Source organism: Sebastes fasciatus, chromosome 16, assembly GCF_043250625.1.
Source record: "Sebastes fasciatus isolate fSebFas1 chromosome 16, fSebFas1.pri, whole genome shotgun sequence".
Taxonomy (NCBI): Eukaryota; Metazoa; Chordata; class Actinopteri; order Perciformes; family Sebastidae; genus Sebastes; species Sebastes fasciatus.
In genome coordinates, this window is record NC_133810.1 from 13,998,578 (window position 1) to 14,059,525 (window position 60,948).

Genomic DNA, 60,948 nt, shown 5'->3' on the forward strand with positions numbered 1-60,948 from the left:
GTTTAAGCAAATAGTGCAATGTGAATATTCTGAAGAGGTGGTATCAAAATTACAATAAATCAGTCTGGTACACAATTATCAATTATGGAATTTATTTTTGTTTATTAATTATGGCGTTTATCATGTCTTCATGTCAACTGTTCCACCAAGTGAAAAACAACTTCTTAGCTATATCGAGGTTTGAATTTATGGTGACGCCATTTAACCACAGAGAACAGATGATTAAAAAATACTTAATATGTGGGATAGCTATAATCAAGAGAAAAAAATATTTGATATGGTTTGACATGTATATACAGTATGTGTTGCTGTGTAACCCTGTGTTATTCTATGTTACAGGTGCCATTCAGAGAGGCCCATGGTCTCTCTGGTAAAGCTGTGTTTGCAGCTGAATCCCAAAATATCGCCCTGAATCAACTCACTGTGGAAAACCTGAGTGCTGTCAGGTGACTGTCTTCTTCTCATTCACACACACAAAAACTAAAAGACTAAAACCCCTTAACATCCTGTAGCCAGCTATGAGGTCCCCGAGGTCTGGACCTCTAAATATTCCCTAAAAAGCCCACCTTCTCTGCATCTAAATTTAAATGTCGATGTAGGCAATTATTGAAGTGAATAGGTGCCACGTGCACTTTTAAAGAGGTTACTTCCCCAAACAAAAGACACAAAAGAGGAGGGAAGAGTAAATCATGCCTACTTGTGTGTTGACTCAGCAGAGATAACATTAAATGAGAAAAGTTGATGTAGAGGAGAATACATATTTGAAAGCAATAAAGAATGCCAGAGAGCCTTACTGAATTATGTTTCATTATACTTTTATATTTAATTATCAGATGCCGCCTGAATTTTTTCTGAATTATTTTTCTTTACATAAATAAAGACATTTACACCATCATTTGGTGCAAAAAAATCACCAGAATGCAGGAAATGAAAAATGTCCAGACTCCCCGCTTAATATTATCCATTAAAAGAAGAAAATTCTGGACCTCACTAATTTCTAAACCCTGGCTACGGCCCTGCCCCTAAAAACATTTTTATTTTTTTCATGGAACAGGATTAGTGGTATTTTCTCCTCGAGCCATTTTGAAGTTCTCAATTTGCCCTCTCTTTCTCTTCTCTGTATCTGCTCCATCATTTCAGCCCTCTGTTTGGAAGTGACGTATCCTTGGTGTGGGACTACAGGAGCAGTGTGGAGCAGTATAGCGCCCCTGGCGGCACAGCCAAGAGTAGCGTTGCTGCACAGGTGGAACACCTGAGGAACTGGCTTAAGAAACAGACACAGTGACCTCAACCTAATTTCACCTTTAAGTTTCGAATCAGGTTTACTGCCACAATTTATATTAGTATGAAATGTCAGATTGAGGTCAAAGGGACTTATTTATGACTTGAAAACCATGTTGCCTTTCAAACATTCTTCTCTCTTCTTTTTAAGTACATAGTATGACGTGTCGTGACGTTGGTTGGGAGGTTTCAATTGATCATGGACTGATCATAAGTGTTACAAAGGACCTGACAATAAAATAATGTTACTCAAACAGTGTTTTACAGGCTGATCCATTAAGACTGACTGATTTCCACCACACGGGTTTCTGTTGATGAGCTCCACGCAATGTATGTTGTGGTGAGGCAGATTTAGTTCTATAGACAACTTTTAGGCAAAAGTGCAAAACATTTTAAGGTGTTTATACAGAAACTTTCAGTTTCATGAAATCAACAATTGATATTATCCGTAAAAAGCTCAATCGGAGCATTCCTAATGTAAAATTATTAGAGTCAGACAGCCCTTTCCGACTGGGAACTGAAGCCGTTGTATCCATCTATGCTCTCTTCAAAGCCACCAGACTCTGTTGATAAAACGTGTAATTTTACCTCGCAGAACAAGGGGGTTGCAGGTCTACCGCTGCCTCGATCGGTTAGTTAGTTTGTCCTATTGTGTGACTTGGTGAATGTGAACTAACCCTTTAGGTCACACAATAACACAAACAAACTAACTGATCGAGGCAGCGGTAGACCAGCAACTCCTGTGTTCTGCGAGGTAAAATTACTGGTTTTTCAATGGAGTTTGGTGGCTTTGGCAAGAGCATAGATAACGGCTTCAGTTCCCCATCAAAAACATACCGTATAGCTGTTTCACAGCAAAGTAAACTGGCAAAAATATTGTAAATATAGCGTACACTTTAACTGAAATTGAATTTTTTAGGTGGCTCTTTCTTTTAGGTGTCTAAAATACGTTCAGCAGTGCATTGCTTTGCTCCTCTGCTGATACTCCTGTCTGCTTCTCCAAACTGGGGACATGCCGACCGTCATCTATTGTAGGTAATACACTGACTATGAATAAGTACCTCATACAACCCCACTGCAAAACACCCAAACTATCCCTTTAAAGAGACTCATATCATATCATAAGCAGGAAAACAGAGGAAGTTGTTACTCTGGCTGAGAATCACTGGCATTTATGCACTTTTAGAACTCATCTGGTTTTCCCACAAACAAGTGTAGAGTACATTTAGGAATCGAGTCCCTCAGCTATTAACTGTCAGAAAGAAAAAAAACTTACTGTATACCCCTAAATCTACACTTCTTATTCATCACACTTCTATCTCACTGAAAAAACGCATTTAAGGAAAAGCAGATTTGAGTTAATATAAAGCCATAGTGTGCAAAATTAACATATTGACTCCTAATGACAACAAAAATGTGGGAAGTTAAAGGCCTGCTGAGGTAAAGACCCTACTCCTTAAACTCACACAGAGACAGTGCTATCCAGATGGGGTGAGCTCAACAGTCACTTTGCACTATAACTTCTTCTCTCACTGTCACAGCAATCATGATGGATTTAGGGCCGTATTTTATGTGCAAATGCAGGTGACATTTTGTTGAATGAATAACCATAAACATGATTAACAGATTGTTGTTTCACTATCACACAGGTAAAAGTTGCCTTTATACATACAGTAGCTTTTGTCACTTAAATTAGGTGTTTTCATGTGCTGGGTCAGTGTATCAGACACGTTGTCCCGAGCACAACTGAGAAAACATTGAACCAAAGGCGGATCCCGCTCGTCAGAGCAGCGCTCGCCTTGGACCGGTACACGACTCTGCCATCCAGAGGCTGCGTAGGTCTGAAGATGTCAGTCATGGGTTGTCCCGTCCAGAATCGGCACTGCTGAACTATTAGATCCAGCTTGAGTGAAGAGGAAAAAGATTTAACATTTCTTAGTCAAAAGTTTCAGTATAAAGTCATTTTTAAACTGCAAAAAAAAGGGACATTAATGTGTCTTTCAGTGACTCAAAGGTTACTTTTCCAGCCACTGATCCTTCAGACTTTCAACATTTACTTTCCGAATGTTGACCTTCAACAGAAACTCTAAAAAATGAAAGTCATTACAAGAGACACTTCTTATTTTTAATTCCCAAAAATCTAATCTCAAAAGTTTTATTTTGCATTGGGACATAAAGTAACAACTTTCTACCAAACTTTTTTGTCATGTAGAAGTAATTTAATGAATGATCAGGGGATCTATTAGCAGAAATGGAATATAATATTCATATTTCATTTGTGTATAATCACCTGATAATAAGAATCCTGTTTTTGTTAGCTTAGAATGAGCCCTTCATATCTACATAGGGAGCGGGTCCTCTTCACAGAGTCCCCCATGTTTCTACAGTAGCCCAGAACGGACAAACCAAACACTGGCTCTAGAGAGAGCCTTTCATGTTTTTACGTTACCTGAAGGCCCCCGGCGTTCTCCGACACGCTTGTGAAATTGCGGTAACGTGAGACGCAAAGTGTAAAACCGTGGTACCGCCAGCCGCGTCTGACTTCCGTTGCTCCTAAAGTAGTGTTATTATGGTAAGGATGGCCTCTGAGCGAGGTGAACGACTTTACCACGGTTTTGCACTCAGCGGTTCACCTTATCACAGTCATGGAAAGGGAGGAGTGAGCGGAGGGGTAAACACTGTACCTTAAAAAGGCTTCAAAAGGCTTTACTGTATCTGTATTTTATGTCAAAAGTCTGTTTAAAGGTTCACAGATTTGTTTAGGAAATACAACCAGGAACACTAGTTTGTCACCAGTGTGCAGACCCCGAGCCTTCAAACTGCAGTTGCTCACCTGTCGACTGCTGATGGACAGGGTCCTGTGAAACACCGTCCAGGCAACTGCCTGCTCACATCCTGGAGTTGTCATGGAGCCCACATAGCGGTAGTAACTGTGGAGGTCCTTCGATGACGGGATAATGTCACTGAGTCTGAAGTTTGGGATCATTGTGCTGCTGCCTTAACACAGAAAGAAAGAGTAGAGTGTTTTGAAGAAAAGTTAGTTTGGTTAAATTGTACAACAGACTGAGAAAAATTTATTTCATTAAAAGGCTAAGGGCACTTATACAATAAAAGTTAGTTATGTTCTTCACATTTAAGTAACCAAAATCATACCATTGTTTTGTACTCGGCCCAAAGCATCTATTACTCCGTCCAAATGAGGATGATCATCTGATGATTCCTGTGAGGAAGACACCACCAACATTATGACAAAAGCCTAAAAAGTATTTTTTATTTTTATTAAGAATGCGAAAAGAGTTATGAAGATGAATAAAGCTTAATGCATTACCTCAAACAGGAAAGCAAGCAGAGCTATACCCGCCATATCATGTTCTGCCTCTGTCAGAGAGCCGTACGGCTCCTTGATGTGGACTATATGCAGCTGGAAACCCAAAACATAACAAATGAGAAAAAAATTGCCGTATTAGTGGAGGGCATTTTATACAACAGTGCTCTGTTTTACACACACCTTTGTTAAAACATTAACCGCCCTCTGATTATAGGGTCAATTACTTAAATAAAGGGTAGTAGCAATTTTTCTCTTCTGATTGTCTGATACTGTAGATATCAATACAAATGCAAGCTGTGGCTCCTGTTAATACGTTAGTCCTACTTCCACCATATTTGTAAAATGTTGGCCCCCAAAGGACAGTGGTGGAAAAACTGTCCCATGGTTGAACCTAATTGACCCTTCCTAAGTACTAAGTCTGACACCCAGAAACTGTAATACACACTGCGGCACCCGGCTGAACAGAACCGACATCGTCACTTTGTCAAGCTTGTCCAACCTTGCAACAGTAGCAGTTTTTTAGGCCTGTCACAATAACTAATTTTGTTGGATATATTGTCCGAGAAATAATTGCGTTAAACGATATTATTCTGACTATAAGGATAATATAATAGCATAATAATGCAAGTACACCCTTTAAGAGAGCAATAACTTTAATTCTTAAGAATATTCAGACGTGGGAATGTAAAAAACATTAAAATATCCTTAATAAATAAAACAATAAATAAAATGGACTCTCAGGCCCTCTTTTAACAAAAAATGTGCAATGTCTGCGAAATGCTCAAGTCTTATAATGGTAGGGAAAAACCTGCTGTTTATTCTGGCATTATGTTGGCTGAAATGTTTGTGACATTCTTAAGTAGACAACCACAATGGGCAATATTGAAGTCAGCAAAAAAAGTCAATGTAGTAATTATTGTGACAGGCCTACCTCCATGGGGAACCTCTCTCCGTCGATGGTGTGCTCTGATCCTGGTCTCCCATCACCTCCCCAGTGGAAGTGAAACTGGGCGGCTCTGTAGTGACCGGGCAGAGCTCCTCCAGTCAGTCGGACCGACTGCGGCAAAGCAAAGTGAGCTATAGGGAAGAGGATACAAATGTCAAACTTAAGCGTATATTAACAAGCCAGAGGTGTTTAACATCTGGTAAAAAAAATGGTCTGGAGGGGAAGAGAATAAAAAAAGCAGGCTCTTAATTACCAGAGTGTCCTTTGTTTTCAACTGTAATGTTGATTGTGTTGGTGTGACCGATGAAGTTGAAGGGTGGCAGGGCGCTGTTGACGTGCACTTTGCTGGTGACAATGTTAATTGGTGATTGGCGTAACCCTCCACAGCTAGGAAACTGAGCTGCCCAGTGGATAGGGTCTAAACAACACAAACAGCAGCAGCAACAACATCAAATGTTATGCTTCACCCCATGCTACAGAGAGAGACAGAACATGTCAGCCGTAGCTGAAAATAAAGTTCTCCTTGCTCATAGTAACTTTAAAGCTCCATAAAACACAACATTCATCAGTTCACCCCGTCTGTTGTGAAAAGATTGATAGTATACTAGTAAAGTATACTGCTAATCCCACTGGGAATGAACATACTATAGTCTGCTTTCAGTTGTTCTCAGCTCATTGTTTTGGTGCATTGTAAAGAATTGGCTGTAAAACTATAAAAAAAAATATCATGGGAGTGATCAAGAAGGACTATTTGAATTTAAATGAAATTATGATTTTCTTAGAAGCTGCTAAAACCTGATGATGATGATGATCTGGGTTATCTCTGCTTGGGCTTGAGACTTTTTATGCATCATAAAACTGGAGGTGTTGTGTTTGAAAGAAGTGAGCATTTAAGATGTAGGGGGATCTAAAGAAACATATGACTGAGTTGCATTATGGGTATTGTAGGATTCAGCATTTTTGGAGCTTCACTTTTACAAGGGACAAAGGGCGCTTTCACAAGCCAACATTTAGTCTGTTTCAATCAAACTCTGGTGCAGTTCGTTTGGGCAGTTGTGAACGTAGTAATCGTACTCTGGTGCGGACCAAAACAACTATGGACACAGGTAAACGACAGGTTAACCTGAGTGGGAGAGGACGGACCTGGACTTCTGCAGAAATCCGATGTTTGCTCGACATCTGGGCCGAAGAGAATATACAGAATATGCTAAATAAAGTCCACAAAAACGGTGACGTTTATAAAGTCCTTTGAGATAAACTGGAGGAGAAGGGATTTGTGCGCACAGTAGAGATTAACAATGTTTGAGCTAACAGATCCAGCAGACATAAAGCAACCTAAACATTCATCTATTCATCCATCTGATGAATCCAAGTTCAGTATTTACTCTCCTTCCAGCTCTGTTTTTGGTCTCGACCAACTCCTGAGAGAAATATCTGGCTCTTTATGCAACTAAATGCTCCACTATGTTCACCAGCTGTAGTCGCTGACTGCATCTGTCTGCTGTTTGGTGCTGAGCAGGTAGTGTACAGTGGTTTTACTCAGAGACGCTTTGACAGATCACGTGCTTGTGATGGATATATCCAGTGTCTTTTTTCAATTTTTGGATTTGTCTCTTAAAACATATAGGATTCTTTCCATTTGCGTCTTACCTCTGCATGTGTCATCACAGGAGTACTGGCTCTGGTAACACCACTGAGCTGGAGAGAGAGCACATCACTCAGTTCAGACACAGACATACAGTACAGTATATTCGTGTTCAGGACACTTCTTTCTTGTGCCAAACAACTTGGCTTTCTCCAGTTAATAAATGAGTATTAATTCTTCTCATTTTCACGCTCCATTAGCCACAGTGTTTTTGTTCTCCGTCAGCAATCTTACTGGCTGATCTGCTAATGTGTTTGTGCTCTGCAGCTGAACTTTGAGAAGTCAGAGCGGGTAAAACACGTTCTCTCTCTCACACACACACACACACACACACACACACACACACACACACACACATGCACACACACACATAAGCCAAGATAATTATTAATTCTCACATTACTAATCCTGTCCTTCAGATGGATTTGTTGTGCTCATCAGTTAAATATAAATTCTCTGACAGCACTTATATGCAAAAAAAAACCATGACAAAATCGTCAGCTATGACAAATGGACGATGTATGACAGTCACAGGACACACTCGGTGACCTCCTCACCAGCTGTTATTTTAACTGGAGGTTACACAAACAAATAATAACTTGAACATAAAGGGTTAAAAAGAAACCACAATGACTGCTTAAAGGTAATGATTTACTTTAATGAGTACTTATGTAGCCAACTAGCTAGAAAACTGCTGTGGCAACAATAGGCTGAAAACACAAAACTACTTTATGACATGTGCTTTGGTGGGGAATTCATTAAATTATACAAATGTAAAACTATGTTTTTTTCTCCATAGTTTTGATGTTCTGTTAAAAACAAACTAGAATAACCACCTCGCGGCTGTATGTCTCTCCGCCAACCAACCAGTCAAGTAGCAGTTTACATCCATGTCTGTCCAAAATGTTATCACTTAATACTTTTATCCTGTTAGACATTTGTGTGAAATTGTCATAATTAGCATATGATTTCTTGAGTTATGGCCAAAAATGTGTTTTGTGAGGTCACTGTGACCTTGGACCACCAAAACCAGTTCATCCTTCCATTTCTTGGCAGAAAAACATTGGAAAAAAACTGTTATTGCCATTATTGACTTGGCATATTAAAATAGATAGAGAAAAGCCATTATCCTTTATTGATTCCAATGATTATGTCAGAAGTGGTCGTGATTATACTGATTGTATCGCTGGCTTATCCAACTCCTTATGTCCATCCAACAGGTGCAGGTGAAGTCATTTAGTCTTGTGCTGTGGTTGTGTATTGTGTTGCTGATGTGAATGAAACCCCAGTGTCTGACTCGGCGGTGGGAATGAAAGGCGCTATAGAGAACCATTTAGCTAATATAGGAACTCAGATTAACCCTGCTGCCTCCCACAATGCCATTCTCTGAAAGGGGACAACAGTTCTCACCAACTGAGAACAATGCACAGGTAGAGGTTGGCTTTGCTCCACCTGGCTCATACACCTGTGCCAAACTGAGCAGCACAGAAAAAGTCAAACCTGAGACAATCCACTGGGAATACACCAGCTTTAATGTCCTTTCTTGTCCGTATAATTACAGGATATTTCTAATGAACCAACATCCTAGAGAAAAAGCATCGATTAAATCAGTGGTTTCCAACGTTTTTAGCCTTTAAAGTGACACAATGTACGTTTTGAAAGAATAAATAAGACATTGTCTCTCTTGCAAATGATAAGTTGAACTCATAAGTAATAGAAAACACTCAATTCAGTACATCTTACTTGGTCTGGTATGACCAGCAGCTTGTGGTGGCTGATGTTAGCTGATGTTAGTAGCTGCTTTTCAACAAAAATTACATTGTCTCACTTTAAAACAAAGCAACTAGAGCTGCAAAAGTTTAGTCCATTAACCAATTAGTTCATCAACATAGAGTTAATCTGCAGCTATTTTAATAATTGATTCATCTTTTAAGTATTTTTTTCAGTTCCAGCTTTTCAAATGGGCTTTTTCTTGTCTTACATTGTAGTAAATTTAATGTTTTGGACCATTGCTTGGACAAAACAAGACATTTGATGACGTCACCTTGAGCTCTAAAATTATTTCCACAGGTATTTTTCACTATTTTCTGATGTTTTACAGACCAAATGTTAATCAATGAATTGAGAAAAAAATAATCTGTGGTTTATTAATTGGTAATGAAAATAATTGTTAGTTGCAGCCCTACTCATCACTAGTATGTGTGTTTATTTGAATTGTAAAAAAAAAGAAGTAAAACAGGCTATTAATCGACATGAAAAAAGCAAAGATTAGAGAAAATTCTGTAAAAATATGCGTATCTCTGTGTTGCAGAAATGTTTTTTTTCTGCTTTGTAAGTATCTTATGATCCCTCTCAATCGCTGCCTTTGAGTTCTCTAGCTGTAAAAGTTTAAAATGTTAGCAGTCACATTCACAAAGCATTACAGCTGTGATCTATCTTAACAAAACTCTCCAACAATCTCTTCAGTATATATTAAGTAGCCGCAACCTCAGCAACATGATTAGGGCTGCAACTAACGACTATTTTCATTGTCAATTAATCTGTTGATTATTTTCTCGATTAATTGATTAGTTGTTTTGGTCTATAAAATGTCAGAAAATGGTGAAAAATGTCTTGTTTTGTCCACAACTCAAAGATATTCAGTTTACTGTCATAGAGGAGTGAAGAAACCAGAACATATTCACATTTAAGAAGCTGGAATCAGAGAATTTTGACTTTTTTTCTTAAAAAATTACTCAAACCGATTAATCAAAATAGTTGGTGACTAATTTAATAGTTGATAATTAATCAGACATTTCAGTTAAAAACTTCCAAATTGAAAGAATGTGATGTAAACTGAACCCAAGCATAGTTTTTGTATGCAGTTTTAATTGTCCTCGTACTGTAAGTTTGTGTGTGTGTGTGTGTGTGTGTGTGTGTGTGTGTGTGTGTGTGTGTGTGTGTCCTACCTGTACACTGAGAGAGGAGAGAAAGCAGAGTCAGGAGGTAGACAGAAAAATCCATGATCAGCACAGAAACCAGAAAAGACCCTGACAGACTAATTTCAGCTGCCTTCACATACTGACTCTCAGCTGCATTCGAGGGTGGGAGGGAGATGGTCATGAGTATGACAACAAGTGTGTGTGTGTGTGTGTATGTGTTAAAAAGAGAGAGAGAGAAAGTTGTCAGGTGTGTGAACGAGGAAAGACAGACACCTGGTGGCAAAATCAGCTGGTGTTATTATTTCCAGTTAGTTTCCTGTGTGTTAAACTTAAATCTGCCTCCTTCATACTAAAAGCTGTGTCACAATCCCAGAATATGCACGTGCTTCATACAGTAACCAGTACGAGTATTAGTCATTCATTTCATACATCATCCTCATCATGATTGTGATCCTGATGCCGTTATATTGTGGCAATTCTATGAGAACTACCGTCCTGTTTTCTTTGCAAACTTGTGGGCCCGTAAAGCCCTTTGAGATGACATACTGTGATGCAAGGTTCTAGAGAGCTAGTCAATTCTAGTTTTCTCTCAGACCACTTGAATTACAATATGCTGAAAGGTTATTATGGATTTTTTTCCCAATGGTGCCACAAATATCCTGCCTACTCTGGCTTTAAGTAAAATTACTAAAATATTAATGTAAGCACTTCCTTGGCACACTATGTAGTGATATGTGCACAGGCGTCTAACCTAGGTACTTTTTAAAGAGGAGTAGATGAATGAAAATACCAGAACACATGCATAGATTACTCAGTACACCCGGGTAGTGAGGGATTTTCCCTTTAAATTGAGTGTGGTGAGATCTTTATTATCTGTAATCACAACTCAGCTAAACGACATGAATTCTTACCAAGAAAACTCCTCTAACAGAATAAATGATTTAGCTAACTTTATGTTAGCTGCTGTTGTTTCTCTCTGCAGCGCCACCACTGCCCCCTGCTGGACTGAAACAGCTACTGCAGACAGGAAAAACACTGTAAATAAGCTCATCAAAATATACTTAAAGTACCATAAGTAAAAGTACTCATTATGCAGAGTGGCCTGTCTCAGAAAAATATATATTATATTATTGGATTATTATTGATGCATTAATATGTTCATCATGTTAATGTTGCAGTGGGTAAAGGTGGGTAATTAGGTTACTTTATATACTGCTGGGTGGCTTGATCTATAATAATACATCATACGTTATTAGTAGATTTTTTCTGTATCAATAATCTGAATCTGCAAAAAGAAAATGTAAACTGCATGTCCTGTTTTATGTTTTTGTTTTGATGTATTCTAAGTTGCCGTCTGTAACACCTTGGCCAGGGACAACAGATGAAAAATAGCCTTTTGGCTAATTCTGGCATTTCTTTTTTTATACCATGTTAATTTTTATTAATTTGCACTTTGTTAAATAAACTAAAATAAAAAAAACAACTTTGACAAATAATGCAGTAAGACATTATTGGCTTCTAAAATGTAGTGGATCAGAAGTATAAAGTAGCATAAAATGAAAATACTCAAGTAAAGTTCCTCAAAATTGTACTTAAGTACAGTACTTAGTAGTAAGTTAGTTACTTTGTGTGTGTGTGTGTGTGTGTGTGTATATATATATAGTTTACTGTATACACACAGTTTATGAAAATCAAATATAAAAAAATAATAAAATGAAAGTCAAATCGCAAACGGATACATGTAGAAATATATTTATTTGAATATTAATCAATATAGAATAATATAGAAATAAATGTGTATATTTATTCAACTGTTAATTAAAAATCCCTTAAAATTGTAACGGTTTAAATTTCTATTTAAAAAAACAAACAACAAAAAACAACTACTGTTCTTTAAAGATTACCAAACAAGTTACAAGGGTGCTTAAATTAGTTACAGGCATTTGGTGTTTTTAGGAAAATGAAATGAAAATAAAAATCCTTCACATGATCCTGTTTGATTCTAACAGGCTGTAGTCAACTAACTAAAGGAGGACTGAAAAGTCCCTGATTGAACACTTGAAGTCTCAGAGACAGACTGGACATTTCGTCTTCATCTCTGTTGTCACACTGACGAAAATAACAAACCTACAACGGACAGAAATCATCAAGTACCTTCAGGGTGAATGTTAAGTTAATGGCTGATCCATCATTGAAATGGAATGGACACAAAGTGAACTGTAGGTAACTCCTACACAATAAAAACAATTACATTATGCAGAAAATGCAAAACTAACTTAATTTTGTTCGGCCCTTCAGTGAACATTAACTGTTAGTTAGCAAATGCTGCAGGTGTTGTTCATATCAGTCTTACAGTAGTGTTAAACATTTTGTTACTTCATTTAAAATCATTCGTAGCAGAATTAATGCATTATATTCTATAATTTAAAGTGTGTTTAAAATGTTTTTTTAACTATGTAAACCTCATATAACAGGTTAAAATGGAGCATAGTAAAGCTGAACACTAATGTGAGAGCCATACATAAATAATTACCTTCATGCAAATAAGATGCTTGCTACAGAGAGCTCCGTGTAATACGTGTACTTCTGATTATTGAAATGTAAAATGGATTAATGCAACATCCTAAACATTCCCTATATAACAGCGGACCTGCTGATCTGATTTATAGAGAAACTCGTTGATGAAATGGTATGACATTCATGTTGCTCTTTTCTTCAAGCAAGACACTTGTTGTCTGGGAAGCAGCGGGATGTCTTCAAAGGAGATAATTCTGAAGAAAAAAAAGAAGATATTCTTAATCATTTAATCACTTTTCTTTCATCTCTCTCTTCCTCTATGTTCACACTGCTTGCAGAATGACAGTGGCTGGCGAGTATCTCAAAGGTATAAACTGTGACGTTTTTGGGTTCCTGTCGTGTTTGTATCCTGTGTTGTACACGAGTACAGAGGCGATGTGAAATGCATTTCCGCGAACTGCAGAGGACAGTGCCAAAACGTAAACGCGCCATAAAAGGTAACAATACACCAGTAATAGAGGAGAAGATGGAAAAAAATTACAAGGTTAGTTTCAAAGCTTCAAAAAGCTCCCAAACATAAGTAAAAGTTTGTAAGTATTATCAGCAAGATGTACTTATAGTATCAAAAGTAAGTACTCATTATGCAGTAAAATGGTCCTGGCAGTTTTTTACTGTAATATATGATGTTTTTGGATTAATATTACTGCTGCATCGATGAGGATGATGTATTTTGATTGAGGTTGAGCTAATTTGAACTACTTTATATACTGTTGGGTAGTTTAATCTACAGCGATGCATCATAATCTATAAGATCATCATATGTTTGTAGTCAACTTTTCATGAACTCAGAAAAACAGCGCTGTTTTCAGCTATGGGGCGATACATTTTCCATCTAATACAAGAGGGTTTTTAAATAGTTTATACTAGGGCTGTCAATCGATTAAAATATTTAATTGCGATTAATCGCATGATTGTCCATAAGTGTACTTTTAAAGGGAGATTTGTCAAGTATTTAAAACTCTTATCAACATGGGAGTGGGCAAATATGCTGCTTTATGAAAATGTATGTATATATTTTTATTGGAAATCAATTAATAACACAAAACAATGACAAATATTGTCCAGAAACCCTCACAGGTACTGTATTTAGTATAAAAAATATACCCAAATCAGAACATGGCAAACTGCAGCCCAACAGGCAACAACAGCTGTCAGTGTGTCAGTGTGCTGACTTGACTATGACTTGCCCAAAGCTGCATGTGACCCCTTTGAAAATGGCCATGACAGTTTTTCCTCGCCAAAATTTTGCGTAAATTTGCAGCGTTATTTAACCTCCTTCGCGACGAGCCAGTATGTCAATGATTAGTTGGTATCAATGGATTCCTTAGGTTTTCTAGTTTCATATGATGCCAGTATCTTCACTCTAGCTTTAAAACTGAGCCTGGTACAACCTCCGGAAGATCGATTGCTTTAATGCGTTAAAGGAATTGAGGAAGGTTATGAAAAATTGTAATCTGAAAAATAACTAAAGTTGTCAGATAAATGTAGTGGAATAAAAAGTACAATATATCCCTCTGAGATGTAGTGGAGTAGAAGTATAAAGTTGCATAAATGTAATAAATGTACTTAGTTACATTCCAACACTGAAGTTAAACCTTGAGCACTTGGCTTCTGCAAAATGGACAAGTAGTTGATACCCTGCATTTAAATCCCCCCAGTTCTTTACAACGTTTAAAAAACAGAATACATGTACAAACATCTTGAAGATGGTTTAGTGTTTCTCTCTCTTCCTCTGGGACTCACCTGCGCCACGACAGCAGCCACCACAGCCAGGACGGCTAAGAGCGCCATCTGCCCAATCCAGCCCAGGTCTACGTTCTGCAGGATGAAGAAGCGCGCCCAGCCCAGTTTCTTGGGTGTGTGAGGCGGGTACCGCATGCTGTTCACACCCTCCATATTCAGCTTCTTGATGAGACAACTACGCAGGTGGCTCAGCTGGTCAAAGCTATACTTGCCGTGGTAGCAGCCCATCCCACTGTTTCCTGTACATGAAAACAGAGAGGGAAGGTTTGACTGGGTGAACACATATTGTCCTCAAGTTTGATGGCTTTAAATCAACACACCAACAAGGAAGAGATTTCAAAACAGTTGGATTACCACACGGTGGTAACTAAACACTTACAAAAAATATAACGTTGCACATTTTCTTTTACTTCTCTTTCCTTTATACTGTGAATATTTGCACATTGTTTAGTCAATATGTTTCATATTCCATCCATATTCATTTTAAACACTGTACAGCTCTTCAATTATTTTAATTGTACATTTCTATTTTGTATTTAAAACTTCTGAGTTTTACAGTACTTGTTTTCTTTGAACTAACTTTGATTCTTTTGACCGTTATGTACCACAAAACCAAGGCAAATTCCTTGTATGCGAAAACCTAATTCTGAACCGAATATGTTTACTGTGATGGATTAATTAACTCCAACAAGTTCCAAGTCTTTATAAGCTGAGATCAATGAAAACTAGTGGATGTCTGAAAGGTAGGAAATCAGTCTAAAAAGTTATCAGTGATGCACTGCATACATGGTTTGTATTTATTGAGCTTTGTAACCATAAATCATATTGTCTGGTCTTTTCAAGCATAGTGTGTATGTGCACAGAAAAGTTCCCTAGTTTTGAAACCTTTATTTAACCAGGTATGTTTGTGCCCTAAAGGGACACTTGCTCACTCACTTTATTTCGCCATAATGTCACACTAGAGGGCACCATAATGCCTCCACAGGTAGTACCATAGACTGTATATAAGAAGTGGAGGTAGTCACCGTGACGTCAGCCATTGGTTTGTGGACTACCGTTTTGAAACCTTGAGTTCGGTATTTTTGATGCCAACGCAATCTTGTTTTTTTGCAACCAGAAGTGACACGAGAGGGTGGAGCTAAGTACAACCGAACGCTGAATTAAGACCAAAGACGACCAAAATGTTACAACTAACTTTCATGAACTGAAAACACACTGTGAAAATGTTAAAGCTGTAAGATGAAAACACAGACAACAAACAGACCGGACAACGCCGTGGTACCGACCTGTCAATCACAAGGTAGCCACGCCCTAAAGCATACCCTGCTTTATGGTCTATTTGACTCTAAATGGGACCATAATTTACTAAATGAACATCATGCTGTATTAAAGAAGACTTGAAACTAGCGATTGAGACCATAAACTCATGTTTACAATGTTTACTGAGGTAATAAATCAAGTGAAAAGTAGGGTCATTTTCTCATAGACTTTCTCATCATCCTCATGTTTCCCAATGATATGACGCGATATGGCTTCGTTACATCTCCTTTTTTTAACCCTCCTTGATTGGCTTCACTATTCAGACCTGGAGATTGCCCACTGGAGAGTACTGAGTGACTGAACAGGTGAGTTCAGGTGAGTAAGGAAAAGAGAGTGAACTCTTGTTTTTAGTTGTCGCTGTGTGTACTCACCCACTCCCCCGAAAGGCAGAGAGTTGACAGAATAGTGTACGAGACAGTCGTTGGCCAGCAGTCCCCCACTGGAGGTCTCGTCTGTCATTCTGTTTATCACCTATAGAGAGAGGATTCATGTTATGCTCAGGAGTCTAAATCTACATATTGTACATGTCGAGGTCTGCATCTGTCAACTAATCTGCTGTGCGTGTGGAAAGTCAGTTGTTAGATACCTTTTTATCGCTTGAGAAGACGTAAAGGGCCAGAGGTTTCTCTCTTTTATTGATAAACTTGATTGCTTCGTCCAGGCCGCTGACCGACAAGATGGGAAGCAGAGGTCCAAATATCTCCTCCTGCATCACCTTCGCTTCTGGCTGCACGTCCCGCAGAACTGTGGGGGCTAAACGCAACACAGAAATACTATTTATAATGCATGTTATTCATAGTCTGTCCTTCATTACTTAAATTTGTGTAAATGCCTGAATGAAAACCATGAAAAAATCTCCCTCCTGATTGATTTTCATGTGCAGAGTTGGTGGCTGTCAGTAAGATTACCTATGTAGCAGTCTGACTCTTCGTTGTCTCCTCCTGCAGCGATGGTGCTGTCTTCCAACATGTTCATTATTCTCTTGAAGTGGCGCTGGTTGATGATGCGTCCGTAGTCAGGACAGGTCTTTGGGTTGTCTGTGTAGAACTCCTGACAGAGGAAACAATCTCATTACTACACAAATACTACTGTAAAACCAGGCAAATAATAGAGAATTAATTAAGAGGATTGTTTTGGTACACTTAGGTTTAAAAACACATTACATACATTACAGGTTATAGCTGTTAATCATTTTGGGCCTTTGATAAAGAATCAGTTGTTTTTGAAGTTTACAATCGAATAAATGACAATTCCTTTGTGTGTTTTCAGGTCTTCTGTACCTTTATGGACTTCTTGACCTCTTCGATGACCCGGTCCTGGATGCTGGGCTCACACAGGATGTAGTCTGGGGCGATGCAGGTCTGACCACAGTTAGTGTACTTTCCCCAGGCAACACGCCTACACAGTAATGGAAGAGTTAATAAAAGGCTCTCAGAAAGGAACAGCTACAAGCTACAGTAAAAGAGGGACTGTCGAAAGTTAATCATCGTTCTGACCTGCAGGCTATGCTTATGTCACAGTTCTTGTCGATGTAGCAGGGGCTCTTGCCGCCCAGCTCCAGGGTGACAGGTGTCAGGTGTTTGGCAGCAGCCTCCATGATCAGTTTGCCCACCATGCTGTTGCCGGTGTAGAAGATGTGATCAAACCTCTGACGCAGCAGCTCCTGGGTCTCTGGCACTCCTCCGGTTACTACGGGGTAAAGCTCCTGACACACAGCGTAGAAACACACATTCAGTTATCACAATGCAGCGTGTAGTTCCTCAAGCAACATGTTATATGTCTTTGTAGTGCTCAGTTTTAATCAAGTCTTGTGATACGTCTTTTTTTGTCTTTATACATATTTTGCGGAAATAATAGATTCAAATAAAACTGGTTGTTTGTTATTTTTCACATTAAAAGAGCCAAGCAAACACTTTTACTTTCCTGTTATGAGGCTTTGTATGCATGGTTGCCCATGTACAGTTTATATACTATAGTTAAGGTAGATATTGTTTGCCTGATATACTGTGTCAGTACACATGGAGCCAAAAAAGGCTAGTAACATGGACTATAAACATGGCCCAATCTGTGTTTTTGTTCAAAGAGGAAATAATCCTGTTTAAGAAAGTTCATTTTTCTTTTTTCTATATTTTATATAATATTTCAATTGTCTTTTCAGTGTCAATTATGTCTGCTTAAGAAACAACAATATTCTTACAATTCATGAATCACTTTCATGAATCCTCCCCTCCTTACTTTGTCGATGTAAATCGGCAGCAGTTCCTCCATGACCTTTGCAGTGTGAACACAGACCTCGGAGGGTTTGACCACAGCTGCATTACCTGGACAGGTTAATGACAAAAGCAGAAGATATTACAAGATAGAAACATGTGGTCCACTCTTAAAAGTATAATTTATTTCTTCTTTCCTCTAAAATTCCCAATTATTGCTCCCTTGTTCCTTATAGTTGTGTTTTCTACCACTGTTCCTTCATTTAAACCTGCAATAACTTGAGTTTTTTAGCCACTTGGGGGCAGAAACAAGTTGCGAACACAACACTGAAATCATCACATGATAACATGATATGGTGAAATCTTATTTACACAACCAGCAGTTACAAAACAACATTAGTATTGACTTGAGTCAATATTCACCCTGTTTTTGGTCTGTTCCAACTCCTGAAGGAAATATGTGTCTGTTTCGCTGTTAAACGCTCCATTATGTTCCCCAGATACTGTGTCTCTTTGCCATTTGTTGCTGAGCAGGTAGTGTATATATCAGGGGATTTTTTTTGTAAAGGGGGGCAAATGTTTTTCCACTTATGACATAGACCACATCTGCTTTGCTGAGACTTGTTTTGCTGAAATGACAGCATTTTCCTTGGAAATAAATTGTCAAAACATCTCAGAAGACATTTCTAAACACTGCTATTTTGTTTTGTCGGATAAGAAATTGCTTACTTTGTCCTGTTGTCTGTTGGTTATCAAACAGATGCCTCAACTGGCAACCTTTATCATAATCTGTTTGTTTCCCCCCCGTTTGTCCTTGTCATCGCTACAAAAAGCACTTCTCAGTATTGGAGAAACTGCATTTTATTTATGCAACTTCTAATGCACCTTTAGATTTTCTTTGACGGCTGTCAGCAGGTTGTGCTTGAAGACACAACACGCGCACACACATTTTCTGGACCTGTAACTGTATTTATGTGTCAAAGGTTATTATATATAATATAAGAGTCTATATTTAAAATCTTTAAATGTGTTACATCTAAATCATTTTGTCTGGTGCAAGTGTCGACAGTTGCCTTTGACCTAAACTTTTATTTGATTATCTGTATTGGCCAATAACTCAAGAGAAAAGATTTGTGACTGCTGGCTAGATAAGACTGTCAAAGTAAGATCTGATAATGCTGGAGCAAAGGATAAAGTCCATGCTGTGCAAACACGTATCGCAAGGGCTGCAGCCCGACAGGACTCATTTAAGTCTTCAGCCACCAGTGTTTTTTGTTTTTCGGACTACCTGCAGCAGCTCGCGTAGCATTAAAATGCAAAACTATCACAAGTAACGAACAAAAGATTCAAGCAAACAAAGAACAAGACAAAAGAATGTTAAAATACTGCAGTGTCATGCTAAACAGTCAAATGCAAACTCTCGACACTGAGGTTTGCATCACAAAAGTGATGAGGGTCGAGCCAAAGCACTCAGGGCAGGGTGGCCATTTAAAGGTAGCTTCTGAGACAGAAATGAATTATTCATGAGCTCACAGATTATCTTGGAGCTGAGTAGTGATTCACTGAGAATTTAACCTTGTCCTTTGAGCCATCACTGATAGCTACAGGGCACAAAGTTGACACAAGTACGTTCAAACGTGCAGACGCACCAACATGCACACGTAATAATCACCTGCATGTGTGTTGAATACACACGTTAGTGGACACATATTTTTTCGTTCTGGATCTACTGCTAATCTTATAACTTTCTCATGACTGCAGTACAAAGTGACCTTTCACCCAATAATCACAAACGGATCGAGAGCAAAGAATGTTGGGCAATGCGTTGATTCAACAGGAACTGAAGTGGTTATGATCACAAGACAAAGAAACTGACCAGGGCTAAAAAAATAAAAGAAGAATAAGAGAGAACTGAAAAAACAAACTGTCTCCAAAAATGAGACAGAGTTGTTATATGAGCTTTGAGGTACCTTCAGGGTGCAAAATGAACTTTTTTCTCCATCAAACAAATAGTGGCAAAAGTTCAAATATTGCATCAGTGTTTCAAAACTCATCTAATGGTGTCTGAGATTAGACAGATCCCTTCTCAAGGTCATCACAGGGGGAAGTGGCAATGAAATCAGATAGAAATGGGAACGCTGACTTTGTTACATCCACGTATGCAGAAAAACACACAATGCCCTTTCACCTACCCCACCCCACACCACATCACACCACACACACAGAGCATGCTATAGTACCAGCAGCGATGGCTCCTATGAGCGGCTGGATGGTGACAGCCCAGGGGTAGTTCCAGGCCCCGATGATGAGCACCACTCCCAGCGGCTCCGGCTTGATGTAGACGGTGTCCGAGATGGTCAGCAGGTTCTTCTCCACGGACCGAGGTGCCGCCCACTCCTTCAGCTTCTTGATGGCCAGGCTGATCTCCCCCTCCAGACCCAGAGTCTCGTACAGCTGTGTCCCCACTTCGCTCTGGGGGTGAAGACAATAACATTAGTTATTTGCTCATTGCTGACGTCGTATTTATTTTCACTGTATGTTTTCACTATAAAGCCTGCTTGCAAAACCAAGAGAGTTTTAAAATTGTAACCACTTTAATCATGTTAATCCCATCCTTTGTGGAGATCTTATGTTTTCTAATCTACTTTCTACTAACTACTAATATTTGCATCAATGACTTTTTTTTTCTTCTTTTACAACTGTTGTCTTTAATTTGTGATTTACTTTTCTGATGTTGGGTAATTCTTCTGACTTTCTGAAATGATTTTATCAATTGTTTGTACATATGATTCTAGTGTTTGATTCTAATTTTCTAATCTATATTAATGTTAGACATTGAATGCCTTGATAACATTTTTGTGAACTGTGTAAACACCAGTAGAAATAAGTCCAGCACTTTATTGTTATAATATATATAACATATATAACACAATACAGTATATATGTGTTGTGTTAAACCATGAAAACATGTAATAGACACTCTAAACCAGTGGTTCCCAAAGTGGGATCTGGGGACCCCCGAGGTCCTTGAGGGGGTTCCAGGGGATCCCTTGCAAAAAGGGGAATAATTATTTTTCACTTTATTTCCATCCATAAGTAACACAATGACAGAATGTATGACTATTTTGGTCATGGGTTTCATACGCTTTCTGTAATAAAACGTCTAAAAGCAAAAATCCTAACAGATGGAGGACCCTGGGACAAAATCTTATCAAATGGGGGTCTAATTTGTGTCAGATTAGGGTTCCTTGATGTGAAAAAGTTAGGGAACCACTGCACTAAACAGTATGTAGCATCGAAAAGACTAAGAGCTAATGGCTTGTAGTTAATTTGCACAGACTAAGAAACACAAAAGTCTGACCCTCAGACTCAGATATGACTCGGATTAGTTTTATTCTCAGACCCTGACTCTCAAGCTTGTTGGAGACCAGGTATTGATTATTTTGAGCCGTGTGGAAGAGCCTCTCACTACTCACCTTATTGAGGTCTTTCTTGACGGCATCTGAAATCACGCTCTGTTTCTCAATGAATAACCTCTGCAGGTTCTTCAGCTGGCGGATCCGGTGATCCAAACACTTGGACCTGCCTGTTTCAAAGGCTTTCCTGGCACGAGCCACCGCCTGCTGCTCCCGAGACATCCTTGGGAAAATATACAGAAAAGATAGCTTTAGTCTGCTGTTCTGACCTCACACACTTTAATAGGCTACTCTATCAAAAAGTAAGCCCAACTACAAGCCAAGTATACCTTTCTGTAGGCCTAAAAGGCAAGAATACTTAATTATACTTCTTAAGTATATCTCGATCAAAAGAGTAAGTACAAGAAGGCATATAAGCCAAGTCTACTTAGATTTGTCTGTATAAATGTCCACATAAGCCAAGTATACTTATACTTTTCTGTATACTTGTCAGTAAAAGCCAAGTATACTTAGACTTTTCTGTATACTTGTCAGTATAAGCCAAGTATACTTAGACTTTTCTGTATACTTGTCAGTAAAAGCCAAGTATACTTAGACTTTTCTGTATACTTGTCAGTATGAGCCAAGTATACTTTGACTTTTCTATATACTTGTCAGTATGAGCCAAGTATACTTAGACTTTTCTGTATACTTGTCAGTATGAGCCAAGTATACTTTGACTTTTCGGTATACTTGTCAGTATGAGCCAAGTATACTTTGACTTTTCTATATACTTGTCAGTATGAGCCAAGTATACTTAGACTTTTCTGTATACTTGTCAGTATGAGCCAAGTATACTTAGACTTTTCTGTATACTTGTCAGTATAAGCCAAGTATACTTAGACTTTTCTGTATACTTGTCAGTATGAGCCAAGTATACTTTGACTTTTCTATATACTTGTCAGTATGAGCCAAGTATACTTAGACTTTTCTGTATACTTGTCAGTATGAGCCAAGTATACTTTGACTTTTCGGTATACTTGTCAGTATGAGCCAAGTATACTTTGACTTTTCTATATACTTGTCAGTATAAGCCAAATATACTTAAGTATACTTTTATTAAGTATATCTCTGATATGTACATAAAAAGTAAACTAAAAGTATACTCTCTTATTTCAAGTTTAAAAGAAGTATACTAATAGTACACTTCAATAAACTTCTTTTTGGTAAGTGTAAGTATGATATTGGGTGTTGCAGTTCATGTCCGGCTTTATTTTCTTCAGAGTGTGAAAGTTAGTCAGCCAAAGTTAACAATTCTTTTGGACTGTTTTGTAGTAAACTGTTTAAACATGTCATGTGATTGGCTACAGGACACAAACTGTAGTTAATATAACAAATATTTATAAGTTGTTTAGTGAAACTCACCCAGCCGGTTCAGAAGCCAGTAAACAAACACACCTGATTAAAAAGAAAACTAGCTATGGTACTTTACATTTAAGATTTTAAGCGGAAAATCTAGTTATGAAATATGAATTGTTATAGATTAAAGTATGTATCAGTATGTAAAGTAGTTAAAAATGTCCACCTTGACCAGTTGCAAAATTAAAATGATGATGCATCAGTAATAGTGCTACAACAAACCATTATCAATTTATTCTCTTTGATCTAAAAAATATCAGAAAATGTGGAAAAATGCCAATAACAACAATAACAATACAGTTAATATATCAAAAAAGACAAGTGTGTGTGTGTGTAAGACCAAGAAAGTGGATCATATCAGTCCAGTTCTGAGGTCTCTACACTGGCTCCCTGTCTCTCAGATAATTGATTTCAAAATACTCCTGCTGGTTTACAAAGCACTAAATGGTTTGGGGCAAAAATACATTTCTGATCTTCTGCTATGTTATGAACCATCCAGACCTCTCAGGTCATCTGGATCAGGTGTGCTTAGTGTCCCCAGAGTCAGAACTAAACATGCAGAAGCAGCGTTCAGTTTTTATGCACCAGATATTTGGAACAAGCTCCCAGAAACCTGCAGGACCAACTCCAACTCTGAGTTCTTTTAAATTAAAGCTTAAAACTTTCCTGTTTGCTGCTGCCTTTTATTAAACCAGATAATGATCTGATACTGCACTAGAGCTTTTACTCTTGTGTGTTATATTCTATTTTAGCTTTTATCCTAGCTTTTATTTTTAGCTTGTTTTTATTTTCTAATCTTTAATGTTTTTATGTTTTTATAACTGTTTTAATTATGTCTTAATGTTCTTTTGCACTTTGTCGCAATGTTCTTGAATGTTTATGTAAAGCACTTTGAATTGCCCTGTTGCTGATGTGCTATACAAATAAAGCTGCCTTGCCTTGCCTTGCCTTGTGTGTGTGTGTGTGTGTGTGTGTGTGTGTGTGTGTGTGTTGCATGGGGTGTATGGTTAGTGTTTGTGAGAAGGATGTTGATTTAAATATCTATAAAGATGTAAATGTTATTACTATATATTTGCGCTCCCCTCCCCTCCCCTCCCCTCCCCTCCCCCCTTTTTTTATTTTCTATTAACTTATTTGTTTATTTAATTTATTATTACTCCCGTATTTTGTATTATTATTGGTTTTTTTTGTCATGTGTGTTTTTTGTTTGTTTGTTTTGTTTTTTTAACTTTATTCTTTCTTTTTATCATTATTATTATTATTATTATTATTATTATTTATTTTCTTAATTTTATTTCAATTTTGAATGTTGAAGTTGTTTTCTCTAGTGTACATAATGAGTTTGTCTATAAGCTAATCTACCTAAAAATTGGTTTATAAACTATTGTAATTATGAACTGTAAATTGCATATACGAAAACAACCTTGAAAAAAGGGAAAAAATTAAGTATAAAAAAATATATATATATATCTATAAAGACTTCTGGGCAATTGTAACCAAACATCATTGTGAGTGTGGAAAAAACATAAAAACAGATACATGGACAACATGGGGAAAAGCAATTACAAAACAGCAATTAAATGACCCTTTAAGCAACTTTTGAAGCATTTGACAGATGAAAACGCAATCTACTAAAGAAGCAGTAGATCTGAACACTTCTTCCACTACTGCAAAAGTAGCCTGTATATTACTGTTTAATAATAAAACCAGTTAAACCACATAATAACCTCTCTTTTTAGCAGTGGAGCAGTTTAAATGTCTCTCCTGCTACTAAATGGTAGTCTGTGCTGCCCTTTCTTTGTTTATAGAAAACAGAGATTGTGTTATAATAGAATAGTAATAGGAAACCTCCATGAGAAGTACAGCTACTGGGTCAGAGTTAAAGGTGCAGTAATGACAAACTATGGTTACACAGTGACAGAACAATAAACTATAACCATGACATCCGGTAGATGATCCTGTAGTTAGTAGCCTTTATATAGGACCTTTATAACTTTGTTTTAACCCTAACTATTCCACAGGTATCATAAAATATCTTCCAAATCTGTCACACCATCGGACTGAAGCTCTTATAGCTTTAAAGGGTTATATTTATTAACAAATAAAACGGTGTTTGTGAGTTGGTTTCGCGAACCTTCCCCAGTTCCGTCTGTCGCTGTCTGTCAGCCGTCAGATCAACAAACTATAGAGAGTAAAACACAACATATTTGGTTTTATTCCTACCTGATTAATTGGAGTTAATGTCTTGAGATCCTCTCACGGTCTTGATGGAGAGATTACCCGCAGAAGAGCAGAGGAGCTGAACAATGACAGCGGCAGAAAAACACACAGACCTCCTTCTCCGTTAGGTCACACCCCCCCCACACACACACAGGAGGAGGACCAGGCTAGCCGCTAGCTGTTAGTGATGGGAATTCCGGCTCTTCTTAGTGAGCCAGATCATTTGGCTCAGCTCACCAAGAAGAGCCGGCTCTTTCGGCTCCCAAACGGCTCTTCGTTTTACCACTTCTGCCTTTTATAATTCAGCCACATTTAGCGCAGTTTTGACCTATGATTAATATGTGTGTCACATATTTGCATGTTGTTTGTAGGCAATGGCTGCTAAACAAACCACACTGCATGATGAGCCAAAGACAAAGAGCCCTCTAAATTAATCACAAACAATTAAAAAAGTCCCTGTAAAATATCTCAAGTTGTGTATTATGCATAATAATTACTTAATATAATATATATAAACTGGAAAAACAAAGTTTGGAAACTTGTGTTTGATGGATTATTTCTCTGTTATTACAATGCTAATTGGCATTGTATTTTACATCGTTGGAAAGCCTGTTTATTTACCTTCGCAATGATGTCCAACTTGTAAGGATCATGCATTTGTGGGATGAGCAGCACAGCTGATTATGTGGGTAGCGCCCAAGAAAAATTTGCCAAAATGCTATGCCAATGGTAAACAGTGTATTCTCATAAGGCTACCAGGAAGCCTGCAATGACTGCCCTTCACCATCAGGCCCATTTGCGCTGGTGTCGACAACAAAGACAATGGAACCTGAACATGTGGGGGAATGTCATGTTCAGTGATGAGTCCATGCTGATTGTTGAACCGATGGAGTAACCGCTTTTGGTGGGGGCAGTGTCATGGTGTGGGGCGGCATCTCCCTCACTGGCAAAACAAGGCTTGTCATCATTGAAGGCCATCTCAATGCAGTGAGATATCGGGATGAGATTCTGCAGCCAGTGGCGATCCTATATCTCCACAATCTGGCACCTAACTTCATCCTCCAAGAAACAACGCTCACCCCCACAGAGCCAGGGTTATCACAGACTACCTCCACAATGTGGGCGTAGAGAGAATGGAACGGCCTGCCAAGAGTCCAGTCCTCAACCCAACTGAACACTTGTAGGATCAGCTTGGGAGTGCTGTACGTGTTAGAGTGACCAACACAACCTCATTGGCTGACCTGCAACGAATCCTGGTTGAGGAATGGAACGCCATCCCACAGCAACGTGTGACCAGGTTGGCGACCAGCATGAGGAGGAGGTGCCAGGCTGTTGTGGCTGCGTATGGATCTTCCACCGCTACTGAGGCTCCTGACGGTGTATTAAATGAATAAAGTGTAAAATTGCCAATATGTCTTGTTTGTTCCTTGTTACTGATAAAGAGATCAATCATCCAATCCACCAAACAACTCAACACAAGAGTCAGTACCAACAGGAGAATACACTGTTTACCATTGATGGAGCATTTTGGCAAATTTTTCTTGGGCGCTACCCACATAATCGGCTGTGCTGCTCATCCCACAAATGCATGATCCTTACAAGTTGGACATCATTGCGAAGGTAAATAAACAGGCTTTCCAACGATGTAAAATACAATGCCAATTAGTATTGTAACAACAGAGAAATAATCGACCAAACACAAGTTTCCGAACTTTGTTTTTCCAGTATATATATACGTATATCTGACTGTTTAAATATATAAAGTTGATATATCGGCTAACTGTATAATGTTGCACCAAATAATGGTTCTTAAAATATGAGAATATTTTTGATCAGTTTACAAAAAAGTAATTTTATATATATATATATACTGTATATATATATATTCTCATATTTTAAGAACCATTATGTCGTGCAACATTTTACAGTTAGCCGATATATCATCTTTATATATTTAAACAGTCAGAAATAGTGTATCAGAAGAAATGTAAATGGTTCCATTGCAAATGTAAAAATATGTAAAAGAAATATCTAAATAATTAGATCATAATATATTAGCAGACTCATTTTCCTGGAAAGGGGTGATACTCCAGCATCTCTTCAGCCGGGTCCAAAACCCAGAGAAGCAAAGCTAAAATCCCAAATATTATATATTCACATTATATATTCATTTGTTTGTCTATAAGGGCAAGTACATAGAGTCGACCGATACATATACCACAGTTTTTTATAGCCTATGATATTTTGCAGCACATGTCAACAGGACAACTTAATAAACCGTAGCCTATACAAATGTCATTCAGTAACAATCTGAGTCAGATCTCTTTGAGTTGTGCATGTTTTCAGTCTGGTCAAAGTTAATGTGAATAAAAAGTAGACTCCCTCCAGGCTTTAAAAATGTAAAATGTTTATTTCAACCATCTTATTACATGCCAAGTTCATGTCTTCACCACTGACCATTTCCAAACAATGGCCATTGCTGTAATGGATTTAGTCTTCATAGTTCATAGTTTTGAATGAGACAGCATTACATTTTGACGTTTTGTTTTTGTCTGTGTAATGAATTCATTTGAATGAACAACAAATGACCCAGTCTAAAACCACTAGTTTTGCTATGCACTCCTGCTGTCTGTACTTTGATCCACAGCTTAACTCACACTGGCCTGCTAGATCACAGTGCTGTAAATGCTGCTGGCAGAATATTTCAGTTTCTTGTCCTCAGCATTCCTTCTGAGCCATAATACCTGTTTGTTTTGTAACTATAGCTGCACTAAATCATGCCTCCTGCTTTCCCTTCCTTCCCTACAGAGTTCTTTTATCCACAGCCAAGCTGGAATCACACTAAGCTTCTATTTCTCAGATCCAGAAAGGCTTTTTACAGCACAGGACACCATGCAAGGAGTAACCCCCTCACCTCTACACAGCAAAATCGACAGTGTTAATCCAACACTTAAAGAGTCAATTTTAACACTAAGTCAGTGAACATATGGTCCCTATCTACAGTGTTAAAATAACACTGGACATAGTGTTGAATTTTCAGAGTCAATTCAACTCTAGAAAGAGTTAATATTTTACACTACACTACACTGAGAAGTGTTACTCAAGTTTTACACTATGACGAAAATAACACTCATAGTGTTATTTATCGTTGACACTGAATTTTTAAGTGTTAATCAGAATTAACTCTTATTAATTTACTCTTCATGAGTGTTAAACTAAGTGTTGATTAAGAAATTACTCCAAACAGTGTTGATTTTTGAATGACTCCTGCCAGTGTTAAAACATATTTACTCGTGTACTTACTCCCTTTAAGTGTTATTCTTACCCAACACCAAGTATTACTTGTTCTTTCACAATAAGAGTCCTGATTTTACAAAATACTGGCATCTCATCAGCTACCTCAACACATACAATAAGCTCTTTTCTAATAAAATGCATTCTTCAACAGAATTAGTTTTGAGTGTTTTGCATTTTCTACTTTACCATGTCCACCTGATACTTAAAACAGGTAAAACTAAAAATGTTTGCAGGGGGGAAACAATAAACACCATTATATCCATGTCTTAATACAAATTTATTAAAAATAAAGACATTAATCCTCAGGTCAAATGTAGTTTGAGACGTGCTCACACCAACACGAGCTACATAACAATAAAACTTCACTTTCAGTTTAAGAGATGAAAAGAAAAACAGGGTTCTTAGAAGACATGGTATATTTCAAATTGTAAAATCTTAACTATTTTCTCTTAACAATGAAAAATATTGTTTAAAGTGCATTTCAGAGGATACACATAGAGGATAATTCCAGCTATTTTCAACCCAGAACAAACTTCACTATCATCTGGAATCTACCAACCGATTCATACCAAAATATTATCGAATTGGCCACTGAATGAGTTGTGATGTGAGAGTGCACCTGCCTTCATGTGTGTTTGTGTTGATTTTAGTAATTGGCCAAATTCAGAATTTTTTTTTCCAGTGGTGAGACATATTTGGCTTTAGAAGATTTGACTATATGTTCATACATTATACTGCTGCTGCCAACTCAAGTGCCAAAAAATAAATAAATTTTTCATTTGAAACACTATTCAAACATGCTAAAATGGCTTTAAAATATTCCATCTATAACACTATGTGGAGTGCAGTTAGATTTACTATTGGACTTTCAACTTCCCAGAGATTAGTGGGTTTTCTATTCCAGCAGGTGTTCAAATTAAATTTTTAAAAGGAGAGATTTGCCGATTTACAACCTTATCTCAATTTATCCGCATATAGTGTGAAAAACGCCAAACGATGTCGCTGTGCCCCAGAGAATGTCTACAACAAATGCGGGCATTTTTCATACTATATGCAGATAGACTGATATAGGTTAAAAATTAGCAAATCTCTCCTTTAAGAAAAGTGACAGCTCTAATAGCTGAATTGTAAAGATCTTGGTTGGAATCTATCAGTATGGTGGCAGTTGTCTGTAGGTTGAATAACAATAACTCCTTTTCAACCATCACTAAAATACAACAAACCACCCTTAGGGAAATACAAATGACAGAAAATTCCATTAGGAGATATATATGGAAGCAGGATTACCTCAGCCAGACAACCAACAACTTTTGATCTTGCTAAATGGTAATGATCAATAAATTACTTTACTCTGTTATCAAATATTCAAGTTGGGTTTCATAAATTAAATTTCATACAAACAGCCAAATTCCTTAAGGCCATCGCATCCTGCTACCTAGATTACCCCCTAGAGGATACATTGCATCAACATCTTAAATTTTGCCTAAAACGCCACTTAAATGATCCATAAAGGTCCATATGAAAAATCGTCAACTTTGAATTAACACTAAAAACACTGGTTAAGGCAGCATTAGATGGCAATATGGAACTATGAAAAGGGAGGAATCTGTTGTTCCATATGCCATTTGAACATCCACTGGTCTGAAGTAGAGCAACTCTTGAACATCAAACACCTTAAGTGCCTGTAATGGCTTAAACACAATTTTAAATGCATGGTAATGTTCATCAAAACAAATGGTTTCTACACCAGAGCCAGTAAGTATTACTTGTTCATCTTTCACAATAAGAGTCCTGATTTTACAAAATACTGGCATCTCATCAGCTACCTCAACACATACCAGGCTGAAGACATCTGAATTACCCATGAGTTTCAGTCATTTCTGCTGCAAGGATGTTAATCATCTGTCGCCGTGAGGAGTCAGTCAGACCTTTCGTCCGGTTGTATTCCTTGACAATAGAGTCTCCATCAGGTTTCTTGGCCAGCGCAGATTCAACCAACTGTGAAACGACAGAAGACAAGACAATATTCACTAAAAATTAAATAATCTTGGAGAGCTGACAGTAAATACACAGGAAAATAATATCAAAAGTGTGCAATCCTCAAAGGAAGCTATCACAACATACATTTTACACATCAACTTACACGTTTGGCATCTTGATCTTCCTTCTGCCGTTTTCTGGAAGGGCTGTAATCATCATCTAGAATGACTGTATCATCAGAGTCGCAGGATACAAATTTCAGGATGACCGTATCATCAGGGCGGCAGCCTGAAAGATCCAGCACTGAATTGGTTACGACATCAAGCAGTGGACTGGCGGACGAAGTTGTCCCCTCGGAAGAGCCGGACGAACTTGTTCCCTGGGAATCTACGTGTAGTTCAGGAAAGAGAGGGAAGAGAGAAAAATAAACACCTACCATTTGTCAGTTTATCACAACCTTAACGTGTAACTGAGTCTTATTCAATATTCATTGGACTATGCTGAAAGAAATGGGAATTAAGATAGAAGTTTACCGTTGTCAAATGTGATAGTAAATACACCAGCGTTGGGCTGCTGTGCTACTTCTTCAAAGACGTCTGTATCCACCTCAGTTCCCGTCTCATCATATACTCTGATGCCTTTGGTGACGGGTGGGATGAGAACTTCAGGAAAACTTAGGGAAAAAACACAAACAGGGAGTTATACCATATGATACCATACCACCAATCTGATCATGCTGTCTGGCAACTTTCATTAATCATCTTAAAAAAAAGTTGTCCCTAGATACCAGTTAGGTGAGAAACAAACTCAACTAAGCCGACCAATACAAGTCAGCCCTTGATTGCTGTGACCTCTGGAAATGCCCAAAAGGTAGCTTGCCAGAAAGTGAGATATGGAAATTATTTTCAACCAACAGAACAATGACGTGCATCATCAAGGGTGTGACTGATGGCTTACCAGCATTCAAGAATTCCTCCAAGCTCGGTTCACTGATCCTGACATATTTCTGTTCGTTATTGATTTTGTTTTTAATCAACATGATGGTATCTGTAAAAGCAAAACTGAATTTGTGTTATGATCTACAACACAAAGTTACTCTGACAGTAGCATCAGCTCCTGTTGGCATAATCGTATTGTTCGATTTGGGCTTTAAAAATCACAATCAGAATTTGTCTAATTTCAAATTCAAAGTAACTGTCTGGACTGAGTGGAGTCTCTGAGACGTGCAAGCAGAAACCATTTTGACATGTGTGTAAACATAGACTAATGTTAATATTAACTTATCTAAAATGATACTTACCATCACTGGACCACAGCACATAACGGGGATATCTGAAAAAACAAGTAGAACAATTTCATGTAACATTAAAAGGAATACAGGGGAAATAAAGTCAGTTATCTTATATCAGGGAATTACAGAAGACTTGTTGACAATTAAGAACTAGCACAATGCGTTGCCATCAGCCTCACAGCAATCTGCCATTCTACCTCTTCTACAGTTCTGCTGTGCGAGACATGATGATATAGCAGGGTTTTTCCAGCATGGAAGATGTTTTAGTGGTGATCAAAGACAAACCAGGAACACCAAAATGTGTAAAAACAGCCATTTCAATTCTTGATAAACAGTCTCTCAATTCTGATCACAAAATATTGCGTTAATATTAATATCATGCTCCTAAGTAGCAATAAGTAAAGTTATTTTTAAATGACATTCTTTGCTTGTGTTCTCTTATATTATGATGAAATCAATCAGCAATCACAACTTTGTGTTTACCCGCCACGTGTTAGCTGTTAGCCCCGGATAGCTTGTTAGCTAGTTAGCTAGTTCAGCCAACTCCCTACACATGCAGTCTTTGTGTTTTACTGTAATCTATGGACATTAATAAGAACACAACTGTCACTGCTCCACATTGCGACTTGCCGACATTACAAGTATAGTTTGACATTAGCTGGTCAGCGTTAATTGGCTTAATGTTGCTGACACATTTTAGCTAGCCTTCCACATGGTCACGTTAGCTCTGTGTAACTCAGTATTTTAAGACACAAAACCAGCTGGAGTGTTGAACAACAATATAAAGTTATCCTTAAATGCTGCTTCTGCTGAAATGCTCAAATTTGGTTTAATAAGTGATTAAGAGAAACGTGCAAAATGGCGCTGAGAACATCTTGGTCCGTTTTGAAATGAGGAGGAGGAGGAGAGGAGCTCTCCAGAGTACAGAGTGCTCTGTACTCTCCAGAGTACAGAGGGCTCTCCAGAGTACAGAGTGCTCTGTACTCTCCAGAGTACAGAGGGCTCTGTACTCTGGAGAGTACTCTCCAGAATACACCAGTCTTGTAACTCTGAACACTTTCACCAACACTGGGGTGTATCTTACTCTAGCTGTTGTTGTAATAACTCTGAAAGAGTCCATGGACTTTGACAATTTATATTTTACACCGAACATTTTTAACTCTGAATATTTTCACCTACACTGGAGGGTATGTTACTCCGGCTGTTGTTGTAATGACTCTTGCTGTTGTTGTAATAACTCTGAAGGAGTTAATATACTTTGACAAGGCATATTTAACTCTGGAGAATTTGCAGTGTAGCCATGCAGCACATGGATTAGGCCCAAAAATCTCTCAGGTTGACAGGAAATGTGGATGGAGTTTCCACATCAAACAGCGGGCTGAGGAATGGTGTTTGTGTATTGTGAAGGAAGGAGCGAGGATGTAGGTGAGGGAGAGGAGGGCACAGCGTCATTCACACCTGAGTGTCAACCCTGATTTCTTAGAGAGGAGTGTGGTGGACACAGAAGACCAGCGTTTCTCTGTGTGCACACCTGAGTTTGTGAGGTACAAACTAAAGCATTCAGACACAGAGAGAAGGACAGTTTGTGTATTGTGAGTTTTTTTGTTTTTTTTTATCAAGAGGTCAGGAATATACAGTTTGGAGGCTGGAAACTCAAAATGAGATGAAGAGCGTCACTCCATGAACAAGGAATGAGTGAGAAGAAAAGAAGAAATGTCTATAAAAACAGGCCATTGTGTCTATTTGTGATTTGACCCCTGACATTTTAGTAAAATTGGTTAATTTTTAAAATGTAATAAGCCAAAATCTCATTCAAACCCAACTAAAAAAGTATTTAAAAAAAAAAAAAAGAATGGGTCTAATTTGGCAAAGAAATGCATGTTAATAACAGTTTGTTGTGTTTAGCCACCATTATTAGTTTTCTCTCTCACATAAATAAATAGGTATAGATAGGATGTCTGTTTGTACATGGTAATACAGCTGTCTTTAATTTCAATTTTAGATGGGTTCCTTTTACAAGCCATCTGGGTTTTTTTTCAACCCACCTGTGCATTTATTTATGTTATTGTATATCTCTTCTCTTTTGTTTTATTTTATTATTTGCACAACTAAAGAACTATAGAGAAAAAACAACAAACCTGACATTCATTACAGTTTTTCTCATTCAGTTTGGCTCAAATCTTAAATGACATGCATACATGCATATTCCATAAATATCTATGATGAGGAGATACAATTTGTGGTTTTTGAACTGAACTACTGTACCACGGTCTTTTTTTTCATTGTTGCAGGGTATTTGTTGTTGTTGTTGTTGTTGTTTTGGCATAGATGTAATTTTGTGGAAAAATTTCTGTTCACTGTAGATGACTTTTACATGAAAGATCAAAAGGGAATAACTCATTGCTACACATATAAATGTACTGTATACATACACAAGTGCATATCCCATTTCTGTATAGCTACTACTGTATTGAGTTTTCCTAGTATGTAAACTTTTACCTACAGTTGAAATAGGACTCTAAAAAGCTCAGTGTGATACACAATAGCATTCAGCTAGACAGTGTCAACAAAAGCGTAGAACAAAACAGAGATTTGTATATGAGAAACAATTCCAGGGTTGACTGCCATGGTGAAAAAACATCTGAACATTTTGACCAGTACGGCTCACACAATGACAAAACAACTTTTCATTTTGGTGGCCAATTTACTGACACAATAACAAGGTTTTGAAGCATGAATGAAGTGCTTTGGGAGAGTTTCTACCTTTTGCAAACAAGCAATAGAGTTATGATGTTCCATGAAACAGTTGTGATAAATTGCAATTATAGTTTAGAGAAAGTTAAGACTGTTTCAAAAAATGAGCCAAAGCGATAAAGAAAAACTGTAAATGCAACTGCACTATCAGCTCAACACAGTCCCAAAACTGTCTGTCTGTGCATATGTCTGTTTCCTGTCTGTTTGTACGTATCCCCAAAATCAAATTGCCTTTTGGATTATTTATTTATTTATTTATATTTATTCATATCACATTGGGATGCACAGTCCATCACCATTCAAATACATTATGTACATCAGACACCAGACATCCAACGTTTGCATTGTATAGCAAAAGTAGAGTTACACAACCGGTTTCATATTGCAGAGGAATTATGTTCTGGATGTCTTTATTTATGTATTATTTATTTCTATTAATTTAATGAATGTTTTTATACAACGAAGGCTAGCATGGAAAAAAAATTGTATTGACATGAAAAGTCAATAAAACAAATGTCTACAATAAATTATTTATCAAGTAAATCAAAGCGGGAAGTAAGACTATGATGCAAGTCCATAGATAAATAGATAGCCTACAAAACATCAGGGGACCCCGATATGGCAGACCATCTCATTGAATCACTATCTACAGCTCGGCGGAAAAAATGGGAGGAGACTGTAGCAGACCTGAATTTCACCCGCTCAAGCAGAAAATGCTGGAGCCTCATCCGCCGCCTTGGAGCTGCACAGAAACCACCTACCCAAAGCCGACCACCTGTCACACCCAATCAAGTTGCGTCCCACCTACTGACTATTGCAAAAGCAGCCCAAGACAAAAACACCAGAAGATCAATTACAACTGAGCTAAAGGCACACAGAAAAAAGCTCAGAGAGGAAAGCAACCCTGAGCCTTTTGACAGTCTCCAGTGTATTCCACCTCAACAACGCAAAAGCTGCTTCAGAGCTAAATATCCAACTCAGCGGACTTAAGCTGAAGCACGCCCTCAACCCAACTTACCTGGGAGTGACACTTGACAGGACCCTATCCTTCAAGGAACACCTGAAAGGAACGGCAGCTAAGGTGAAGACTAGAAACAACCTGCTCTGTAAGCTTGCTGGCTCAAAATGGGGGGCAGCAGCCCCCACATTGCGCACCTCGGCACTGGCCCTTGCTTACTCTGCAGCAGAATACTGTGCCCCTGTTTGGTCCAGGTCACCCCATACACACCATGTGGACACCCAGCTCAACACAACCATGCGAATCATAAACGGGACTATTCGTTCAACACCACTCCCCTGGCTCCCTGTCCTATCCAATATAACCCCCCCACATATCCGGTGAGTAGCATCTACTCAAAGGATGCTTCAAAAGGTCGAAGACTCTCCCCATCTACCAATCCATGCAGACATCTTCAACCCACCCACTGCCCGTCTTCCATCTAGACGACCGATATGGAAGAATACTCCACCAGCCGACTTCACCACCCAATCAGCTTGGGAAAAGGAATGGGAGTCCAAGGATGTCCCAAACAAACATCTGGTGTCAGCCCCCACCCAACAGGTCCCTGGCACCAACCTGCCAAGGATACAGTGGTCAACTCTTAATAGATTCAGGTCCGGACATGGCCCCTGCTTGGCCAGCCTTCACAAATGGGGCAGCAGCCCAAGCCCATTGTGTGCCTGTGGAGAGGTGCAAACAATGGAACACATCATTGAAGCTTGCCCGCTCCACAGTCTAAAAGGAGGGTTAGACACCCTCCATACAGCAGACCAGGAGGCAACTGCATGGCTCAAGGACTTTGCATTCGCTAAATAAAAAAATAAATAGATAGATAGATATAAACTCATAATATGTTGCTGTAACTAAACTTAATAAACTGTCTAATATTGCCATCTAGTGGCCTCTCCTTGTGCCAGAGCAACACATATTGCACTATAAACTAGGCCAACTAAAATAAGTATATGACACATATCAAATATATCACAAATAATACATTATCAAGCTTTTAAAATAGGAAATACTACAGATTTGAGGCTTATAAACTACAAAAAAATAACTCCATGTTTTTGTTTGACAGAAGAGTCATGGGGTCACAGAGGCTCTGGCAGAACGTGACCCTGTTTCGACAGCCCATCTATTTCTGGTATCGATCATATAGTTGCCTTAATGTTAGTCATGTGACGGCCAGCAGCAGTTTGAGTTATGGTCGTATAATGGCCCATTGTTCGTGGGAGTAGAACTCAATGTGGAATACTTCCCTGTTAATGAGCCAATCATCAGAGTTAATGTCTCACTTTCAGGCTCCAAAATAATTTCTTACATCACGTGCTCTTCATATGACCATATAGCAATATCTGACAAGAGATAATAGTTATATAGTTATATAATATCATATAATAGTTATAATTAGCCTATTTGAAATAACAATTAAAAGCAAAATACACAATTTAATTCAACACATTTCCACGCCTGTCTTAGTTTCTTTTTTTTTAGCCTTCTGGACCTGCCTTATGTTTGGGACTTTAAATTCATTTTGTAATGGGCCCCAAAGCACTGTGAGTCTGGCACTCAGCTGGGAACTGGCTGTGCATTGGACTCTGCGGCGTTATCCGGTGTTTTGATGTCTCGATCGGTGGAAACGCAACCGACCAGGAAGGAGAAAAAGTAGCCCGATTTGTCACCTCGACACATTATAGCTGACTGAAGCCTCACACTCCTGCAGCTTCCTCAATACACTTCCAGTATCCACACACTTGTTTTTTTTCTTCTGATGCGCACCAGGAGGCAGCGAGCTGTGGAGAGGAGGATGTTCCACAGACTGAAGTGTCAGAAAAGTGTGATTGTTGCTTTACCTGGCATGTTATTATCCTTGCGTAACCGAGTCATAATGAATTATTTTAGTTTTTAGAATTATTATGGAGAGCACTATAAATTAATCAATTACTTATAACTTTAAATCACCGTGCGTCCAGGCCTAACTATAGACTTATTAGGCTACTAATTGCACAGATATGTTGTCATTTTTCTTCCATTTACGCACAAACTAAGCTGTGCGTAATTTCAGAAATGTTTGAATCAATTTAGATGCAGATATTTACCTGAAGATCTCAGATATCCTGCAGGATATAGGAACAAGCTCCGTCTAGGCTAAATGGGCACATTAATGGGTCACCGGGGATCAAACAGACACCTATTAGCCGGACAGACGTCAATAGGTGTGTAACACATCAAAGGCACGCGTTTGTAAGGCTTTACAATATCCACTGAGATGTGCAAGAGGGTGGGATGCAGGGGGGGTCGTTTTGGGTAAGGCAAAGTATAAAACCTTCTTGTGTCCTGCGTTCACCAGTGTTGAGGAGAGACTTGAGGAAACATACTCTCTTCAGCTTTGTGTTTAAACTCTAAAGAGGAGAATGGCATTCGGGTTGGATTTTACTGGCAGTAATGTTTCTGAGATGAACACCTTTTACTCTGGATATTACTGGTCTGCTGCATGCCTGGACACCAACAACAACAACGACCATTACGCACAGGACTCCAGCAGAGGTGAGTGACTACTTTTATTTATTTGTATGGCTCAATGAACCAGTTTTAGAGTAGCTAGATAACAAGTGCTCTCTTTTATTTATTTATTTAACAGTTTACAAAGTTAAGTTTAAAGCATGTCAGAATCAGAATCAGAATGGTGTTTATTGCCAGGTGTAAGAGGTATACACTAGGAATTTGCTTTGGTTTTGTTGGTGCAAGTAAGCAATATAATAACAGAAGAATAGATAAAAACGTTAGAATAAAATAAGAATACAAAAATTGAAATTCTACCAATAAACAATATACAAAAATAAGCTATAAACAAAAATAAGCATGATATAAACAGATAGCGCAAGTGCATGTCCTCAATTCGCTCTCTGTGTTTACACCCATCTCCAAATTTACAGTCTGTACTTACAACGTGTTTAATTCCAATTGGAGAGGTGAGAAAAGTTAGTAACTAACTGTAACATGTTGTCCTCTCCTCCCATAGTGCATCATGGTGCTCCACACAAGACACGCTCGGACGCCCAGCGCCGCCGGAAGCGCACGACTTTCAGCAAGACACAGCTGAGCGAGCTGGAGAGGGCCTTCTCTGTCACACAGTACCCGGACATTAAGATGAAGGAGTCTCTTGCATCTATAACTGGGCTACCGGAGTCTAAAATCCAGGTATATGACACGTGGCGTCACAGACTTCCCCATGCGTAATTTTGAATCATTTTGGATAAATATGCCAAGATGAGGAGCACCTTCAGCCACAGACTCATCCTCCCTCGGCACAACACACAGCGACTGGGTCAGTCCTTCATGCTGGTAGCCATCAGGCTCTACAACCAAGGCTGACCCCCATATGAGAACTATTAGGACTTTAAGAACTTTAAACATGCACTATCTGCCTTTAAACATGCACTATCTGCCTTTAAACATGTACTATCTGCCTTTAAACATGCACTATCTACCTTTTATCATGCACTATCTGCCTTTAAACATGCACTATCTACCTTTTATCATGCACTATCTGCCTTTAAATATGCACTATCTGCCTTTGAACATGCACTATCTACCTTTTAACATGCACTATCTGCAACCATCTTGGACTCTAACCCCTGGCGCATTTTCCACTTACTTTACACTATACATCCTACCACTTACTTTACACTATACATCCTATATACCACTTTATAGACTGCACATATGCACCTATTACATTTATTTATTGTACATACTGCATTTATTCATTGACGGACTGTACACACTATGTTCACCCATTCACTCTGTATCTTTTATATCTCTATTTATTGTTTTTATAATTTTTGTATACCTTTACCTCTCCTGTGTTTCACTCTGTTTGCTGATGTTGCTGCTTTGACACCCGAATTTCCCTCCGGGGATTAATAAAGGTTCATCTTATCTTATCTTATCTTAAAAATAAACATTTTTCATTCTTTCCAACAGGTGTGGTTTCAAAATCGACGCGCGCGCTATTTCAAGAGCAAGAAACCAACCAGAGAGGTCCCCAAACTCTCCACAGACTACCTTCATCAGTTCTCCTACACTCCATCTCCCAGTCCACCATTCCCACAGCTGGCTCCTTCCTTCTCTCCAACTCCCAGCCTATCCCCACCAGGCCACCCTGCTCCAAGTTTACCTCAGTCCACCAGACTCTCAACCATCCCGGGGAGTCAGGTCATGACCCTGCCCGCACCTACATCCCCTGTCACCGCCGACCAAGCTCCATCCTGCTCCTCACGTGGTCTCCTTGGAGTTCCCCAAGACCACTACTACCACCAAACCCCAGACTTTACCGATTACTGCCATGATGTGTCCCCCCTCTGTGAGTGGGATCTGACAGAGGACTTTGAGGCTTTCCTCGGAGATGCACATGGATCCCAGCCTGTGGGTAGCCGCTGTGCTGCAGTCGGATACCCTGCACCCAAGAAGAGCGTCCAGAGTCAGCTGGACCACCAACACCAGAGCCTCTCCAACAATGACGAGTCCATGCATGACCTGTCTGACCTCTGCTTTCAGGAACTGGGCGACTTCAATCTGTCTGATTTTGCCATTTCTGCTGCAATGATTGATTATCTTTTGGGTTAAAATAAGGTTTGCATGGAAAATGTAAAAAAAGATCACATTGTACAGTTAAATATGCTTATGTTAGCTATAATAGAGTATTTATGGTGAGACTGACCTAAAGAAAGGGCTTTCTCATGTGAATTAAAATGTATATAACTATTCTGATATAGCTACATATTGTAGTGTCTGATTTTGACATTTCTGCTGCAATCATTGATTATCTATTGGGTTAAAATAAAGTTGCATGGAAGATGTAAGAAAGATCACATTGTACAGTTAAATATGCTTATGTTAGCTATAATAGAGTATTTATGGTGAGACTGCCCTAAAGAAAGGGCTTTCTCATGTAAATTAAATGTATATAACTATTCTGATATAGCTACATATTGTAGATTATTATTGAGCTTTACAAATAAAACAATTTTATTATATACTCTACTGTTGTGTGATCTAATTTATAAGGTCTACTGCCGACCTCGTTGTCACGTGGCGCCGTGGCTTAGTTGGTTAAAGCGCCTGTCTAGTAAACAGGAGATCCTGGGTTCGAATCCCAGCGGGGCCTTTTAGTCGCTGGTTCAATGAACAGATAAGCTACCAGACGACATGGAAATGTCAGCAGCTGTCTTATTATATTATACTGTAGTAGTAACATGGTAGGTCTACTGCCGTAACATAAAGGAAACAGCTTTAACACTGAAAACCGGAAGCTTTTGGTGCCTTCAATTGGAGTTTACCGTGTTCAAATCAGGTCCATGAACGCACCACTTTTGTGGCATTCAAGACCAAGTGGAAAGTGTCTGAAAGCTCCGAGTTTACGAGTTGTGACGTGTTTGTTGACGTTGTCAGAGGCCATGGATGGTATATTTCGGTATTGTAATGTAACTCGTATAGTTTGTTTTCGTTATTGTATAATAGTCTAAGGAAAATGTTGGTATTCCCACGGCCTCATCTTTTTTTCCTCTTTCATTATGCATTTACTGCATTATGTTATCCACTTACTAGCTTGTTAAATTGCTAGCCTCTGTGGCTTTTAGACGCCAACGGTAACATTAATATTGCCATTGCTTAGCAGCGGTGTTCTCACTTGAACGCTAAGCATACCGTATTGTGTACACGACTTCAAATATTGTAAAAAACGAGCTCACGACTTTCATTTGAAGGCACCATTAGTTCGACACTTTACGTTCGGGTTCGAGAACGTGGCTCATCCAATCAGAAGTCGTTTTCGACAGAACGTGCTACGTGTTGACGGTGAAGGATCTGTTTGAGTCAGACATTCATACAACTTCTAAATTACTCCAGCTATTTCACAAATATAAAAGGCTTGTGGCAGAACAAACAAACGTGCCAAAAACAAAAAATAAATGCAACAAAAAACAACAACGATCATTTTCATAAACAAGTCTAAAATTAATGTAGACTATAGTAGTAAACGGGGAAAAACAGAACATGAGACTATAATATATACAGTAGGCTATGTCCTCCTCACTGAGTCAACAGGCAAAACAGTGACTGTCTAAATGTAGTTGCTTGTATTTAGGCAGGATAAATGCATCAGAGTTGCATGAAAGCAAACAGAACACAGTGATAAAAAAGTGTTATAAAATATGTTGTGTGCATTACAGGTGTAAAATGCTATAGACCTACATATTGGCTATTAAAAAAAATGGTTTTATTACATGTATTCATCAATTATTTTAATTTGGTGTGTGGTGTCCTCCCTTGCAGTCTTTTGTCCAGCAGAGGTCGCACCTCTTTCAAGAGAGCAACTGTCTTCTGGACAGACAAGAAACTAGCACCAGGTTACAGTGCAACAATCTTATATTCTTGTAGGGATGTAGATATAATAGGCTATCTATATATATAAAAAGAATATATAGACCAACAGTATGACCATTTGTAAAAACAAATGAGAATACTTTCTGTGAGGACACGTTGGTTGTTAAAGGGATTTGACTTTTAGAATTTGGTTAGACATGTAGTGCTAGCTAGACAGGAAATACATTAGGTGTGTTTGTGTATACCATTAGGGCCAGAAGAATATTAAGGCACTCACAGAACTGAAATCTCAAGTTTATTAAATCATGCAGAATGCCAGCCTATCCACCTAAATATAGAGGGGACATCAGAGGGGGTATTTATCATGAACAAAATGCAAACAACAAAAATAACAGAAGCTATTATAAGTTCATTATTGTAATTACGTTAAGACTTGTCACTAAGAGGTGTGTTTAAAACACAGAGTGAATTTCTCCTTATAGACTCAGTCAGCTGGCCTATCTCTTCTCTGCCCTTGATTCATCAGGTGTCTCCTCACGTTCGCAGCCAAGCCAGTATTTCGCAATGGATCGTGGGTAAGCAGGGATGGCAGAGGCCACACGTTTTGTCTGCAGATCCACTCGGTAGTATTTATCTGCCATGATAAAAAGAGAAGAAACAAACCAAAAGGTGTTAAAGGAAGATGAAGATCATCAGTTTTTAATTTTCTGTTCTGTTGAAACACAGCCTGACTTAGGGATGAAAAAATGACTCAGTGTATTCATACCTCTCTTGAAAAAATACACATTTTGAACGGGGGTGCTTTTGTACTCCTGTATAGGGCTGTCATCAAAGATGTCGCTGTAGTCGCTGTAGGCAAACAAATCATCATAACCCCACAAATCATCAAACAACACTTGGCGACTCTGCCTTCTTCGCTGTGCACGCTTCTTGCTGAGTTTCTTCTTCCGACTGCTGCGCCTCCTCACTGCTAAAAGAGAAGATGCCGTGGGTTTGGGACTGAGGTAGACTCGTCCCACCATGGCCGCATCTACAGGGTGCCTGATGCCCTGCCAGTCCCTGCTGGTGAGGCGAGGGCCTGTGTGGTGACTGCTGACTGAATGAGGAGGAAAAATGACAGATTATTAGAAACATACACACATGTAAATACCCAAGTAAACACACAACTACAGCCAAACCTTACTGGAGCTTCCAAAGAGCTCTGTGAAAAAATCCTCCCATGTCTGATCGCAGAAGAGGTCCGTGTATCGCGTGAACAGCATCGACGGGGAGGACCTGCTCATCTGGACGCACTCCTCATGGGAAGGCTGGTGCTTGAACTCATACTGGTAATACTTGTCCCCTGAAGAAAGATACATGTTGACATGTCACAGTTGGAAAAACTAAATAATAGAATTGATGATGCCTTAATTTCATTTAGCTGCTGCAGTTTCAGTTTCATGTAAGTTGAGCCAAAAAAAGATTAAAAACCATTGCTTTAGAGTGCAGCATTCATTCATTGATCATGTCATGTGGGATCAAAACCCATCACAGTCTAAACTGGGAACAAGGAGCTTTTAAATACTGGAAAATATCACACATCCCTCCAATAATACCTTTGAAAAAGTAAGCTTTCTCTTTGCCACGGTGACTTGGTGCTGGTATGGCAAACGTGGCATCAATGCCATCTGGTATGACATCAAAGCCGACTGAAATGTCCCTGGGATAGTCCTCATCCAGGACATCACCGTCAAACCTCCAGTACTTATTTCCCTGAGGGAGAATAAATACAAGGCAGCATAAAGCAGTCAGGTTTGATGCTACTGCTGTAACGCTCAGGAGGCAATGCATGTTTATTATAAATACTGACCCAATGCTAAAATAATACATTTTAAAATGTTATGGTCTACCCTACTTATGTTTGTGTAATTTACCTGATGGAGATTTGAGAACTGAAACATTGTTAATGAAATTAATAATCAACAGTGTATTGCAGTGGTTCCCAACCTTTTTCCATAAGGGACCAATATTCTATCGACGACCCCTGACTAAGTAACTTTTTATGTATATTTCATATTATATTCAATGTATAACAATAACAGTCGAGAACAACTGATAAACCGTACAATTAACCCAAATAGTGAACGCAATAACTGCAGGAAGTTTGTGTAAAGCGAGCCATTTAGATTTTTTTTTTTGAGCAGATTGTTTCCTGTAAATATCTCAAAAGAGATGATTTTTCCTGTAACTTTTAGGAACTTTTAATCAAATCTCTGTCTGTATTATGTACCTTTTTAATTTGTAAAAATCATACCTACTTAATAGGCTTCTTTTTTGACAAATTCAGTGTTTTCTTCTCCCTGACACTTGGCTACTGTTCTATTAGCTCTTCGTTTCTGTTTTTTTTAACTGCGTACTTTTCTATTTTCTAAGTTTATATCTTAAAAAAGAATCCAAACTTTAGAGGTAATCTAATTTAGTTTTCTTATAGAAATGAATGAAATGCTGAGATATAGGTCAACTGGGGGGCTCGCGACCCCCTGTGAAGCTTTGGCGACCCCTAGTGGGGGTCTGGACCCCCTCGTTGGGAACTAGTAGTGAACTCTTGGGATTCTTCATAGTCAAACGTTTTCGAGCATGAAAATCTCTATTATTGATTTGACTTTCCCATATAAAGAGTAGTCAGAATACACCTCCAGCTTGATAAAAACAGACTCTATAGAGATAGAAGTTCCTACCTTAAAGATGTAGGATTTTCCCTGGCAGTTGATGCGTGTGAATGCAGCATCTATGGGTCCAGAGATCCCCCACACATCCTGGATGAGTTTTGGGTAACCAGGAACTACGGACTTGTCATCCAACTCAAAGAAATATTCACCTAGGAGGACAAACAGGGTTTGGACCAGTGTTGCCATAAGAGACTACATTTAAATTGATCTAACCAGGATAAACCACAAAGTATCAACACTGGAAATGCAAAAAATATCAAATAAAATGTAGAGCATGCACAGTTTTGTCCAGTCAAGTGTACTGATGTCCAGATTTGAGAAACATATAGCACAGAAACACTTTTGGACGTCCGGGTTTACCTCTAAATGCATATATGGACCCATTCTTGAGCTGCAGAAAAGCATCAAAAGGTCGACCGCTGCAGGCCGCTGCGTCAGGGTGGACAGCTGGTGTGGGCCCTTGGGTGGTGGTGGGTGGGGGAGAGGCAGCGGTGGTCGCTGCAACTGTGTTGAAAGTTGGTGGGAGAGTTGTTGGCGTGATCTCTGTAACAGTAACAGTCGTCACTGCTTCTGTCACTTCATCTGTTTCCTCGAAGGTGTCGCCACGAGCAACTGAACAGATGAAAGTTTTGTCACATGAAGCCCTTTCAGCAGAAATTAATAATTTACAAACACCAAGAACTTTATTCGCTATAATCGAAATAGTTTATTCAGTGAAATGGCAATTTTCTACTGACTTTTCTTAGGGCAGATGGTGTCAAAGTCGCCACAGCAGCTTCCATAGTACACACACATGGAGTCACACTGACATTTCGTCTGCGGGTCAAAGGCGCCACAGCGACCCACACAGGACTCTGTGGGAATGCAGTTTGTTTGTTTCTATTTGAAAAGACTATTGATATAGGACAGACTGGACAGACAGTGGTGGAAGAAGTACTCAGATACTTTACTTCAGTAAAAGTACGTTGGTAACAATGCAAAATACTCCATGACAAGCGTTCGCTCTACAGAAAAAAGGCCCCTTTGACTGATATTGTTATTATATGTTGCACTGATTCATCAATGCATACTTTAAGTAGCATTTTACTGTTGTAGCATGTGGAGGTGGAGCTAGTTACTTAATTTACAATTATTTTAATCGAGTGGTTTCCATCCAGTGGGTCACAAGATAAATCCAAGGGGTCACAAGAGGATTAATGGGGAAAGAAAACCATAAAAACAAACTTCTGCCTCTCAAAACAGTTTTATTTATTTATCTTTTTAACTCTTCACAAATCTTTTTTGTGAAAAATCGGATAATTTTACCTCCAAAGTAGACACTTTTCTTTTATAAGAGCTCACAAGCCAAAAACTTTGGGACTCACAGGCTTAATCTTTAACAATGTGTTGTATTTTATTATCATTTTTTGCTTTAATGTAGAATTTTAATCTGAAAGGTAAATAGTATGTACAGCTGTCGAATATATGTAGTTGAATAAAAAATGCAATAGTTCCCTCTGAAATGTAGTGGAGTAGAAGTATAAAGTAGCATAAAATGGAAATACTCAAATGAAGTACAAACATTGTACTTGTACATTGTACAATACTTTAGTAAAAGTACTTAGATGCTGTCCACCGCTATTAGGAACAACCACTTAGATGCACATACTTTTTCTCATATTTTTTGTGTGTCTTTGTGATGCTAACAGTGCACAAAGCTGCTTTTTGTAAAACCGTACTGAAAGAACATGTACTGAAAAATACACTGTATTAATAAAAAACATATGAACAGATCCTGAAAAACTGTCATTTTTTTTTATCACGAATATGCAAAAGAAATACATCACATTATTTCATATGTTCAGATAAATGGTATGGTAAATGAATGGGACACTCTAAGTGTGCCTGTATAATACTTGCTTTAACTTTAGGATTAGTTGAATTGGAAAAGACAATCTGGAAGACTTACCTTCGGCAGCAAAGGTGGTGTCCAGCAGGAGGACGAGGCCCAGCAGAGCCACTGCTGGCTTCATGCCCACTCACAGAAAATATCCCACTTTTGAACAACAAACAAACAAAATGTGGAATTTCAATTCAGAAGACAACTGTGCGCCTGTTTACACCAGTGAACTATAGTCAGATGGGTTTGAGTGTCCCACTTTGATGTGCAGCATTGTGTGCAGATAATCAATAGATCATTTTCAGAAGCTGTTGACCCCCAGGCTTCTGCTTTCCTGATTGGTCAACACTCGGCTGTGATAATCATTAAACTGTGACGGCTGATCTCTGCCCTGTCTGTCCAAGAACATCACCCTAACATGAACAGCCCCAGTATAAGGCACAGAATATACCCATTGATTTATTTCATTTATTAAAACAACAAGATAATTAGAATAAATCTTGCACTGATAGTCTGTTTAACTTGAATTACAAACCAGAAACAAAGTGTGTTATTGTCTCATAAAGTCGATATATACTAGCTCTGTGACTTCTGGTCGAATGAGGTAACGTGTATCTGAGTTCAAACGTTGTGTAACCAGGGCAGACTTTTTCCTCTTATTGATCTGTGGTGTAACAAAACAACCCTAAAGCAAACACAATGTTTTCCTCCAAATTTAACCCTGATAACTACAAAAACATAGACAAATGTAAGGTATTTTTAAAATCTGTTGAGTACTTTTTCTTTTTATATTTTGAACTATGACCAACAGGAGATTGTCTGCCAGATGTTGATGATCAGATTCAGCACCATGGGGAGACGTAGAGGCTGAAACCGGCACATCACCACCAGGTGGACAGACTCAAGGGATGTTATTACTTCCTCATCTCTGTTAAACATTGAACATTTTTCCCCTCTACACTCAAAATGAAGCATTTCTGTCTCTGTAGTACCAGTACAGCAGTGGACAAATGTGAGGTGCATTGAAAACTGGTGAGGACAGACAAATAGGGCAGGTGGACTTTGCTATCTCAGTGGTGCTTGTATCCGTTAGTGACCATATCAATACCTAGGGTGCTGCTATATCTTTAATAACAGTTAATAAGACATAACATTTTATAAAATCACTGTAAGCCTCAGCAGGCGGTATATTTTGGCATCATTGGGCAAATATTCCATAATAACCTTTCAGCATATTTTAATTCAAGTGTTCTGAGAAAAATACTCCTGCACCTCCTCATGGCTCCGTTTTAAGGCTATAATAAATCTAGATAGTGACGGGAGACTTTGGCCAATCACAGGTCGTTTCAGATAGAGAGCGTTCCTATTGGGTGTGCTTGGGCTGGTGGCCGGTGCTTGGTATTTCCTTAACTGATCTCAACATGGCTGCCAGGTCACAAACGGGTCATACTTTCTCATTTTACAGATAACCAGTATGACAAGATGTTTCTGAAAACATTTGAGGCGAGAAATAGGCATTACAGTAACAGAATATTCATATTTGATCAGCGCTGCCTAGTTTGACCGTTTCATCAGAGTTTGCGAGTGATTGACAGCTGCTCAGAGACGGCAGGCTCCAGCTCGGCTCTGATTGGTTGTTTTCTTCCGGTCTGTGAAATCTTGCAGATGCAAGAAGGAGCACCAGAGGACACAGAGACACATGATTTTTTTCAGATTACCTGTCTCATTCTCTACTGTCAGAATATAGTGACCGTTTTATAGAAATAACTTTTTTTAAATCATATTTGCTCCATTTCTACCAACTGCAGCTTTAATTTAAAGATGTCTAAATCACTGTAATACTTTGAAGGACAAATACTAGGCTAATATAAGACGTGTAAAACTATATGGAGTGAATAGACAACTATTTAGGCTACTCAATTAAGTCCAGTTAAAAGGTTGCGTAACCTATAAACAAAGCTGTAGGCTATATGCTTTCTGTGGTAAGACATAAGCACTTGTTTTGATTTTATATGGTTGACAGTGTGTTTTATGATGCTATTCCTTGGCCTCATTTCAATATGAAGTGTAGGAATAAGGAATAAAATAACAGAGAGTTCTCAGTGGTTTCCGTGTGTTGTGTAAGCTCATAAAACACTACAGTGATGTGTAATGATGTGTAAGTCTATGTGTAATGACGAATGCTAAAACATAGCGTAACAGTAGCACAAATAGGGACGAGTAAAAAAAGGCAGCAAACTAACTCAATAATGTCAGTTATACAGCAATAGGCTACAAGTCACTAACATTTTAGCCACTATTTTCTAGCAGTCACACAAGGTCTAAAGCTGCAGCAGCAAAACCACTGAGTGTAGTAAATATAAAAAAAGGCTGCTTATTGATTATAAATTCAACTTTTCATTTGAGGAACACATTTTTTCTTTCAAAAGTCACACAGTCATAGACTCTAACTTTGGTCAACACATGACCTATCTCTGTGCTGTCTACCCAGTTACTTACAATACAGAGTTAAATCCTCTGACTCTGAAAACAGTAAAGTAACAATTCTTTTTGAGAATAGTGGAAAAGTTATTAATAAAAGTTTTTGTAGACCTTGTAGCAGACATATTCCTTTCCTTCATGCACAGCACCTGACCTTTGGTTATATCTGACAGAGCTGCTCTCCTTTAGGTGATAAAACTATCGTTTGGCTATCTTTCTCCTCCTCTGTCGGTCCCTCCACCTCTCCCTACCTTCCTCTCTGCCAAGGATTGTGATATCTTTGGTGTTGAGTTAATGTTTGATATGCCGCTAGGGATATAACGGGTCTTTTTGTCGTCATATTAGTCTCATTACCTCAGTGGATCTCTGTGGAGCACATGTTTGTTTCCTTATAGCTTCACTTGTGCTTTACTGTCAGCTCACCTGAACCTGTAGGTTAATTTGTTAGTGTTGATCATCTGTCTGCTCTGAGTTATCTTGTGGATAGTTTTTTATCCTCTGGGTTGCTTCTTGTCTGTTTTGCCAGGAAAATCATGGGTAGCTGGTGGATGTGGCTGTGGCACCACAGAAACTTCCTCATCATCATTGTCACTCCGCTCGCACTCCTTCCCCTGCCACTCGTCATCCCTACATCGGTGAGTGTGTGTGCATGGAGTCAACTTTAATTAAATGTTTTTTATCTGTGTTTGCCTTGACTGAAATAAAATCACTAGTGTTTAAAACAGGTAACAGTTGTGTCAGGTTTGGCTGTTGAAAAAGACGATTGTTCCCTATCTGTGCCCTTTTTCTACTTTTGTCCTTCTTTAATCCACTGTAAATGTCAGAAAGGTTCATCATTTAACAAATGCACTTTAGCTTGGCTAATACTGTCCTGTTTATGAACACCTGGAGATGATTGCAACAGACCTGTGGTTTCACAGGCACATCAAATATTTGTCCTGAGGATTTAATATCCTTTGAGTAACCTACAACCTGTTAATTAATCTGCCAACTTGCCCTCCAAACATTAATTTCACATTGGTACAAATGTTTGAGGTGGTTTTATATTTGCAACTGGTAATCTGTCTCTAAAATTTCAAGAAACATTACTGAGCATGTGACAGCAGCTCAGTTGGCAAAATCAAGAAAACTGGAGACAAAGTGTTTTTACAAACAAACACGTATATGCCAAGATGCTACAATCACATATTAACACATTGTGGCTTTAAATATATTTAAAGCAAGTCATTAAAGATACTTAAAACCACAAAATAAAAAGGGAAATCAGACAGTTTTTCACTTTGATGCCCACTTTTAGAAATGTAGAGTTTGAGTGGAAAGGTTTCTCAGTCTGTAAAGGATAACATAAACCTTTAAATGGATAAAGGGAATATTGAGAACATACATTTATGGTATAACTAACAATACATGAATGCAGGCAATTTTTTCTGTAGTTTGTGTTTATCATGTGCCTAACATGATCAGAAACACAATCACCTTAAAAACCTGGTGACCCATGTACCCTTGTCTTCATTTATGGACTTACTGCATTAAGGCTCAGTTACTTTATGATGGATGAGAGACAAAGGTGAAGTACTTGCTCACAATATACAGTTAATCTTAAACCACAACTGACAACACAGACAGAGACTTACGGTGCCAATAAAGACACATAAAGATGGCTGCCTGCAAGTTATAGAGGTAGTGAGTGATGAATTTTATATCTGGTACTTTTTTATTTATTTGTTTGTTTATTAGGGACAGGGCATGTTAATGAATATCAGTATAAGATACACAATGTACACATGCAGGAGTTAGCAGGACTGATAATTGTCAAGGCAGGTAAAAATGTACACATACAAATATCTAATACACACAAGTAGAACAGACAATATGCATTATACAACATGTCAATTTAAAAGTGATCACAGTTCTGTTTTGCCTTAAGATATTGCTTGAGATGGGTCTTAAAAGTGGAATATGCAACTATAAAAAGATGCTGTAACAAATGTGTGCACTTAATTTGGTGGACTGATAATAATAACAATAATAATAATAATTCATAATCATAATAATCATTAAAGGAATAGCTTGACATTTTGGGAAATACGCTTATTTTTTTATTTTATTATACCACTCATGTCTGTCCGTTAAATAGCCTATGAAGCTAAAGCCAGTAGTCGTTAGCTTAGCTTAGCATAGCATAAAGATTCTACCTGAGGTTAAAAAAACACCTACTTGCACCACCAAAGCTCACTAATTAACACGTCACATCTTGTTTGTTTAATCTGTAACTAAACCGAAGTGTGAAAATTGGGTTTCACGAGGGGTTTATGTGCCCGACTCTTTTTTTTGCCAGGGAGCAGTGACTTCCTGGAGTCTTGCAAGGAAACTATAATTTTATAGTAACTAAATAGTTTCCTTGGAGTCTTGTCGTTGCAGCAAACTGTTGGTTATCTGGAAACTGCTCTTAGCTAAGGAATAGTCCGTTACATAACCCCCCGTAAAACCACAACTTGTTGTTCTTACTTTTGTACAGACTCAGAGTAAACAAAACAGATGCATTGAATTAGTTAGTGAGCTTTAGGAGTGCTGGTAGGCGGATTTTGTTTTGCAAATGAGCCAGACAGTAAAGTATATTATACTAGTAAAGTTAGTAAATGATGAAAGGCCTACTGTTGCACTGTGCCATAATGTCATATAGTGCATATGAATGTTACAATAAGTAACATATATTACACATTTTGTGATTCATTCATCTTACTTTATCTTCATGTTTTAAAAGAGCAAAACATTTTCACTCAGAGTGAGCTGAACGAGGTCTCGTCCAGTGTAAAGTTTTGTGTCGGGTATTTTAAACAGTCTTTGTGATTTTACTGAGGACCCATAAAGATTTATCTTGTGAGACAAGAGCACAACAAACTGTTTGTTTTATGAACAAGGGTTGCTGTTATCTGCAGGTGTAAAGTCTTATTGCCTTTTAAAGAGAGGCCAGATATAAGACAAAGTATGAACTTTGCTGTAAAGTGTGTGTCTGTCTCTGTCTATGTGTGTGTGTCTTGTCTGTGCCAAACATCTGTATCTGTATCTTTGAATATCTTAGCATATTTTAGATGTAAAATGACAAAATGCTGCACTACTGATGTGATGTTTGTCACTTCTCATTTAGAGAGTTTGCACTTTTTCTTCTTCTTCACTGTCAATTTCTTCTGAGTGTATGTGTGTGTGTGTGTTTACAGGAAGCAAGATGTGGCTATGCTATCATCCTCATGGCTCTGTACTGGTGTACAGAGTGTATGCCTCTGGCTGTGACTGCCCTACTGCCAATCGTCCTCTTCCCGATGATGGGCATCATGAAGGCTGGAGAGGTACAGTCCTTATTTAGGCTACATTCTTGTGCTTCATTAGTATATGTGCCAGCTCATATGCGGCCGTATCTAGAAGGTGACCCTAAGGAAGTAAGGAAAACTTGCAAAAATGTGCAACAACTCTCGCGAGACTCGCTGCCCAACGTCTGGTCAATGCCTAACCTTAACTATTCAAGATCGATGCCTCACCTGAACTATTCGAGGTCAATGCCTAACCTTAACTATTCAAGGTCAATGCCTAACCTATTCAAGGTCAAATCCTAACCTGTTCAAGGTCAATGCCTAACCTTAACCATTCGAGGTCAATGCCTAACCTTAACTATTCTTGACGAAATACTGCTTACTGAAAGTGTTGTTCTGACCGTCAAATCTGCTGACCCCAGTGTTTTACTTTTATTGCTCATAAAACAAATTGGATGACACATTATGTACTATATATGGGACACCATAAGCAAGTTCACAAGTTATTACATCGGTTCAAACACTTGCGATGTTTGTTTTGCATGTATTTGGATCTTTGTATTCTTCTGCTGAAGTGAGTGTGTGTGTGATCTGTTTCAGGTCAGTATTGAGTACCTGAAAGACTCTAACATGCTGTTCATTGGTGGCCTGTTGGTGGCCATCGCAGTGGAGCGCTGGAACCTTCATAAGCGCATCGCTCTCCGAGTTCTGCTGCTGGTTGGCGTTCGTCCGGCTCTGTAAGAGACCTTGTGATGCAGCTCACCTGTATACACTACAGCAGACAGCAAAAAGATGTGACCAGAGGGTCAACAGTGCCTCCATGGATCTTTAAGCCTGTTCACGTTTTCAGATCATTTTCCACATCCCGTTTATTCACTGTGACAATACATGTCAGAAATGCTCAATTGATTACACAAATCCTCCATTCGGCACTTCTCATGATATAATGTGTCTTTTTGGTAGTATACACTGTTGGCCACTTTTGAGTGATTCCTCCCTCCACAAAAACCAGAAGCATCAACTGCAAACAAAAAAAATCTAATAAGTCGGTTAATGCACTGAAACTTAAGAAAATGCATGCATATAGACAAACAAAAGCAAACAAACACTACAGCTTCATCAATTTGACAAGATGTGCAGCATAAAAAAAAGCAGATCTGACCACTACTACAGTTCTACTGTCTTCATATTCACTCCCTGTCACTATCCCCTCACACAGGTTAATGATGGGTTTCATGATCGTCTCGTCCTTCCTGTCCATGTGGATCAGCAACACGGCCACCACGGCCATGATGCTGCCCATCGCCCAGGCCGTGCTGGAGCAGCTGAAGGCCACAGAGATGCGGGCGGACGAACAAGATTTCCAGGCTGCAGCCGAGGACAACCACGCGTTTGAGCTCGAGACCAGACCAACTAAACTGGAAGCGACGGACGAGAAAGAGCAAGATACCAAGGCTCAGCCGGAGGACAGAGTGTGTGAGTAAAAATGTCTGCTAGATAGATGACAATAGCCTCTCCGATAACTTTAAAGAGGACCTATTATGCTTTTGTGCCCCTTCCCTTTCTTTTAGTGTATTTATAGTATTTTGTGCATGTAAAAGGTCTGCAAAGTTACAAAGCCCACCAATCCACACCAGAGGGAGTTACTCTCCCCCACAAAAACACTGCTCCTGAACTGCCTGAAACGCCTCGCTTGAAGTCCCACCTTTTCTTCCGTAACGTGGTGATGTCACCAAGTAATACATTTGCATAATACCTGCCTAGCAGCTAGTTTGGCACGCCCTCAAACAAAGATAGTTAGAGAGCTGGAGCGGAGTCCAAAATGGTTTTTGAACATAACAGCATGTAAATATATTCTAGTTGAAATCCAAAATACAAGTATGCAACTGAAAATGAGCATAGTAGATCCTTTTTAACTTGCTGGATGTCTTTGGCTTCAGATGAACACAATTGGAGTCCAGAGTCACTGCGGGAGTCTAAGAGAAGAGCGATGGAGTCGAAGTATGAGTACCTGACCAAAGGGATGAGTCTGAGTGTGTGTTACTCTGCCAGCATCGGCGGCACGGCCACGCTCACCGGTACAACCCCTAACATCATCCTCAAGGGTCAAATCGACAAGTAAGGCATTAATAAACACAGGAGACTATTATTCCAGCTGTTTGTGCCTCTCATCTCTCCATCTTTCTCCTCATCTTTTGTGAAGGCTCTTCCCTGGGAATGGTGATGTGATCAACTTTGCCAGCTGGTTTGGCTTCGCGTTTCCCAACATGATGCTCATGCTGGTGTTGACCTTTCTCTGGCTTCAGTTTCTGTTCCTTGGCTTCAAGTAAGACAACTTCAGCCTAGAACAGTCAATGTGTTTAAATGGTCATTTAACCTCAAATATAAAAAAAATAGGGCTGTCAAAATTAATGCAATAATAACACAAATTGGTTTTAACTCCATTCATTTCTTTAATGCATTAATGCAACTTGCGATTCAGGTTGTAGCGGGCTCAGTTTTAAAGCTAGAGTGAATATACTGGTATCATATGAAACTAGAAAACCCAAGGAATCCATTGGTACCAACCATGTCGTACTAAATAACGCTCCAAATTTACGCTATATTTTGGTTCGGAAAAAAAATGGTTTCTGGACAATATGTCATTGTTTTGTGTTGTTTATTGATTTCCAATAATAAATACGTGTATATACATACATTTGCATAAAGCAAGCATATTTGTCCACTCCCATGTTGATAAGAGTACTGAATACTTGACAAATCTCAAGATAAAAATGTGTGTTTAATCGTGATTAACTATGGGCAATCATGACATTTATCGCGATAAAATATTTTAATCGATTGACAGGCCTAATGAAAAAATATTGTCCCACTTACATCATATGGTTTTATTTTTTAGATTTATAAGGACATTTCTTCTTATCGTAGAAAAGTACTAAAACTGTCTACAATTCACCTCTTTTATTGTATTCACCTCTATTGCAAATATAGCCTCACTGAAACTATTTATGTGGCTCAAAATCATTTGGGGGGCTTTTCTGGCCCTTTAGAGAGTAAGCTGCATTTATGTTTCAAATCGTCAAGAACACAGCTCACAACATTTTGGGAAATATGTTTATTTGCTTTCTGGAAGAGCGTTAGATGAAGATCCATTAAATATGAACCTACAGGCAGCACCCTGTTAGCCTAGCTTAGCACAAAGACTGGAAACAGGGGGGAACAGCTAGCTTAGCCTGCTGTGTCCAAAAATCCACTGACCAGCTAAAGATCACTTCTTAATTATGTATATCTCGTTTGCGTCAGACTATTTCTTGTCTGGGACCAGTAACTTTGTTGCCTAGCAACAACTAAATGCTGAATGCCATTTAACTGCTATTGTTCATGCTGGCTCACTGACACTATTATGACTTACTGGGACACTTGAATAGAACAAAGCGATTGTTAAGGTTATTTCTTACACCTGTACATGTCTTAACATCAAACATCTGCGGTGAAAAAGTTATATTATGTTACTAATTATAGTTACACAGGCGGTAATCTGTGATGGGTTTCATTATTTCCTTATGATGTTATCAGCTTTACTAATTCCGCACGTTATCTTTGTGCTGACACTACAGCTGCTGGATGAGATTTATGGTACAAGGTGCAGTAAAAGATCACAAGCCATTATCAGGGACAAATCCAGGCTACCATTTATTTTTGCTGCTGCTGTTGGATAAGTGATATCACAGCGTCAAGACACTTGTTTTCAAGACAGCTTTTATCCTCAGGCAGTAAGACTTGTAAACTTTTTATTTGATATGCCTCAACACGACTCAGTGAGGAAACAGTGAAGAAAGTACATTTTCAATAAAGAAACTCTGTCCAAACTTGGTATTCCATATAATGACACCACTATGAAAAAATGCTGTAAATCCATGGTTTGCTCAGCCTTAAAGTTTAACCAGTTCACTGAACATAGTCCATGCTTATAAATCTTCAAACTTTTCTTTGATTTGTTGACCAATCTGCGGCATCTTTGCACTCTGTACTTTTCTCCTCAGCCTGAAGCAGTCATTCGGCTGCGGCATTAAAACCGACCGAGATAAGGAGGCGTACACGGTGATGAAGCAGGAGTACAACAAGCTGGGGCGCATGACGTTTGCTCAGTGGGCGGTGCTCATCATCTTTGTCCTGCTGGTAGTCCTGTGGTTCACCAGGGAGCCGGGCTTCATAGACGGCTGGGCAACAGTGCTCTTCAATAAGGGGGGACCGTGAGTCTTTCGCTTTCTTTCCTTTTTTTTTACTTTAAACAGTAAGTGTGGTGATATTCTATATTTTTGATATTGTCAACAAAAAAAAGACCTAAACAAATCTGATCCTTCTAACAAGTATTGTCTGTGTAGTCAAAGTCTGATGTGAATTATTCCTCTGTGCCATAGACCTCCATTATTGTCCAAAAACACATCAGTGAGACACACCGTTGCACAAACATCCCAACTCATTACATACTGCCTGTTTGTCAGACCCCTCTGCGTCACTTTTCGGTCGCAGTAAACACGTGTTTAATGTTGTGAATTAAATAAAAACACTTGCTTAGGATTAGGCTTTAAAACCACTTCAGTTAGGTTAAGGAAATTGTTTTTTCCATGGTTGGGCTTAAAACTGCTACGTTTGTACAGTGAAAATTACACTAAACGAACAGCTGATTATAACGTGATGCACGGGACACAAACAACAGTCTCCTGGATGAAAGTCTTGGCCGCCCTGTGTGTCACTTTCGCTCTTTAAACCACGTCACCACAGCACTTTCCCTGAGCATTTAATATTGATGCGAATGGGTTTACATTGTAGTTGATGGAAAGCCGGCCGGGCCCATCACATACCAACGCTAAAGGGTATGCGGCGGTATTGAACGCCGAGGGCCGTGACAAAGCATTGGTATTTGACGCTCTGGGAATGAGAACGGACTGGTTGCACTGGGTGACATGTTCCTTAATAAACACTTTAGTTAATTTTTGGTCAATCCTACGTACACTTTACTGCTGCTGTAAATATTCACAAGAGCACCAAATCTGCAGCTGAAAATAGTCCCCAACAAATACACTATTTACACTTGTTTGGTCCTCTCTTTTTCCGTCAAAGTGTGCAGAAACTCTTAAACCCTGGTCCTCCACTCAAATCTTCTGAACTCTTCGACACAATGACATAAAGATGTAAAACTGCTACATCATTTACACATAAGTGCTTAGTTCAGTAGTTCACACACGTTTGCACTGTGACAACACTGTGAAAAAGAGCAGGAAACACACTTAAACAACAATATGTGGAATAATGTTGTCTTGTGTCCTTCAGGTTTGTGTCAGATGGAACCGTCGCTATCTTAATGTCGATGCTCTTCTTCGTCATCCCCTCCCAAATGCCCAAGCGTGGAGGCTACGGTACCGATGACGAAGGTGAAATGTTAAATCCACTAATCACTTTTATGGAGAAAAACAAATCCCTAATAATACAATGCCTTAATGATGTGCGTGTGAGCTTAATTTCATCTCATCGGAGCACTGGGTGATGATTACCCAGCGGATGTGACACTGCTCATTAAAACTAATTACTGTTTCATGTTCACACTTCATCTGGGTCTCACAGGTAAGATGGTGAACGCTCCCCCCACTCTGCTAAACTGGGAGGTCGTCCACGAGCGAATGCCCTGGCACATCATCCTGCTGCTGGGAGGAGGCTTCGCTCTGGCTGCTGGCAGTGAGGTAAACACCTATGTGTTTTCTCATTTTAAAGGGATAGTTTGGATGTTTTGAAGTGGTGTTGTATGAGGTACTTATGCATAGTCAGTATACTACCTATAATAGATGTAGGTCCACAGCAGTACATTGCTTTGCTCCCGTGTCGGTACTTCTGTCTGTTTGTCCAAGCTGGGGGCGTGCCAACCGTCATCTATTGTAGCAAAATACACTGACCATGGATAAGTATCTCATACAGCCCCACTTCAAATAATCCAAAGTATCCCATCATGTTCCCTTTTATATTGTGCTAAAATAATTTGTTGGCTAATCCGCGAGTGAATGCTAGATTTGATAACCAATTACTTGTTTATTTATCTCATAAAATGGTTCTGGTTACAGCTTTTCAAATGTGAGGAGTTCCTGCACTTTTGTGTTTCACGTCATTACTGCTTGAAACATTTGTTTACAGGAGTCAGGTCTTTCCAAGTGGCTGGGAGCGAGCTTGGCACCTCTGGAGAAAATTCCCGCCTACGCTATCACGATGCTGCTCAGCCTGCTGGTGGCGACGTTTACCGAGTGCTCCAGTAACACAGCCACCACCACCCTGTTCCTGCCCATCCTGGCCTCAATGGTAAACTGACATCCACATGCACACACAGGCGTCAACACACAGCTTCTCCATGTATTTAACTGTGCTGTGTTTCTTATAGGCCGTAGCTATTAAGATACACCCGCTGTACGTGATGATTCCCTGCACCATCGCTGCCTCTCTGGCCTTTATGCTGCCTGTGGCCACACCACCCAACGCCATCGCCTTCTCTTTTGGAAAACTCAAAGTCATGGACATGGTGAGATACACATAATACACAATCAACGAATCATACAAAATGTGAGTAAGGTTTAGAGAGGATCTAATTTGAAAGAAGGTAATATTTAAAAGGTTGAGTCTTTGTTGAGGTAGGAGGGAGGGAAGTGTCCTTTACATCGACTGTAGAGAAATATTGATGCAGGGCAGACGCTTATTATTATACTTGTCGATTTTTAAGAGATGTTTTGTGTTTAAAATTTTTGTTTATAGGTGTGTAACATTTCCCTTCTAAGGCCTCTAAGGCCTAACCAAGTCGTTCTATTTCTAAACCTAACTAAGTAGTTTTATTTTGAAAAGATCGGAGCGGATATTGTCACGTACGTCACATTGCTGGACATTCATAGGAAAATGCACGAAAAATACGGTGTTGAAAGTCGTGCTTAGCATCACGAAAAAAAAGGAGAAATTTGTGTCTATACATGAAACAAAGAGATTAAATTTCATGACTATTTCACAATCTGCCGTGAGACTGTGTTGAGACTAAATTCATTGACTTTTCAAGACCTGCACTGATCTGGTTTTTGACCTTTACTCACACTGTATACTGATCAGAACGTCACTGTTTGTTTCTTTAGGTGAAAACCGGCTTCATGCTGAACATCATTGGGATCTTGACCGTTAATTTAGGCATCAACACCTGGGGATATGCCATGTTTGACATGGGCACCATACCTTCTTGGGTCAACATTACAGAGAGCCAACCTTGAGTGAGGGAGGATAGAGAGAGAAGGAGAAAGAGAATGACACACGTGTTTTTAAAAGCCTCTGTCTTCAAATTTCAAGTGTTTCTCTATTAAATAGCCTAAAGTATTATCATTATTAAAATATAATATTATTAAAATATAATAACTAAATAAGCAACAAAGTTTATTAAAAAAGCTTTTACTATTATAGAAGGAGAGGAGAAAGAAGGGGAGTAAATCAATGGTTGGTTACAGTAAATGTTGTAAAGAAAATAAAGTTTAAAGATTATTCAAAATAAAATACCATTTAGACCACGTTTCACTTAGCAGCGGTGCTTACATACAAACCTGTATGACAATAAAAGGAGACCTTGGTAAGAAAAACAGTGATTGGTTTACAACCAAATCTGCGATAAGCTATCAGACTATGGGAACTATTATTAGACAGACCCTCCCCTGTTAGTATTCAGTATTTCCTCGTGTCACTCCAGTGACAGAACAAAATAATGGAGGTCACTTCCTTGTACAAACTTCCCTGAATGTGATGTCATCTCATTGATCTAGTTATCACTCATAACAAATGATGCAAAGATGCAGCACACTGTGTGTTTGAGTGATTATTTAAAATGTGATTAGTATTTAGAGGAAATATGAAAATGAGCTGAATTAATTGTATCAGTTGATTTAACTTATTACTGAGGTCCTTTTGTTGGACCTTAAGTCTTTGTTTTATTGTTGCACATTTTATTATCAGTGTTTTTGTCACACTGGTTTATGAACAAGCATTTACTTTACATTTCTTAACTGTTGGTGATTAGTAATCCTTCAAGAGACATTTTTAATCCTAAATTGGGAATATGTTCTCTACATGAATACGGGTTAAAGCTATTAAAGGAATTTAATTGATATTTTGGGAAATACGCGTGTTTGTTTTCATGCAGAGAGAAGATCGATACCACTCTTATAACAGTACGATAAATGTGAAACTACAGCCAGCAGCTGGTTATCTTAAATTAATACACAGTTTGTTGAATACTCAATTCTGATTTGTTCAATCACAGCGTTCTACGGTCTGTAATTTCTTTATAACAGACTATTGTTATGGGTGCAGTTCTGATGTGGGACTCTGGAGGACTATATTTGTGTCAAATTGTTGATTTCTTCAGTAAGTAGCCGTGTAATAAGCGGGATAATGTACAGATATTGGGTCATTATTGTGAAATAAACCCCTTCGGGGCGATGCAAGACCCCTTAATTAGCATAAAGACTGGAAACAAGGGGAAACGGCTGTCCTAAGAAAAACATATACTAGCGCCTCTAAAACTCACCAATTAACATGTTGCTTGTTTAATTCTTGCAAAAAGTTTAAAAATTTAATTTTACGGATTATTTCTTGTCCGGGTGTCTCACACATAACCACCCATAAAACCAAAACTTGACCTTTTCCTCAAACAAACGAGATATAACATATTAATTAGTAAGCATTAGTGTGCTGGCAGGCTAATTTTTAACCATCAAGTTAACCTTATCCTCACTACGCCTTCACAGCGAAGAGACAAACATGATAGCGGTATCAGTCTTCTTATCCAA

At 38.7% G+C, this 60,948-nt stretch overlaps 5 protein-coding genes, 1 long non-coding RNA gene and 1 other non-coding gene across 8 annotated transcripts in view; 3 read left to right on the forward strand and 4 right to left on the reverse strand.

The window, feature by feature from the left end:
* Nucleotides 1-1,535, forward strand: part of asl (argininosuccinate lyase) — a 9,656-nt gene extending 8,121 nt beyond the window's left edge. The window contains exons 15-16 of the mRNA XM_074610727.1: nt 340-446; nt 1,141-1,535. Coding sequence (XP_074466828.1) covers nt 340-446; nt 1,141-1,285 — 252 coding nt within the window. The 3' untranslated portion in view covers nt 1,286-1,535. The remainder of the gene's footprint in view (nt 1-339; nt 447-1,140) is intronic.
* A 902-nt stretch (nt 1,536-2,437) lies between these two features.
* ca4c (carbonic anhydrase IV c) lies at nt 2,438-10,689 on the reverse strand. The gene is made up of 8 exons (XM_074610728.1): nt 10,149-10,689; nt 7,206-7,253; nt 5,809-5,973; nt 5,541-5,686; nt 4,610-4,702; nt 4,435-4,501; nt 4,115-4,278; nt 2,438-3,184 (listed from the first exon to the last, which is right to left on the reverse strand). The coding sequence occupies exons 1-8, from the start codon at nt 10,300-10,302 to the stop codon at nt 2,996-2,998; spliced, it is 1,026 nt and encodes a 341-aa protein (XP_074466829.1). The 5' UTR covers nt 10,303-10,689; the 3' UTR covers nt 2,438-2,995.
* A 1,168-nt stretch (nt 10,690-11,857) lies between these two features.
* aldh3a2b (aldehyde dehydrogenase 3 family, member A2b) lies at nt 11,858-25,142 on the reverse strand. Of its 2 annotated transcripts, XM_074612180.1 has the most exons (11): nt 25,009-25,142; nt 21,448-21,610; nt 20,212-20,443; nt 17,997-18,082; nt 17,258-17,466; nt 17,042-17,159; nt 16,670-16,811; nt 16,348-16,514; nt 16,133-16,232; nt 14,442-14,680; nt 11,858-12,892 (listed from the first exon to the last, which is right to left on the reverse strand). In XM_074612180.1, exons 2-11 carry the CDS (start codon nt 21,607-21,609, stop codon nt 12,878-12,880), a joined length of 1,470 nt encoding a protein of 489 aa, XP_074468281.1. In that variant the 5' UTR covers nt 21,610; nt 25,009-25,142; the 3' UTR covers nt 11,858-12,877. The 2 variants fall into 2 exon arrangements, with proteins under 2 accessions (XP_074468281.1, XP_074468280.1); XM_074612179.1 differs by lacking the exon at nt 25,009-25,142 and having other exon boundaries at nt 21,448-21,637.
* A 4,729-nt stretch (nt 25,143-29,871) lies between these two features.
* Nucleotides 29,872-30,937, reverse strand: LOC141753004 (uncharacterized). The gene is made up of 3 exons (XR_012590370.1): nt 30,816-30,937; nt 30,446-30,669; nt 29,872-30,300 (listed from the first exon to the last, which is right to left on the reverse strand). It is a non-coding gene; the product is annotated as an uncharacterized LOC141753004 (long non-coding RNA).
* A 9,486-nt stretch (nt 30,938-40,423) lies between these two features.
* On the forward strand, nt 40,424-40,497 carry trnat-agu (transfer RNA threonine (anticodon AGU)). The gene has a single exon. It is a non-coding gene; the product is annotated as a tRNA-Thr (tRNA).
* Nucleotides 40,498-41,996: 1,499 nt separating this feature from the next.
* vtnb (vitronectin b) lies at nt 41,997-46,580 on the reverse strand. Its single transcript, XM_074610912.1, has 8 exons — nt 46,371-46,580; nt 45,160-45,276; nt 44,783-45,034; nt 44,432-44,571; nt 43,310-43,466; nt 42,898-43,056; nt 42,481-42,810; nt 41,997-42,348 (listed from the first exon to the last, which is right to left on the reverse strand). Exons 1-8 carry the CDS (start codon nt 46,432-46,434, stop codon nt 42,212-42,214), a joined length of 1,356 nt encoding a protein of 451 aa, XP_074467013.1. The 5' UTR covers nt 46,435-46,580; the 3' UTR covers nt 41,997-42,211.
* A 2,498-nt stretch (nt 46,581-49,078) lies between these two features.
* Nucleotides 49,079-60,266, forward strand: LOC141752810 (solute carrier family 13 member 2-like). The gene is made up of 13 exons (XM_074611003.1): nt 49,079-49,213; nt 49,309-49,417; nt 52,001-52,129; nt 52,691-52,827; nt 53,310-53,566; nt 54,031-54,208; nt 54,294-54,416; nt 56,134-56,343; nt 57,425-57,525; nt 57,716-57,831; nt 58,277-58,438; nt 58,518-58,655; nt 59,251-60,266. Exons 2-13 carry the CDS (start codon nt 49,316-49,318, stop codon nt 59,380-59,382), a joined length of 1,785 nt encoding a protein of 594 aa, XP_074467104.1. The 5' UTR covers nt 49,079-49,213; nt 49,309-49,315; the 3' UTR covers nt 59,383-60,266.
* The last annotated feature ends 682 nt before the right edge of the window (nt 60,267-60,948 follow it).

Excerpts from the sequence above, each read along its gene's own strand:
- ca4c (XM_074610728.1), bottom strand. The coding sequence starts at position 10,302 with ATGACCATCTCCCTCCCACCCTCGAATGCAGCTGAGAGTCAGTATGTG. Across the intron at positions 7,254-10,148 it reads TCTCCTCTCTCAGTGTACAG|CTCAGTGGTGTTACCAGAGC; the intron begins GTAGGACACACA and ends CTCTCTCTCCAG. Across the intron at positions 4,279-4,434 it reads GGGCCGAGTACAAAACAATG|GCAGCAGCACAATGATCCCA; the intron begins GTATGATTTTGG and ends TTCTGTGTTAAG.
- vtnb (XM_074610912.1), bottom strand. The coding sequence starts at position 46,434 with ATGAAGCCAGCAGTGGCTCTGCTGGGCCTCGTCCTCCTGCTGGACACC. Across the intron at positions 45,277-46,370 it reads CACCACCTTTGCTGCCGAAG|AGTCCTGTGTGGGTCGCTGT; the intron begins GTAAGTCTTCCA and ends GCATTCCCACAG. Across the intron at positions 45,035-45,159 it reads CACCATCTGCCCTAAGAAAA|TTGCTCGTGGCGACACCTTC; the intron begins GTCAGTAGAAAA and ends TCATCTGTTCAG.
- aldh3a2b (XM_074612180.1), bottom strand. The coding sequence starts at position 21,609 with ATGTCTCGGGAGCAGCAGGCGGTGGCTCGTGCCAGGAAAGCCTTTGAA. Across the intron at positions 17,467-17,996 it reads TGCCGATTTACATCGACAAA|GAGCTTTACCCCGTAGTAAC; the intron begins GTAAGGAGGGGA and ends GCTGTGTGTCAG. Across the intron at positions 16,233-16,347 it reads TCTTCTCAAGCGATAAAAAG|GTGATAAACAGAATGACAGA; the intron begins GTATCTAACAAC and ends CTCTCTCTATAG.
- LOC141752810 (XM_074611003.1), top strand. The coding sequence starts at position 49,316 with ATGGGTAGCTGGTGGATGTGGCTGTGGCACCACAGAAACTTCCTCATC. Across the intron at positions 49,418-52,000 it reads CACTCGTCATCCCTACATCG|GAAGCAAGATGTGGCTATGC; the intron begins GTGAGTGTGTGT and ends GTGTGTTTACAG. Across the intron at positions 57,832-58,276 it reads CTCTGGCTGCTGGCAGTGAG|GAGTCAGGTCTTTCCAAGTG; the intron begins GTAAACACCTAT and ends ATTTGTTTACAG.